The sequence below is a fragment of the Lynx canadensis genome, chromosome B1 (assembly GCF_007474595.2).
Source record: "Lynx canadensis isolate LIC74 chromosome B1, mLynCan4.pri.v2, whole genome shotgun sequence".
Lineage (NCBI taxonomy): Eukaryota > Metazoa > Chordata > Mammalia > Carnivora > Felidae > Lynx > Lynx canadensis.
In genome coordinates, this window is record NC_044306.2 from 13,246,178 (window position 1) to 13,318,266 (window position 72,089).

Below are 72,089 nucleotides of genomic sequence, written 5' to 3' on the forward strand. Positions count from 1 at the left end.
CCACTATGTGCCCGGCGCAGTAAGGTCCGTAGGGACAATAGAAGTCCAGGTTCTTGTTCTTAAGAGATTATCGGCTACATTTAAGGCAATGTCAGTACAATTTGTAGAATGCAGGTGCTCTGAAGTTAGGGAAGGAACTGATCATTTTGAGCCAAAGGAGTTGGGAAAGATTTCATGAAGGTGAACTGGTTTTGGAGGATGGGGAGATCTGGGTAGGTAAAGGCAAGTGATGCACGCAGCCTGGACACAAGCATGGGATTGTGAAGGGATGTGCCCTTGGAGCCACCAGAGAACTCTGCTCTCAGGGAAATTGATGTTTTCAGAGACGGACCAAAGCTGGACCAAAGCCACTAACCATTAAAAAAAAAAAAATCAACTTCAAATAGCAATTTCTTGTTATTACTATTTAGAAAATTCTGCTTTTCTCCTTTGACTTTTCCTGAAATGGGTGAAATTTCAATCTTCTTGGATGGCTTTTGATGTTTCTCTCGCTAACAGCAACTAGCAGTTGATAATCTTTCCGTAGCAGGTGTCTCTTTGGGAGATACCTCGTAGGCCTCCCCACGGCATGGTCTCCTGATAGGGGAGATACATTCTGCCCTGAACTGTTCACCCAGAACCTTATCTCTGCCCTTCTGACTGACAGTTGGACTCACACACTCTTGTTTCTGAGATTTCCTAAACTGGAGGGCAGCGTCTTTCCGCATGGTAGCTAATCACTAGATATTTTAAGTGGTTACCTGTTTATCTCCTTGAATTGACTATGAATTAAACCACAGAGACAATGTCGTGTATGTATCCCCAGATCCAAGCAAAGGACCTGGCACATGGTGAGTGTGCAGTAAGTGCTTGTTAACTAAAGGAAGGAAGGAAGGAAGAGGAAAGGGAGGGAGAGAGAGGAAGGGAGGAAGGAAGGAGGAAAGCAAGAAGAAGGAGAGAAGGAAGGAAGAGAGGGAGGGAGGGAGAGAGAGGAAGGGAGGAAGGAAGGGAGGGAGGGGCCAATGGATGATCAGGTAGCGTATTAACCCCTTCGTCCCCTACTGCTGCTCTCCAGGGCAGTTCCAGAAACCTGGATCTAGCCCCAGAACCTGGCCTCTGAACGCTGAAACGTTGGGCAATTGCTCCCATTTCCTTTGGACAAGTCTGCCACTCGCTTGTCTTTAGAATTCCCAGAATCACTACCAGAAGTTATATGGTTATTAAACCAAACTAAAACCAGAATTTTTTTTTTTCTGGTTTTGAGTCCAAAAAAGCCTTTTAACGAGCAGTTTTATTTCACAGAATCTTTGACCAGTAAGATAACTCACGTAAAGGCGACCACCTGGTCACGTTGACTATCTGAGGAATGTTCCCAAATGCTGGCTCACTCTCTGACGGGGTCCCCCCAGGTGAACATGAGCATGCATGTCCCTGAACACCATTTGGCTTTGACTCCGTGTTCTTTTACAGAGCCTCCTGAAAGAAGGTCTCCAATGGGAACTTGGAGGCCAGGAAAGAAAGCACGAGAGAACCTGGTCACATTGGGATATAGAGTCATTGTAAGGGAACAAAGAGAGACTAGCACAGAGATGAAATGCCAGGAGATCCTGGGAAACAGGACGCACGAATTGAAAGTAAACATGGGTTTGAGCTGTGAGAGTTGTCTGCTGGGTGCCAGACCCAGTGCTGGAGGCTTATGCCTTTTAATCACTTAATCATGGCAACCTAGGCTCGGTAATACCATCACCCCTATTTTATAGTTGAGGAAGCAGCCTCCGAGAGGTCATATAACTTGCCTTAGGTCACACAGCTAATTAATTGTCAGGACCATGGCTGAAAGCGAGACCGCCCTCTCAGAGGCAGCCAGAGAGGTCACGTTCACAGGAAATGTTCTTCCTGGGTGCTCTTTGCTCCCCAACTCAACCATGTATACAGAGCTCTAATTATAGTCCATGACTCAACATTTATATTATTCCTGCCTAGAATGATTTTCTTAGCGATCTTATTAAAACATGGACGTCTCCGATAAGGACTTACAAAAAACAAAACATTTTTCCCCAAAACATTTTTTTTCTGCTCATCTTCCTTTTTCAGCCTGTGAAAAAGCTGTTTTCACCATATGAGGACCTTCTGTTGTTTATGGGACAAAGTACAATGCTAAGAAGAACTGGCACTATTATATTTCTTCTAATGAAAGAAATATGAAGCTATAAGGATATTTTTTTAAGAATGTAAGGTATGTAGAAGGTGGGCATATTGATACCTGAAACTAAGCTTATAGAAAAACGAAAACATAGAGCCAATTCCAGGGGCACCATCGTTCAGTTGGCATCGCGGAGGCCTTCTGTCCATACTGTTCCACGCTTACGCACACTTGGAGGATATTTTCTATGTAAAATTCACCTTTAAAAAACGAGAAGTGCACATCTTGGTTAGAGAATGGCGTATTCCACAGAGTTGAGATTTCTGTCTGTTAGGATGCAGCCAAGTAGGGGAGATGCTTTCCTAAAATATTTTGCGTTAGATTTTTCTGGTGTTACAAAATGTTAAGATTCCGCGGCTATTATCTGTATTGTTCGAAAAGGATTTGTCTACATCAGCCACCGAATCAAACAGACGTGTTTTTGTCATAGTTTGAGATCACAGATCTGCTTGGTCCTCTGGGTAAATGCTTCGTGCTTTGCTCTTTTCTCTCTCTCTCTCCAAAAACAGTCACTGAGCGCTTGCCCTGTGCTAGAGGTGGGGGTGTGATGCACGCGTGATCGACTCCCAGCCCTTAAAGAACTTGCGGTGGACTTTGGCACCCAGATGCATAAACAGCCTGTGTGGCTCTAGTGTAACCCGTGCAGGGGGCACACGGGAGGTCAGGTGGGCCTGGGGGAGCGTTCCGAGGTACCCCACGGCACGGACATCGCAGCTCACGGCACAGGCGTGGAGAGGAGCAGCGCTCATTAAAACTTAAGGCATTTTCGGGGCGCGGGGGTGGCTCATTCGGTTGAGCGACCGACTTCAGCTCAGGTCATGATCTCACACTCCATGGGTTCGAGCCCCGCGTCGGGCTCTGTGCTGACAGCTCGGAGCCTGGAGCCTGCTTCGGATTCTGCGTCTCCCTCTCTCTCTGCCTCTCCCCTGCTCATGCTCTGTCTCTCTCTGTCTCAAAAATAAATAAAAACATTTAAAAAAAAATTTAAAAAAAAAAAAACGTAAGGCTTTTTCTTAGGCTCTCGGAGCAAGTAAACCCCATGGTCAGGATGTGAATGGGGTCTGCTGACCATCGTCACATGCTGCCCCATGGCTGGCTCGGGAGGGGATCCGTCCTCCGGGATTCGGCAGCAACCTCCCGCCAAATCAGATCTGGTCAATGGTGGCAGCAGAGGAGAGGAGCCTGTTTTGAGAGTACACGCAGCTAAAGATGCTGGTGGGTGGGCTCTCTTCCATCCAGGAATATCTGGACGCCCATCTAAGTGGGGGCGGGACCCACTTAGGGTGAGGACAGTGGAAGCATATGCCTCTCTTCCTCTTCCTCCTACACTTTCTTCCTTTCTTGACATGTGAAGGTTGGCCAGACCCAGGGAGTCCCAGCTGGGGAAAGATGACACTTGCAGCCTTCCAACGAATCCCGATGCCTTTGACCGAGGGGCGAGAGTGGCGGCCACAGGCAGTGTTTGGTGCCCTGAGACCCTGGACAGACGGAACAGCAGAGTTTGCCTTCGACAGCCGTGCACTTCCCTTTCTGGACCCAGACGCCCTGTAACCCACTATCCCCGCGCCACTCCCTAGTTCTTCAGAGGCCCCCACCCGAGTCCCTTCCAAATTTTTCCTCCCTTTGGCCCACCTCAATCAAAACTCTCTTTCCCTGAGCCCTCAATTAATTAGATCTGATTATCTAATTAAACTAATTCGCACTGAGGTATGAATGAGGCTTAACCCTCCCGGGGGCATTTGTATTTTAAAAGAGGAGCTTGTTAACCCAAATGCCTCGACAATTAGTGAAATGTGCGGGGAGACGTTTGGGGGGCCTGGAGTTTTCCTGTGGCCCCTGCTTCCCAGGCCATCATAGCCCCGGTTGAACCTAAGGGTTTCCCCCACCAAGGAGTTGAAAGTGTTGGAGTGAGCCTGGCAGATGCCCACCCTCTAGGTCCCACCCGCTCTGCCTTTGATGGTTGGCTGAGTTAAAAAAAAAAAAAAAAAAATGTCATCACTTAGGGTTTTCTGCTCCTGCTGCGAAACTTCCGTGGTGGCTGGGGAGAGCTTTCTTTTCTTAGAAATCAGCCTTCCAGTGCCGAGGTGGAGAGGGTCTGAGGACTCCTGGTAGCAAAATTAGAACATTTGTAGGCTTTCCCCCACAGCAGCCACGAACCCTCAACATTCACTCTCGGTGTCTTCACCCTGATTTCCGATCCCTAAACACAGTCTGTTTTTCAACCCGGAAAGACAGAAGCGCTCGTGTCCCAGCCCTGAACGGACATGAGGCAAATGGTGACCAACGTGACCGGGGTCAGCGTTAGAAGCAGCTTTGAAAGTCGGGCGGGGAGCGTCTTCTGTGGCCCTCTCTGGGAAAAGATAGAAAGGCCGTTTTGTTCCCCAGTGCCCGTGAACTAGAAGTGAGGTGCTACGTTCCAGCAAGATCCAATTAAGGAGATGCTCTGGGAATCCAGCCCCAGCACTGCTGTGTTACTGACCACTGCCTTGCATTTTCTAAGACTGCCAAACGCTGCTCTCCGGTCCCGCCAGACTTCGGATTCTCATGTATAGACACGACCCAAAAATGTATGGGCTGCTCTTTTTTAAAGATGTGACTCAGAATTCCTGAAAATAAGACTATGGGCCAGCACAATTTATACGCTCATTATTGATCGTTTTGTTCAAGGGCTTTCCAGACGCAACCCTTATTTTTGCTGTAATCTTCGATGCTTATTTGTGCTTTCTGCATCTTTTCTCGTTTTTTTTTTTTTTTTTTTCATGCATTTAAAGGTCCCCTGTTCTTAACATGTGGCAGAGTAAGACAGAGGCACGGGCTACAGTTTGATATAATTCACAGAGAATTGGCATTTTCCATTCTGTTTTGAGTGATGGATTAAGAGCATTATTTTATGTGAATGCGAACTGATTTTACATACATTCCTGTAATACTTAAATTAATCAACTTTCCTGGAATGAGAAGAAGTGGTGCATATTACCGATGATATAAGGCATGCTGTTGTGGTCACTCTGGAATACGTGTGGAAACAAGTGGGGTATGTGTTGTTGAGCGAGCCCTCGTATTTTAAGACTGGAGGTCGAATAGCAAAACCAGCGATATTAATATGGTAAGGCTTCAGAAAACAGAGCCTATGTGCAAAACAAATAATAACAACACGAAGCAGTAAAAATTGTGCTTAAACCTTTCATCCGGTAATTTTTCATTTCATATGCTGCTTGAGTTTTGATCTCTGTGTTTTGCTTCGTGTAAGAAATAAGTATGACATCTGGACAAGGCACTCACAAGGGAGGACATATCTGTGCACCATGGATATTTTAGCTGTCAGGGCCTGAAAATGGGACCAGGGGAGCTGACCAGCTGGGAACAGACAAAATAAGGTTCTCCCTCTCAAGTGCTTTGGGCGCATGCATACGGTACAGTAATTTTTAGTTGTTACGTAATTATCAGTATCCTGGTATATTTCATTTTACCCACAAATACTTGTTTTCACTGTTCAATATATGGACGCTCTTTTAGAGCGATCAAAGTTTTTTCTTGACGAAGATGTAAAATAACTCACTAAGGGATTTTTTTTTTCCCATTGTACTCGAAGCCTATGGGTTATTTTGGCTTTCTCTGCAAGCCATACATCACGCAAAGAATTTCTGAACCAGAGATGTTGATAATCAGATGTTTATAATCCTTGGTCTACCAAAAGATTTACCGTATGCTAATTGTGGAGTTTGTCAGAGAGGGGACGGTAGGGTTCCTAGATTAGATAGACTCATACAGTTCAAGTGCATACCTCCTATTTTAGATCAATCAATGCATTTGGCAGTGCTGTATGCCCAAGGAGTCAACTTATTTAAACTGCTGCCTTTGATTATGACATCTTACTTACTCTTTACCAAAAATACTTCTTTAAAAATATTATGGGATTAAAACAAAATATCTCATTTTTAGAAACAAAGCGCTTATGCTAATTTGCTCTTAATTTCCTGTGCTGTATTTTCTTTGTTTAGCCCAGATTTTGACAGAATAGCCTCCTGGGAAGTAAAAATTTCCATTTGTTTGGAAGGGAAAAGAGAGAAAGGAGGGGGAAGAAATCAGAGAAGGACATAAGTGAGGGAGGAATGGATCACATACTATTCTCATTTTATACAGTATTTTATAGTTATTCCCTTTGAATCCTAGCTGAAAAGTGCCAGTAATGTTGTTTGGCAATCATTGTGAGGCACGAATGGGATAGTTTACAGAGGGCACCTGAAACAATGTGTAGCCCATGGTGGCAGCCCATGCTTGCTGAATTCTATCTGTCCCCTCTCTCCTGGTGAAGAACTTAAATTCAGACAACCCGATTGGGGTCAGAAAACCAACTCCTGCATGTCAGAGAGTGGCTGTTAGACTGTTTGCATCACTATTTGCCAAACCATGTGGTGTCGCCATTTTCACAGATCGATATCAATACAATGTAGGTATTTCATAGGGTTTGACCCAATACTGAAATAGAAGATTGACACAGTTATTCAGGGAACAGAGATAAATAAATTCTTCCTCTGAGTTGTCTTGATCCTTGAAGTAAATGTACTGCTTGCAAATGGATGGATTATTTTATTTCTGTACTTCCTGTCCACCATACAAGGTGGAAATAGTGGTTCACATCCTCTCTTTTTCTGATCCCATCTTCATTACCTCTTAGAGAAAAAGACCAGAAGTATCCCTTGATCTTCAATGTCCCAGCCCCACCAAGCGGCTTTTTCAAATACATCCACTTGAATTCCCAAGACCGGATACTGACCATATACCAACAGTAGCTCCTCGTAGGGTTGAAGTCCCTACCTGTGTTGTTGAGACTCTTTGAGGTGGCAAATCTAGGTAGGATCAGATTGCCTCATTAATTGTGGTTTATTGTGTGATGCAGGGGAGTATAGATACGGGCCTCAGGGCAGCGAGGCCTCAGAGAAAACCGGAGGGCTGTTTGTGACCATTCAAGATTCTAGCACAGTGCTGCTTACTGCTGCTGGGACTCAAGAGGAGTTTGAGTGAGTCACGTCCTTCCTGTGTGTCTCCGGCCCCTTCCCACTCTCACTGAAAGACTCTCACCGGCCTCCTGTCTGCTCCCTGGCCCCTGCAGCTCCCACACTTGGCCTTGGACGTGGCCTCTCTCCAGGCCCTTTGATGGTTCAGCGCCCTACGTCTCAGCCTGTGAGCAGAGTGCCTTTCCTGTCTTTTCCTGCCTTTCCTGTCTCGGATTAAGTGTCACCATTTCAGTGAGAACCATCTTCTTGCCTCATGATTCTCCATTTCAGTAACCTGATGTGTTCATAGCACCCACCACAATTTGTAATCATTTCTTTGTCTATTTGTTTCCCCTTCTGGTCCCACTACCGAGCGCGGTGCCTGGCGTAGAATAAGTCCTGGAGAAAATAACTGTTGCATGAATGAAGTATGAACTAGCAAGAAACTCCTTAGAAGGGCCTCCGATGCTGTGTCAGGTCCTCCAAGATTTCTCAAGGAGAGAAACTGCCCGGGGGAGCCTCTTTGCAATTGCAAATAGGTGAACTGCTCTTTGTCGGGGACCTCACCTACAGTGGGGCACATTATGTCAAGGCATGTGTTTTTCTGTTGAGGCACCTCTTTCCATTAAGCTAGGATGTGTGTTTTTCACATGGTAGCTTGTACTTGTTGCTATAAGGAAACTGATAGTACACAGGAACCAAACGTTCAGTGAAACATTAAATAAATAAAAGTAGACCTTAGATCAGGAGAGTTAAAGATAGTTCGGGAAATTCGGCCTCGGAATTAAGTAGCGAGGTGGAAAGGCACGTGTGGGAACCAAGGAACTGAAAGAAGGAGTCCATACATTAAGGAGCAGGTGGGGGGAGCGCAGCTCTGGTGACCATGTAGCCCGCGGAGGGAAAAGATGGCGGATTGGCCAGCCACAGAATTGGCTTCTGGAAATTAAGAAGTGAAGCTGAGAGACACGAGTGGTTGGAAAACCATTGGCTGGGGCTTATTCTGGAGAGAAAGAATAATGAGACCTTAAAAACCCTGGATTATCTGATCATCTGTGGCAAATTTTCAACTGAACTAGTTTCTTTTAGTTATTAACATCCACTTTGTTGAAAAATGAATAAGATTCAGGCAAGGGCATTTGGACATCTCTTAGTAAAACTAGGTTTGAAATTGAGGCTTCTTTACTGACCCCTTTTTGAAATGCTAACGTAAAGCTTTAGCTCTTACAACTTCATTGATTCAATATGGAACAAGCAATAAAAAGGAATCAGAAGCCTGTGTTACTTTAAGTGAAGAACACTTGGGTTGGGGGGGCAGGGGGCAGTGCCTGAGTGGCTCAGTCGGCTAAGCTTCCGACATCGGCTCAGGTCATGATCTTGTGGGAGGTGGGTTCGAGCCCCGCGTCGGGCTCTGTGCTCATGGCCTGGAGCCTGCTTTGGATTCTGTGTCTCCCTCTCTCTCTGCCCCTCCCCCACTCACATTCTGTCTGTCTGTCTCTCTCTGTCAAAAATAAACATTAAAAAAAAGAAGAAAAACTCAGGTTTGTAATTGATTTTAGAGTATGAAATGAGGAAACTATAAAAAAAAAAAAACTTGGAAAAAGGAGAAGAAATGATGACACATGAGGCTGCTTATCTTTGCTCCCGTTACACAGGGAGGTTGACATTTTCCTGTGTATCAAGGTCATAGAAATTAGGAATGAACAGTGTCTTTGAGAAATCTTTAAATTATAGATCTTAGAGTTTGCAGGAACCTCAGGATAATTCAGACCAACCCTTTACTTCCAGAAAGGCAAGATGTTATTATCCCCCATTTTAGAGAAGAGACAAGTAAATTAAGTTACCTGCTGTGGTCACATGACTGAAAAACCACTGATGGTTAAGGATGCAAGAGATAGTGGGGTGGCCAGGGAGGGTTGTAAGTGGCCGGGGAGGGTTGTAAAAACCCGGGCTCCAGGGTGTTATTAGGGTGTGCCTTCCATTACACTACAAGCAGGGTAATTCTTTCCCATATTGGTATGGACCCAGTAGAAGAGTTGCTGTGTTCAAGTAGGCCATTGTTTGCCAATATAGTGTCCTTTCTTTCAGAAAGGAAGAAAGGAAGGAGGAAGGGAGGGAGGAAAACTCTACTAAAAATGACAATTGACTTCTAGGTCCACATGTTGGAAAGGGGCAGTGAAATCACCTTGACTTGATCTTTTCTGTATTTTGAATTATGGAATCTGACATCTTCCTCCTGCCCCTTTCCCCCGCCCCCCATTTTAGCGCATAAAGACATTAAGATGTTGGGTATTTGTTATCAGGTCGCAGATCTGACAGTACAGTTACACACCTTGAGAATCTTAATATTGACAGTGAAGTGGACACGGTGATGCCTTGTGCCTGTTTTTTGGTCTTCGAAATAGGGGTTGAGGATCAGAGCTCCCGAACTTGAGGTCGATTTTCGGCCATCTTAGGTTGGCTACTGTGTGCACAGGCAAATAATATTATGAATTTTATAGTTTTTAATTGAGGTGCCATGGGTGTACTTTTACACTTTACATACAGAATTCTCTCACTGCTTTGGCACATTTGCCAGGCGTGATTTCTAGAGCTTCCGTTCTGCAGGCTTGACAGTCGGAAAGCCAAAGCTTCTCTACTGCCCACAAGCTCTTCTGAGGCTTGTACGCAACAGTGAACTCTTAGAAAAAGGATAGAAACACGATGACAGACTTTTCCATTTCATAAACAACTCAATGTAATCATAGATTACAAAATAATTGGCTTCGGTTTGTGCTGAAATGAACTTTGCTCTCTCTTAACCTGGTTTTGCCAGCCCCACTGTATTTTTTTTTTTAGAAAGAAATTAAGTATTCCTTTTATTGATTCGTTTTCTGTTGCTTTTGAGTCATCAAGCTATCCTTTATGGAGAAAAATGTGTATACATTTGAAAGACAAACGAAGAGGGCTGCATCTTGTACGTGTTCAATCTCGAGGATGATTGATATGCCGCATACATGTTTTCTTTCTCGGTCCTCTACATTTCCTTTGGCTTTCGTAAAAGTAGTTCACTTTCGCAGGGCCTTTTTGATCAGGGAGCGTCTACCCTGTGCAAAGAAGACCCACCGCCCTCCACCACCTCTTTGGATACTCCCCAAATTTCCTCCTTCCTTTACCTAAAATTGCAACCAAACTTTGAATTTGTCTGTACGAGACGGTGTGTACTTCTAAACTAGATCTGTGAAGATAATATATTTCTCCCTATATTACAAGCTTGGATTTCCTCCCATTCAGTGCCAGGTATGGTTTTGACAGGTAGCATGATGAGATTTAGAAGAGCGGCTGAAGTTAATTGAGGTTAGCAAGAAAACTATTACCGTCAATTTCAGGTTTTTTTTCTTTAATTATTTTTAACTCATGAATAATCAATTAAATGAAAAAAGAAATGTACATTGAAGAGCATCTTGAAAATTCCCACCCCAAGGAGCATCAGAGGACAAGAGCCCCTTGTGACACTATCTACAATAGAATACACCACTGGCTTTTTGCAGATGGCATAGCTTAAAAAAAAAGAAAAAGATGCTTCTTTTGAAGTGACAGAATGAACACACTAGCAAGAGGAAGTTGAGCATACACAGCCATAAAATGCAAATTTGCCTTTTCAGTGACAACCTGGCTGCACTACACCGGAAAGAAGTATAGCGTGCAACTCAAAGGACAGGGTGTTGGTGGGTCTATACTGACAAAGGCAGACGGCCGGTAGGTACAATTCTGCATTGCAGTAAGCTTCACATCACCGTGCTTCCTCAGGGCACGCTGATGTGCTTTTGGGCTTGACCATACAAAAGAGGCTCGCCTGAAAGAAGTCATGTGGATTTGGGGTGGCCAGGTGGCTCAGTCGGTTGAGCATCCGACTTCGGCTCAGGTCATGAACTAACGGTTCGTGGGTTCAAGCCCTGCATGGGGCTCGGTGCTGACAGCTCAGAGCCTGGTACCTGCTTCAGATTCTCCGTCTTCCTCTGTCTCCGCCCCTCCCCTGAGTACACTCTGTCTCTCTCTCTCTCTCTCAAAAATAAATAAATACTTAAAAAATTTTAAAGGTAAGAAAATTGTTTTATCAACCCTACCAGCCAAGTGTCTTAGACCCTGGATTATATAAAACTTTTTACTGGAAAAACTGATTCTTTTGCCAAAAATTTAGCAAAGAGAAAATCCATCTGGAAAAAAAAGAGAGAAAGAAAGAAAGAAAGAAATCTTCATTAGATTTCTTCCACAGACTGTTTCCCTTGGCCTTTTCCCATTTTAATGCCCCGCCCCCCAGGTTTTTTTCCGTGAGTGTGATTGGAATATTCTTTCCTTTGTGAAATGAGTTAGCATTTTTAGTTTTATGTTGATGTCTGTGGAAGGCGATGGTCAAGTTGAAGATGTTCCTGTGATCCGGATGTGAAAGCATCTGTTTCCTGTGGGTCATTCTTTGTTGGGTCATTCTCTCATTTTTATTTTTATTTTTGATTTTTATTTGTAATGTTTATTTATTTTAGAGATGGAGACAGAGCATGAGCAAGGGAGGGGCAGAGAGAGAGGGAGACACAGAATCCGAAGTAGGCTCCAGGCTCTGAGCTGACAGCTCAGATCCCGACACGGGGCGCGAACTCGTGAATCGGGAGACCATGCCCTGAGCCGACGTCAGACACTTAACCGACTGAGCCACCCAGGTGCCCCCATTTTCTCATTTTTATTCAGCCGACTTTCATGGAGGAGCTGCCACTCCCCGGGAGGCAGTGCTACGTTGCGGAGAATTCACGTTGTAACTGTTTGAAAAGTAAGGCATAGAGCATTGGATATTTGGGAATCTGTGACAACGACTTTTCTTTTTTATATCTGCAGTATTCTCCCTTTAACAAAACCGAATGTCTTTTCCTTAAAAAGTTAAGTAGAAACATCATTGATTATGGTTGGCCCAAAGCAACGGTAAAAGAGGATGTAAAACTTGAAGCCAAGAAACTGGTTCTGGAAACGGTATTTAAAGAGCGTGTGATAAATTTGTATTTTATCTAATTCTAACATGGAAGGATAGCCATGTCTTTCTGAAGGTTCGGATTGAGAGCTGTGCATCTGACAAATCATTTTTCCTGCAGAGTGCTGGCTTTGGAAGCATTCTTTCTAATTTCTGTGTGAAAAGACACACTTCTGTCATTAAGAATGGAACTTCCAGGTATGAGTACCTGAAATATCCATGTATTTTGAGTCATCTCTTTGACTAACGGAGGATCCTGACCACATATCATCCTAAGCACCTCTTCACAGTGTGTCATTTTTCCAGCTCAGTTGAGTTTTGATATGTCTCACTTTATCAGTCATTGAGGTGGAAATTTCATCACTCTTATATGCTTTTTGAGTTTTTCTTAGTGTTTGTTTGTAATAGGTTTTATGGGTGATTAGTTATGTGAATTGCGGCATTCTTGGTGATGGGAACCTATCTTAATTTCGCTCAGGAAACCCGCTTTTCTCATAAACTCTGCCATAAACCACGGGTAGAACTTGTTTTTCGTTCAAACATACCTTGTTGAAATTAGCGTATGTGCTTTTCGTCACTACTTAGTGTGAAAATTAATAGCTGCAATTATTTGCATTAGCTCTAATGTTGGAGCACTGGCCTTTTCGACCCTGTATTTTCACACATTGGTTACCATGCTGGGACACGCTACTGACTGACTGTTCCGCGGGGCACTATCAGGTGTCAGAATTTTACCAAAGGCCCCTGAACAACATGATGACATAAGAGTACTATTTCTGTTCCTTCTACAGATGATCATCTTTGCCTTAAAAGCTTCCACAGGGGCACCTGAGTGAGCTCAGTCGGTTGAGTGTCTGACTCTTGATTTTGGCTCGGGTCGTGATCCTGGGGTCATGGGATCAAGCCCAATGTTGAGCTCCATGCTGCGTGTGGAGCCTGCTTGAGATTCTCTCTCCCTCTCTCTCTCTCTTTCTCTGTCTCTCCCTCTCTCTCTAAAAATTAAAAAAATAAACAGCTTTCAAATAAAACATGAAAATTGATACTATTTTATTTTACCTAATGTGACCGCATGTACTTGTCCTAGGAGTCAACACAGTGTCACGGGCCAACGGATGGATTTTATGTCATGCAGATCTGGGTTTGAGCCCTAGCTGTGTTGCTTAACAGATGTGTGACTTTGAGTGAGTTTCTTAATTTCTCAGAGTCTAGGTTGCCTTCCTAAGAGGGTTAATAAAAGAATGTACTTCATAGGATTAGATATAGAAGTTAAATGAGAAAATGCATAAAAAAGGGACATTATTATTGAGTGTTCCATACATTTGAGCTATGTACAGTAAAATTCTCTTAGTCTCGACGTGGTGACTGTGGGCCCCTTAGAGCCGTAGAATCCTCAGGTTAACTGTATCTTGTCATTTTAATGGTTTAATTTTTATTTTGAAGCTTCCTACTTTTGTTTTTCTATTGCATGACCATAATGAGAGTATTCTGGGCAACCATTGCTTTTCCAGATATAAATTTGATCAAAAGAAGAGTCCTGGAGACATCGGAATGTTATAGCATGATTTTGTTATAGTAGCTTCCCTTCTGGATGATCACATTCCTATTATTCAAGAGGAAAATTTGAAATAGAGCATGAAGACCCTTTAGGGGATAGTGGGAAAAAAAGAAACGCAAAAGCAAATGAACTAAATCTAGTAGTGAGTGGCAAGTGAGACGTGCCCTGAAGACAATATTATGTGATCTTCTCTCTTTTAAGATAATTTATTTTTTCTACTAAAATTAGCTTTATTGTCTCATTTGGGGCATAAAAGTTCACGGAAGTCAGGAAACCTGATTGATGATTGAAGACCTACCGTGTGTAAGACACCAAGGTAGGTAACATCAAAGAGGGTTTTTGCAGATATGATTAGGAATTTTGGAGGAGAGAGGCGTGTGGAGTAGTCTCATAGAAAATGATGGCACCGTGAAACTTCTGTTACAATCGGTGCTCTTCCCCCTTCTCAAATCTTAGAACCAAAACAGTGTTCAGTCCGGAGGAGGAATGGCGTAGCATACAACCGCTTTGCACGGACACAGACAAGAGAAGTTGTGGGGGTGTAAAAATCGATTATTGTCCTGCCGTAGTTTTCAACCATGGTCTTGCTTATGTGCTGCACATGAATAAGTGGTACCACCACATTGAGATTGTTTTGTCAAGGTTTCTTGTGTTTGTGTTTGTGTTTGTGTTTGTTTTTTGTCTGCACCACCAAGACACGGGTTGATTGGTGGTGAACGTGGTACATGAGTATCACGTTGTAGGGCCAGTTCCAGCGCCAGGAATTAGGATATAGTTCCTGAAATCTGACCACATTTGACGCTGAAAGTAGAGAAGAGGCTACGGTCAGGGCCACCAACAGCTCTACTCAAAAAGCCACAGATTGTTAACAGATCCTAAGTCCTGAAAGGCCTGCGAGTGAAGAGCGTGATTAACAGAGACTACTTGTATTCCTTCATTGTATTCCCGGAAGGCGTTGATTTGCCGTAGAAATAATTGCATTGGAATTGGGAGTGGCTTTTCAATGTTGTTGTGGGTCTCTTACTCCTTTCAAGATGCTAGATGCTAGCAAAATGTTGAGTATTTCGCAGTATGCCAGGAAAGGGGTTGTGGAGAATTTGCTGAACTAGAAAATCAGGTGGATCCAGCCAATAAAATGTTCTCTCAATGAGTCATCCACAGGGATGTGCAAGGGTTTCATAATTCAGAAACTGCATTTTGATAGTACTCCATTTACTGACACGTTAGCCGTGGTGTATCCTCTCTTACTCCAATTTGTTAGCTTGGTGCTTCAGATTTGTGTCCCAGTTCTGTTTCTCTGTTACAGTCCTGTGCGTCTGCAACGCTGCCCTTTTCTGCCTTTCTGCTTTGGCCTGAGATGGAAGGGTGACTCCCGTCTGAGGATGAAATGTCCAAACCACGCACGTCCTCTGTGTGTGGCATGGCAGAAATACCCAATGCTAGTTTGAGGAGACGTGTGTACCTTCCAGGAGCCCTTCAGCATGCTTCTGTTGTAGGGCTTTGAAGGGAGTGATCGCTCTCCTACTTGTTCGCAGGCATATCAGTCACAGCGGGAGAGAAAGGGAGTCTTAGAACTTTGTTATTAGCCCCTCACATTCTGCAGATCTGACCGAAGGGGCTACGATCCACGCCATCTGGGGGCGAGTGACGGCAGAGCCAACAGTGGCGACTTTGCACCCGTCTCTTTCTCTGTCTGTGAAGGATGCTGGACTGCGGGTTCAGACAGATCACGAGAAGAGGCTCAGTCTAGCCAGGTAGTGAGGAATCTGGTTCATCTGATTCCTTTCGGCAGCAGGAAATTACATAGGCCTGTGTTTCACGTACCCAAGGAGAAGAAAGAGGGTCCCCTAGCCTGCCCCCTGGTATGACAGTAAGCCAGACTTGAATTTGAGCTACATCTTCTGGTCTTTGTGGCTCATACCTTAAGGAACCAGGGTTTCAGAGCCAACACACTCGCAGTGTATATGTAAATGCAATATGTTTTATAAGTATCTTATAATCATGAGTTTGTCTTCTAGCTCCTGACTGTTTGAATCCTTCTGGAATTATCTGGACATATTTTTCATGAACAATTAATGACTATTTCAGTGGGAAGTTAAAATTATAATAATTTGGACATTTTCTATGTATTTCTACTTACTATTACTGGACCAATATTTTGATACTCAGGCTAGTCTGAACCCCATCTGAGTGAAGTTCCGTGGAACCTGAGAACTCCTGCCAATAACATAATGGTAAATTGCCTCAATTATGTAGCTCTTCATCTGCCTAGTGTTTCATGGTTTTCAAGTTGTACCTATTAGAAAGGTTCTGTGGATAAAGTATGAGAGGAAAAAAGCATTATGTACATTAGTTGAAATTGGCATCATGTTGCCAAAGTGTAATAAGCCTTAGGGGACCTCAGTGTTGAAACTACTCAATTGAATGCTGCAATTTCCCATAACAATTTAAAAGGCCTGCAGGCATGCTAAAGTCATAGCTGGATCTTTCAGTTAACATGACCCCAAAGTCTCATTTACATCACGGCAATTAAAATATATTCCACATTCCATGTTTACTACTATATGCTGTAGAAATAATCCAATGAGATGTGGCGATTTTCCACAAATCATCGTGGAAATCTTTATGTCTGCCATTTCTTCTTTCCGAAGTGGTATTAACATTTGCACGCACGCACGCAGAGGATGATGGTGATTGGCAAGGCGGAAGAGGGCGGGGCAAGGGGGAAAAGATGTCTTCTAGTCTGATAACAACTAGCAGTCATTACTACGTGGTGACCCACATGAAATTAGGTTAGTAGTCTCAGTCCGGTTCCTAGGTGATAGGTGTCCATTCTGCAACATAACTGTTGTCATCAGTGATAATTGGCCCCCTACTGGCAGTTAGAAATAGAGGGACCAAAAATTAAATGAGTATTAAAATAATACTGCCTCCTAATTGCAGAAGTACAACCCCTCGTCTGGATCAGAAATGCCGATGCCCAGTTGGGGAGGTAACGGAAAAGGGATAGCAGAATTCACCTGAGGAAGATGTTCCCATAAACGAGTGTTCTTTCCTCAGTGTTCTATCCAAGTCCGTTTTAAAACCATCCTGGTGTTAGGGATTATAACCGTAATTATTAACTGATACCGTAACTACTTTGCAGTGACACAAATGGCAAGTTAAATTATTTTAAAGCAAAGCCACAGTAGCCAAAATTAGATCCTGTTTTTCTCAACGGTGACTGCCGCGTTTTAGTAATGCCTTTCTTTCAAGAAACGCAGACCAAATTGACTCACTCCCAAGCGTTGTTGCGGTTTAATGTTTATGGAGTAGCCACAATTTACTAGCTTACCTGCAAAGTGTGGTTTTTAACAATTGTCTAGAACACATCATCAAGGTATGAAATACAGTGGCAAAAGTCCAGCTTCTCTGCTTGGCAGGTAGTCAACGGGAAACCAAGGAAACTGAATTTCTCTCTGTGCCTGTTGGCATACTCTCGTAGGCAATGCCTTTTTGTGGTCAGGGGGAGCGTTGAAAGAATCCGACTTCAGCAGACATCTGAGAAGGCAACAATTTTATCTGCTGCCTAGGTCCGTTTTAATCTGTGCCTTGGCTTATAACTACCACTAGTAAGTAACAGCATGGAAAAAAAATGTTTTCGATTGAGCCACTTTCTCCAGAGCTGTCGTGCTAAGTAGCGCAAGGGGCCTCCTTTCAGCAGACAGAGCCACCCTCATTGTGGACAATGCCCACCTTTGGGTGGGGCGACAGCAGAGTGTGGTCGGATTGCAGACCCCCACTCACCCCTCAGCAGGTGTCCCTGACATGGGAGGCCGGGATCAGGCCCTATGTACCCGACTCATACGATTTTTTTATACACACTATAAATTATGCATGTATTTGTCTTTGTGACGTAGAACGTTCAGGAAATCAGAACAGCTGACTAATTGGATGCACTTCTTCTATTTTCCTTAGACTGTTTGGCAACATTTATACCAAGTCAAAATATTTTGAGTGTATTATACATATGCACTTTAAGGTGTTTAAGTAAACTTGAGATGTCAAAACATTACATTTCTGTGTGAGCCTATATACCAAGTCAAGCATATTTATGCACCCTGGTAGTGTTGCATTAAAAATTATTTAGAAAGAGACAATAGACACCGAAGAAGAAAAATATTAAAGAATTGAATCTTCTAGCGTGGGTGCACGGCCTACCCGCCAGACAGGCTATAAAAATGTTGTGTTTTTTTTTTCCCCCCACACACATAGAGGCTGAGGCCAGACCTGACCCCGCCTCTGCAGTATCCATAGCAAGCTAAGAGGGTTGACCTGGTTCTCTGGGCACTCTGGACCCTAAGACGGAACCCAAAGGTGCTTTGAAACCCTGGAGCAACTCTGGAATCTCCGTCCATGTCTCCCTCCTCCCTCCACAGGGAAAAGGCAAGTTGAGTGAGCCCCTCACCTCCAGCACTGAACCAGAATTTCCTGCTCCCCAGGGGTCTGTGAAGAAGGTGCCATTTGGCTGGTTTGGTGCTTTTCAGATTGAGATGAAAGCTATCTGCTGGGCAGGAGACAGAGGATATGTTTATTACAGTAATTTTGCCTGTGGGTTACAGAGGCATGAATAACTGTAGTTATCCTTTATTCTCCGAGTACTTGTGGGTACTTATCAGGTCTCCACCTAGTTGTTACTAAAATAAACCTCACATAGTTCTTTCAATCTGGAGACTCTTAATCAGTTTCATTGCCCCTCTTGAAAGTTTTTCCAGTGTTGGCCCCCTGCTTCCTGCTACCGAGACGTAAATATTTGGATAATGTTATAGATGAAGTCATTTGAAAATTATCAGTGTGGGAACTATTTTTTTTTTCTCATTTGATGGCCTAGTGTTTTTGAAGAAGCTCACAAAAATTCAAAACCTAAATCCCATTCAAACATTTGGCAAAATACCATTTTCACCCCAGCTACAGTATCACCCCTTGCTCTCAACTTTATAGAACTGGGCTTTTATGCATTTTCTCCACCCCAGCTTCCTCAGAAAAGCCTAATGATCCTGGACGCTGTTCTTGGACACTGGATTTGTTTTTGAATTTAATTATGATAACTGGCCCTTATCAAGCAGACATTATATTATATGCCAATCACGGTGCTAAATGCTTTTAAGACTTTATCTCATGTAATCCTCATAATACTTCTGTAAGAAAGACAGTGTCATATGCATTGTAGAGAATAAAATACAGGAAACCGAATCTCAGCGACGTTGAGTAACCTGTCCAAGGTCATAGGACACATACACTGTGAATTGTGGAGCTAGACTGTAACATAGATCTGTCAGATCCAAAACCTGTCCTGTATTTCCGCCTAGTTGTGGCTGTATAGATTTCTTCTTAGTTGGAACACCCAGTGTGAGAATTTGTTGGTCCAGAATCATATTCCTTTCTCTCTCTGAGGTCCGTTGTCTTCTGTGCAGACTTATGTTGGCAAGCGGGCTTTCTCCCATGGTGACAGAAATGTAGACAGCCACGTACACATCCCCACAGAAGTAACTCCACATTTGCCGGTCTCAGTAGGTGCATTCCGGAGAGTTTTATTACATGTCCTGGAGCTAACCTTATTGGCCTGCGTCAGGCCACATGTTCATTCCTGAGCCAGTCACTGAGATGCCTGGAAGGCAGTTCCCCTAACCCCAGGACTGGGGTCTGCTCCATCTCAACCTCTGGAAACCATCACCGGAGGCAAGCGCTTATTCCGAGAAATACGAGGCATACAAAAAAATTCATGTGACCACACTGGCTGTAATTTAGGAGAGCCTCGTCCTCTGGTAACTAAACCACATGGGCTGGGAGACCAGCCAAGGTGACTGTGTCCTCCTATGAAAACATAGCCTCACAGTAAGGTATCATCTGTTTCTTCCTTAACCGTCTTTCCTTGAACACAAGCTAGAAAATGTTTCCAGTGTATTTTATCCTTTTAAGTTGGTCTTGAATGTTTCACCTCTCTCTGCTCAGGTGAATTTCACGTGGCTTTTCCTTTTGCTGCCCCAGTCCTGTGATCTCTGCAAATTTAATTATCATGGTCTTTTCAACATGGCAGCCTTCATTGACTTTCTTAATCCCGGATCTGTTGACATCCTGACATCGGTTGTCAAACTCTTTGCTATCATTTCTCTCTCTCTCTCTCTCCCTCCCTCCCTCCCTCCCTCCCCCTCTTTTGTTTTCAACCTGTTGAAAAATTTGTTTTTGTGATAGCTTAAAGCCTCTTTTTGTTCTAAGGTTTGGAAGTATAGTCTAGTGCTTAAGAGTCTGGATTTGGAATTACACCGAAAGATGTTCACTTCCAGACTCTGTGACCTTGGACAAGTCTGTTAACCTCTCTGGGCCTTAGTTCTCTCATGTGAAAATGGGGTTTATAATTCTTACCTAGCAGGGTTGCTGTGAAGATTGAGTGAGGTCATATATGTAAAGCACCTGGCATATTTTAAGCACTCAATAACTAATCAAGATTGAAATTAATAATTAATCGAGGAGCTTTTATGTCCACTCTTCAAGAGAAGAAAATGCTCTGCACTTAGGGAAATCGTATTAGCTCTTCAGTTAAGAAGCTTGTCCAGTTTTACATGGCAGTCCCAACTGTCACCCAGTCAGTAACCCCCATTTTTGAGTCCCGCTGATGATACAGCAAACGTATCGTTGTTTTGAAGCCATCTAAAGTCTTGGTTATGTTTTTCTCAGTATGACGAAGAGCTTGGATTTGGAGTTGATGTTGCACAGGTCTTACAGTCTGGCATCCTTTCAAAGAAGTAAATGGAAGAGCCGGCTATGAAAATCTGAGTCCCACCCTCACCACTCACTGGTTGTCTGACGTGGAATTTTTTATTAATTTCTCATATTCCCTCATCAGTAAAACTGGTAAATCACACACCCTTGACAGGCTGTGATTAGAAGCAGAAATACAGTGCGTAAAATACCCAGCCTAGAAAAGTGTTCAGTAAATGGAGGTTGTTGCTGTCATTGTGTATTTGGCCGTGACCGGCATGTCCGCCGAGGTGAGCGTGTTCATTTGAAGATGGAACGACAGTCTAGTCTGTGACCCGGTTCAATCAGAACAATACATGGGGTGATAGCAAAGTTACCTCTTTTTTTTTTAACCTAGTGTATATTTGAGGCCATGTGGATAACACAGTATCGTCTACATGACACCTAACTGTTTCCTTGATTTTTCCTTTGAACAAGATAAGATCGCTGGCAAAGTTTCAAAGGCCTGGCTCATGCAGAAGCACAGAGGAATACAGTGGTGGCCTCTCTATTCAGGGTTCTGGTTAAAACATCGTAAAAATACTTAAATAGACATGATGGCTATCCAGGCAGACAGGCAAATTGAGAGATGTTATTTACACTTCACCCTAAAAGGCTGCGAGGTGAGAAAGCTGCATTCGGCGCAGCCGTATTTGGACCCCAGTGCCTTTTCCCATCTGTTCAAAATATGGAGATTAGGGCCTTTTCGCCGCCATTACTGGTGCAGGTGTTATCATAAACTACGTGACTGTATTAATACATATTACTGGTATATTACAATTGTCCATAATTGTTCTCAGGAAAAACAGAATCAATTTTAATGTCAAACCGTACAAGTGAATTGCTTTAGTTGTTTTTAAATCATAGAATAATATTCTTACTTTACCTTATGGGGTAGATTAGCCCTCATTATCCATATTTTTTTCCTTTTTTGATCATTTCCAGTTTCTGTTTCCTTCTCTATATAAATAATTTTAAAAGAATTTTTAATGATTTGATGAAGTTTAAGCCACTTTTCTTATAGCCTAAGGCAGTGTTCTATATATTTTCCAATTAGAAATTTCCCAGTATTCACACTTATTCAGTAGCTATTTTAGTATATTACTCCTATTTGCTTCATTATCTAAGTTCGCATATTTGCTATCTATGATAAAGCATGGAGAATAATTTTGACTTTTAAAACAGCAGCCTTCCAGGACACGTGGGTGACTCAGTTGGTTAAGCATCCAACTTTGGCTCAGGTCATGATATCACGGTAGGTGAGTTTGAGTCCCACATCGGGCTCTGTGATGACAGTTCAGAGCCTGGAGCCTGCTTCAGATTCTGTGTCTCCCTCTCTCTCTCTCTCTGCCTCTCCTCCTCTCTCTCTCTCTCTCTCTCTCTCTCTCTCTCTCTGTCAAAAATAAAATACACATTAAAAGAAAAGATTTAAGGGCATCTGGGTGGCTCAGTTGGTTAAGCATCCAACTTCAACTCAGGTCATGATCTCACGGTTTGTGAGTTCGAGCCCTCCATCTGGCTCTGTGCTGACAGCTCAGAGGCTTGAGCCTACTTCAGATTCTATGTTTCCCTCTCTCTCTTCCCTTCCCCTGCTCGTGCTCTCTTTCTCTCTCTCTAAAATGAAGAAAAATTTTTTAAAAATTTTAAAAAATTTAAAACAACCTTCCTATTTATTATTGTTAAAATAGACATAACTGTATCTTCAGTCAAATGAAAATGTTCACAACGTTAAGTAGAAATGGGTTGTGAGATCATCTATATTAAAATACATGTGATACATACGTATATTCATACACGTACATGTACACACACACATGGAAAAAAAATCCAAAAATGTGAACTCACAAAAGATCAAGAGAGTAGTCATTTTAATGTTTTCCTTCTGGAGGGGGGCGGGCACTCCTCTGTACTTTCTAGTTTCCACAAAGAGCAAATATTACTGCTTCCCACATGGTTTAAACTAAAGAAAAGCATGAATTGGTATTGCTCATTAATTAGTGTTTAGGGATGGCCCTCCCCATGTGTCTCAGAGGTGTCCCTCTCCACCATCTGCTCAAGCCAGCAACCTGCCAGTCATTCTCAGCTCCGCCCTTTTCCTCACTCTTGTTTCAGCCCATCCCAAGTCTTGCTGATGCCACGTCGATCTCTCATATCCATCCACCTCTCTAAATCTTCACTGCCTCTTCAGTTTCCATAGTCCACACTAGCATTCTCTGGTCACATCAGTGCCCCATTTCACTCTCCAGTGGTCACCATGTTGGCGCACTCTGGGTGAGACCCATTAGCTTATGTAATGAAGCTCCGCACCTGGCCAGCAAGTTTCCTCTGGACTCATGTCTCCTTACTCACTTTGCCCCAACCCATGGACACTTGTCCATCCAGGTGTTCTCTGCCTGCAGGCATTTGTTTGAGCAGGTTGTTCTATCAGCCCACCTGGTATGTCCTCAAGTCCTTTCCTGTGACACACATGCTTGTGGCCAGGCTAAACCCTATTCATCCTGTGGATCTCAACCTAAATGTCATTTAAGAGAGCTCTTCTTTGGGCTCTCCATTTCCATTAGACCCCATTTTCTATTCTCTGTCTTTACAACTTGTAATTTTTTGCAGTTTTTGTTACACTTTTAATCGTATATTTATTTTTGTGATTATTTAACCATCCTCTCCCTTTTCAGATTGAAAGAGGGTAAAGACTGTGTCTTGTTCATCTCTACGTTTTCGGTGCCTCTCACCATGCCTAACATGTATGATGAGTGAATCAAAAAATTACAAAACACTATTCCTTGTGCACCTTTTTATGCTAATGCATGAAAATCACCCCATTCTTTTGAATTGCTGGTGAATGTTCCTCCAACTGATCTTGCCTTGCTTTTTCATACAAGCTGACAATCTTTGTCTTTTAACTGGTGTGTGTAGATCATTTATTTTTATATTTAATGTGATTGCTGATATGCTTAGGTTTCTCTTTTTCCACTTACTGTTAACCTATTTGTGTCTTTATGTTTAAGTGTGTTACTTGGTAGCAGCATATACTTTTTTTTTTAAACCAATCTGAAAATCTCTGCCTTGTGTGGGATATCTAGACCATTTACATTTAATGTGATTATTGGCCTAATTAGACTTAAGTCTACCAACTTGCTGTTTGTATTTGTTCTGCCCCATATAATCTTTGATCCTCTTCTCCTACTTTCATCGGACTAGTCAAATAGTTTTGATGCTTCCAGTTTTTACGATTCTGTTATTTCTTTTATTGGGATACTCTGGTTTCTCTTCAGATCATATAAATCTTTCGCCTTTTACTATTATTTCTTTTGTTGGACTATTAGATACAATTCTCAGTTTTGTTATTATAGTGGTTGCTTTATGGTTGAAAGTGTACATCTTACACTGTGTCTCCTGAGGTGATGCCGCTTCACATATAGTATGAAAACCTTACAATAGTATACTATCTCCTCTCTGTTCCTTTATGCTGCTGTTGCAATATACTTTATTTACACATGTTATAAAATTCACAATATACTGTTACGGTTTTTATGCAACCAGCCATCTTTTAAAGAGATTTAAATAATAAGAAAGCTATCATACATTTATCCATATAGCTGCCACTTCCAAGTGCTAGTGATTCCTTTGTGGAGATCCATATTTCTATTTGATGTTCTTTTCCTTCCACTTAGGTTCCTTTGCATTTCCTATAATGAGAGCCTCTAGGTGGTCAACTTTTACACATCAGAAGATGTAGTTATTTTGCCTTAATTTGTGAGAGATATTTTCATTGGTTATGGAATTCTAGAATGACAGTTTTTTTTTTTCCTCTCGTCGTTTTAAAGATCTTACTCTACTGTCTTCTTGCTTACATTACTTCCAACATGGAACTCTATATGGAATGTGCCTTTTTCCTGGATCTGCTTTTAAGACTTGCTCTTAAGTTAATTTTTTTTTTAAGCTTATGTATTTATTCTGAGAGTGAGAAAGAGATCACTAGCAGGAGAAGGGCAGAGACAGAATCCCAAACAGGCTCCACACTGGCAGTGCAGAGCCCAAAGCAGGATGTGAACCCATGAACCATGAGATCATAACCTGAGCTGAACCAAGAGTCAGACGCTTCCCAAACCGAGCCACTCAGGCACCCCAGGACTTTCTCTTATCACTGTTTTCTTTTTAAAAATAATTTAAATTACAACCAAATGCCTGGGCATAATTTATTTATATTTCTTGTGCTTGGTGTTTGCTGAGCTTCTGGGAATCTGTGGATTTATAGCGTTTATCAAATTTGAGGATTTTCCAGTTATTATTTCTTCAAACTTTTTTTTCTGTTGACTTCTCCCTGTCTTCCCCTTTAGGGACTCCAATCAAATCTATATTGGCCACTTGAAGTAATCCTACATCTCACTAATGACATATTTATGTATTTATTCTCTTTCTCTGTGCTTCATTTTGTATATCTTCTATTACTATATCTTTAAGTCTTTTTACCTTCTCTTTGGCAGTGTCGAAAAACTGCCTATCCGGTGTATTTTCCATCTCAGACATGGTGGTTTCCTCTCTATAAGTTTGATTTGGGTCTCCTTTTTATATCTTCCCTGTCTCCTTTTAATATTTTGAACATGTTTAACTCAGTTATAATAGCTGTTTTCGTGTCCTTTTCTATTAGTTCCAACACCTGTGTCAGCTCTGAGTCAGTTCCAATTGATCGATTTTTTCCCCCTCATTATTTTCCTGCTTCTTGGCATGCCAGAGATCTTTGATCGTAGGCCAGACGTTGTGAATTTCACCTTGTTGAGTGTTAGACATTTTTGCACTCCTGTAACGTTCTTCAGCTTTGTTGTGGAATAGTTAAGCGACTTGAAAACAGTTTGATCTCCCTGGTCTTGCTTTGAAGACTTTTCAGAGGAGACCAGTACCATGTCTAGTTTAGTGCTAAATTATTCCCCACAACTGAGGTGAGACCTTCCTAAGTAAATTGCCTAGTAAATTACGAGATTTTTCCCATCTGACTAGCGGGAATATACGCTACTCTTGTCCTTGTGTGAGCTCTGGGTACCGTTTCCTGTAATTTGGTGATCCTTTAGAAGGGCAGTTTTGCACCCACAAGACATTTGGTAACGTCTGAAGATATCTTTTATTGTCACGAATGTGAATGCGACTGGTATCTAGTGGATAGAGGCTGAGTGCGGCTAAATATCCTACTGTCGGATTTTCTCCACAAGAAGGAGCTTTTCCACGTAAAATGTTAATAATGTTGAGGTTGAGAAGCTCTGTTACAGTCCTTCCAAACTGCTCTTTCTCTGGCCTGCAGTAGTCTCATCTACACCTGCTGACCAGCACTCTGCTGAACTCTCAAGAAGCACCCTTTGCCATCCTCCAGAGTTCTTTCTCCATGCAGCTCTCTCATTTACCGGATTCTCAGCTCTGCCTGTTCAGGTTAGGAAGTCTGCGGTGCTCTTCCTGGGTTCTTCCTCCTGTCCTGTAGCCTAGAAACTCTTGAGGTAGTGAGCAAGGGTCATCAAGGACTCAGCGTGTTTGTTTCCCGTTTCTCAAGGTTCTCTCTGTGTCAGTGTCTTGAAAACTCTGTTTCATGTATTTTGTCAGTTTTACTGTTGTTGTTATTTTAGGCAAGAGGGTAAATCCAGGTCCTGTTCCTCTGTCTTGGCCAGAAGCGGAAGCTGACTTCTTATTTATTATCGTTATCAAATGTCATGTTTAAAGAAAGAAACTTGCCTTGGCTTAACCTGCTCAGCCACTCATTATTCACTATACTTTTTCTGTATCTGTATCTTCTCAACAAGCATTACTGTTGTCTTTCCCCGTATTTCTTCCCACAGCTTTGTTTGTGTTTTAACTTCGCGCCTCAGACATGACATCTATAGTCACTTACATTCTTCTGTTTAAAACTGCAAGCTCAAATTTTAGTTATGCTTGAATTTAGCATCACAAAAAAAATCATTTCATATGATTTTATTTTTGCACTTAATTATTTTAATTCTTTGACTTGTAAATTTGCCTCCAGAAACAAGATTTCCTCTAAAATGAACAATAGCGACTGATTTCCTCTTGTGTTCAATTGGCATTAATCTAGCTCTTCAATAAAGGAAACACTTAGAAATTCTTACAGCGTGCAAAGTTGTATTTACTGTTTAATTATCATAATTGGTAATAAATCATAAATTCTACCTTATTAGGGAAAACGTGAATTGTGAATAATAAAAGGTAAAATTTTCCTAGTGTTATGTACAAATAGCTTAATTTAGATCTTTAATCAAAAATATGTTTGCGTAAATTAGTGTTTTTCTGAAGTCTGCTTATTCTTGTGGGTGAGCTTTTTCAAACTATTATAAAGACAGTTTGAGGAAGACATTCTGTGCAGAAGATACTCAAAGCGATGTTCAGGAATTTGTAATTCTTACAGAAAATAAGGAACAGTGGGAGCATGGGTGGAGTTTGACCAACAGGCTACCTAATCCTTTGTGTTTGAGTATCTGTTTTTATTACAATTGCTGGATAGACACATAAGCTCCTAGAATTTTAGAAGTACAGATGATTTTAGGGATGTTTGTTACAAGCCTGATAAATTGTAATCGTTGACTGAAAGGTTTTAAAGATATACTGAGACCAATTAAAATCAGATTGCTTCCTAAAGGTACAATTAAAAAAATGTTTCTTTGGAATTAGGAACATGTTATGAAACAATGTAAGAATGTTGTTAAGTTCTCTGGCCAAGTTTCAAGCAGGTTTGACTACTATCCGAAATAGACAATATGATCACCCCAGATCTGGTGTCCTGCCCGTTCATTTAGTCGATCAAATATTTGCAGGAAAAAATTGAGAAAACAATTAATTGAGAAAAATTAATAACCAAATAATAGAAATTTCTTTAAGACCAGCTGTGTTTTCCAGAGAGGTGCTATGGTTAGTAACGGAGTTGTTTTTCAAGGAAATGAACCCAATCAATTTGATGATGTTGTATACTTGCTGTAGCAAATTCAGTCAGAACTTTTTGGACGACTTTATTTCTAATCGTTTTCCTTATTGTTCAAAGGCCTTGCCCACTGTTACAGCCATGATCCTGTTCATCAAATGCTTTATGCTGAATATGCACATAGTGACCCTCTTTCTGTGTAGGACTATGCAATCACCATCAAAGTGCTTCAACAATTTAGCACTGCCTAAACAGCTGCATTTTTTAACCTTCAAATCTGGAGCTGAGTGCAGAAGATAATGCACAACACTGCCTTTTGAAGTCATATTGAACTCATTGACTTCCATCAGAAGCGTATCAGTGGTTGCAAACATTACAGTGTAGATTGCATCCTTGAAGAGTTTGAACTATGCACAAAAATGGAAAGACAAATGCAGAAGCCTTTTTATTGTTTGGAATCTCTAGGATCAAACGTCTTTGTCTTTGATAGTATATTTGAATACGGTATCTTCATTTATCATGGCACTTCAGAATTGCTTCACAAATAAAGAAAAGTCAGATATTTGGTGCTAGAGATGTTCTATAAAGCTCAAGAATACCTAAAATTATCTTTTTATTAGGCGTCTATTAACATGTAATTGATTTATAAATATTGGTAACCTTACCATGTGGACGCATCTTTACTATTGATGGTATATGTTTGTATTACAACGTTAAAGAACTTATTGATCATCTTATTTGCAAGATTGCAAACTTGTATCATGGGCTATATAATAAAGAGAAGACATTTCACATTCAAAGCTCCAAAGGGACAGTGAAGGACAGGATGGAAATATGAATGATGTAAGTCAGACCTTGATCATTTTGCATATAAAGGGCCGGAGAGTAAATACTTTAAACTTTGCAGGCCATCAGGTCTCTGCATTAGTAACAAACTACACACACTCAGTGGCTTAGAACAAGAAGTTCTGGAGGCAACAAGTCTGAAAACTAAGGTACTGGCTGTGCCATGCTTTCTCTGAAGTTCTCGGGAAGAATCTGTTCCATGTGTCTCCCCCAGCTTCTGCCATTTGCTGGCAACCCTTAGCTTGTAGCTACGTCACTCAGCCTCTGCCTTTGTCCTCACGTGGCCCTCTCTCCTGTGTGTCTCCATATCTCTGGATCCAAATCTCCCTGTCCCATCTCTTATGAAGTCACCAATCACTAGATTTAGGACCCATCCTAATCCAACATAACCTCATCTTAACTTGATTGCAACTCCAGAGACCATACTTCCAGATAAGGTCACAGTCCCAGGTACTAGGTGTTAAGACCTCAATATATCTTTTTGAGAGACACAATTCACTTCACTAAAGTCTCTGTTGCAACCATTCAACTCTGTCTTTGCAGCAAGAACGCAGCCAAGGACAAGACATAAACAAATACATGTGCTGCGTTCCCATAAAATTTTATTTACAAAAACGGATGATAGGTCAGATTTGGCTGGTGTACTAGAGTTTACCAATGCCTGGTCTAACTAACTGAGGCAAAATTGCAGCGGGGGGGGGGGGGGCGGGAATTTCCCCTTGCTTTAGTCAGTTCATTTTTAAAGTGTAGAAATGCAAACATATGTGTGTATATGGCAACACTTATTTCAATTAATTTATTTTTATTTTTTAGTTTGGAGAGAGAGTGTGAGTGGGGGAGGGGAGCAGAGGGAGACAGAGAGAATCTTAAGCAGGCTTCACGCTCAGTATGGAGCCCAACACAGGGCTCGATCCCATGACCCTGGGATCATGATCTGAGCATAAATCAAGAGTCGGACACTCAACTGACTGAGCCATCCAGGCTCAGTGCCTTAGCAGCACTTATCTTAAAATCGATGTCAACTCACGGCAAGAACTGAAACTTTCATAATAATTTCAAATCCCAAAGTTCTGTTGCTAAAAATGCTTGAATTATGATATTTATTTGGTCAATTAGAAGTTTTTTGGTGGTCATTTAGTTATGAGAGTTGATATGGCTTTTCCTCCAAAGAGATCTAGACCACTTTAGAAACAAGATTTTCCTCGAAATCAGACTTATATATTTGTTCTATTGGAAAGAATGTACCTGCTTCCCCTCAGTAGAAGTATGTTCCATGAGGGCAATGACTTCATTTTATTTAATGGCATGTCCTCAGCACATAAAAGAGAGCCTAAATACATAATAATAATTCAATAAATATTTACCTAAAGTAAATATTTGTTTTCCCTGGACTAAAGAGAGTGAATTGGTATGTTGTTTTAACCATGTTATACAAAAATATGCCCTGTTATCACATCTTGAAATTATTTATTGTCTTAAACTCATAGAAGAGCTACAATAAGAGAAATCCAATTTCTATTAAGAGCTATTGGAAGAATTTGTGAAGAGAATAATGGGGTAATGAATCAGAAGGGATCAGTGAAAAACATTAGTTTTCTTTATTTAATCAGATATATGGAAAATCAGAAAAAAGGTAGAGAAGTCAAGATATATTTCAACAGCTGAGGGAAATATTAGCGACTTCTTTTAACAGCCCCACTTGATTCAATAGCAGGGAAATGTGGAAACCCATGTGAAGTAACACTTCACAGGCAGTGTAGACGGGAAAAGATACAGTTTGGTCAAAGAGGTAGCAGGGGGGGGCACCTGGGTGGCTCAGTCGGTTAAGTATCTGGCCGTTGATCTCTGTTCAGGTCGTGATCTCAGGGTTTGAGCACGCATCAGGCTCTGAGCTGAGAGCGCAGAACCTGCTTGGGATTCTGTCTCACTCCCTTTCTCTCTGCCCCTCCCCTGCTCTCTCTCTGTCTCTCTTGCTCTCTCCCAAAATAAAAAAAACGTTAAAAAAGAAAACAGGGCGCCTGGGTGGCTCAGTCGGTTAAGTGTCCAACTTTGGCTCGGGTCATGATCTCGCGGTTTGTGAGTTCGAGCCCCGCGTCGGGCTCTGTGCTGACAGCTCAGAGCCTGGAGCCTGCTATGGATTCTGTGTCTCCCTCTCTCTCTGCCCCTCCCCCACTTGTGCTCTGTCTCTCTCTGTTTCTTAAAAATAAATAAATGTAAAAAAACTTTTTTTAATAAAATAAACAAACAAACAAACAAACAAAAAAGAGGTAGCAGGAGGAACCCCCCAGAGTTTCCAAGCGTAGGTTCTGGAACTCTGTGACCAGGCCAGCTCAGAATTTCACCACTATTCTTACCGCTGGATGGAAGGCAGAAATCAGAAAATGAAAGGCAGAGGAGTCCTAATGTTGCTCAGACAGAAGAGACTTGTTGATAGCCTAGAGGTAAGCGGAGCCAACGTGGGAGAATCGGGAGTCAGCCCCAAGACACCATGTTGAAAGCACATTAAAGAGAGATGTGATGCGGATAACGATAGCCAAGGATCAAGAGAGAGGGAAGGATTCCTTGGGAGAGGGATTCTCCATGGGAAAAAAAAAATCTAAGTAGAAATCACGGTCCTAGGGATGTGGTACCGAAGAGAAGATCTGGGGCCACCAGAAATCATTTGTTTCAAGCTGATTCTGGAATCACTCCAATAAAAAGTGAGTTGAGGAAAGTTGGAGGGGAGTGGGAGCCACCACTGGAGGCCTTTGGGGACCTTCAGATGTAAGACAAAGACCAAGTGAGAAAGAGTAAAGACAAGGGAGGACCCCTTAAAATGCAGATTAGGGGCACCTGGCTGTCTCAGTCTATGGAGGATGCCACTCCTGATCTTGGGGTCGTGAGTTTGAGCCCCACGTTGGGTGTAGAGAGCGCTTACATAAGAAAGTACACTTTAAAATAAGTAAAAAAAATAAAATGCACATTAGACCTGGGAAGCCATCCCTCCTCAGGCCCAGTCACTTTTACCCCTGTCAGTTCAGCCAAATCAGGAAAGAGACAGCAGCTCAGCAAAGAAACACAAATGCCCTTGTTCCTTCTGATTTAACTCTTGCTACTGGCCCTTGCAAAAACCTACCACCTCAAGTTAGCCACTTGAATTGCCTTTAAATCAGGATAGCATGGATTCAACCCACGTTCTAGAGAGGAAAATACATTTTTAGGAGAAGAGTAAGGGACAAGGATCAGTTTTTTCCATAGTTGAAGCCGTTTAGGTCCTCGAAACATGAAAATTGTGTCGCCGAAGAAAACGTCTTTGCAGAAATTTAAAAAATGCTCAATGTATTTGACAAAATTTCACGTCCAAAAAGCTCCCAATTTGCTTCTGCTCTTAAAAAAAATCAAAGAAGTAAAAATAGTATACATTTTTGTTAAAAGAAGAAAGAGAATTTATTTGTGAATGGCAAAAATGCTGTGAGAGAAAATTGTCCCATTGTGGAAAATTTAACAGGCATATTGGGGCCAACCTTTAGCTCGCTTCTGTAGTGAAATTTGATCTTGAGCTTAATTTTTTTTTATTATTAAAGTGAAAAATCAGTTATAGTAGCTTGAACAAGCCTCCATAACACTCAGTAATAGAAAGTATGCCTCACTTCCTGGTACTACGGGACATTTTACAGTGATTTCACAAATTTTCATCGTTGTTGTTGAAAGCAAGTTTTCTAGATAGGCAATAGTATTTCTTTCCACCATTCTCCACATTGAGAAGGATATAGGGTGGTCAGATTTTAATAGCTTTTTTTAATGTTTATTAATTTTTGAGAGAGAGAGAGACAGAGTGCAGAGTGCGAGCGGGGGAGGGGCAGAGAGAGAGGGAGAAACAGAATCCAAAGCAGGCTCCAGGCTCTGAGCTGTCAGCACGGAGCCCGATGCAGGTCTCGAACCTATGAACCATGAGATCCTGACCCGAACCTCAGTTGGACGCTTGATGGACTGAGCCACCCAGGTGCCCCATAGGGTGGTCAGTTTTTAGACGAATGTTACGCTGACGTTATGCAAACCTTTTATCTTTGCAGAGAGGCCAATGCAAGTTGACCCGTGAGTGTAATCTGTGCCGACCAGGACTGATGTGCACCCAGAAGGAATGAAGTATGGATGTGAAAGAACGTAGGCCTTACTGCTCGCTGACCAAGAGCAGACGAGAAAAAGAACGGCGTTATACAAATTCCTCAGCAGACAATGAGGAGTGTAGGGTCCCCACGCAGAAGTCGTACAGTTCCAGTGAAACCTTGAAAGCTTTTGATCATGATTCTTCACGGCTGCTTTACGGAAACAGAGTAAAGGATTTGGTTCACAGGGAAGCAGACGAATACAGCAGACAAGGTAGGTCACTGGTCTCACAAAACAAGGCACACTCAGAAGGCGCCCCCTTGGAGGTGCCATGTTTTTCTCCTCTATAGATGACATGATTATTTTCCAACTTGGATGTCTAGCCTCTGATTCAGATTTTTGAGAAACTAGATGGTCACGTAGCATTCCAGTTTAAAGGTAGAAAGCCACCTACAGACACATTGACCGCAGATAAGGGTACCGATTCATGTAGAGAATCACTGTGCACATATAAAAATTCTTTTAATGTTTATTTATTTATTTATTTATTTATTGAAAGACAGACAGAGCGTAGGTGAGGGAGGGGCAGAGAGGGAATCCGAAGCAGGCTCCAGGCTCTGAAATGCCATGTCAGCACAGAGCCCGACACGGGGCTCGAACTCACGCACTGTGAGCTCATGACCTGAGCTGAAGTCGGACGCTGAACCGACTGAGCCCCCCAGGCGAGAATCACTGTGCACATTTTATATGTGAGGGGTGTGATTCTGCACACAGCCAGCGTTTGTGCATAAACTTGAGATCCAGGTCTCGTGGGCTCCCTCGCCCGTTCAGGAAGGTGCTCATGGACGTTTCTGCCGTTAGAACTGACGTAAGGGAACGGGAAAGGTTGACAAGCAAAGGCCTTTCACTCATTGAAAAGTGACAGTCCTAATTCTGAATTATCTCATGAGCCATGTAGCCCATGTGCTGATGTCTATCTGTTCATACAACAGCCTGCTACTGAAGGGTTCAGGTTTCTCTCCGCCAGGCGATCTAGAACATTAAGGTTCTACCTTAAAACATCCCAGTTTCACATAATATAACCCGTTATGGTTTGGCCATTCACATGTATTTGTTGAACATTTTTACGCTCTGTTTTCTGCCTGTATACTCTACCAGTGGAGTAATGACTTCTGTAACTTGCCTTCCCAGTCTGAAACCTACCAATCTCCATGCTTTCAGACAATAGCTTATTTTAAATTGGGCATACCTAGGTTTTTGTTTTCTAATACATTTTTTTGGAGATGCAGGCACGATTACTACTAATAAAAATAAAATCCTCTCCCATTTGTATTGCATAGTTTACACAGAACTTAGCATCCCTCAGCTATTTTAATCTGGAAATGAGGAAAAATAAATTAAACCGCAAATGTAAAGAATATATTCCTTCTTTCCCAGTCACCTTACAAACAGTGTGACCAACAGTATGATATTGAGCAAGCAACAAATTTCAGAAAAATAATGCGATAAATCATGCAGAAGTTTGGAAATTTTCCATGGTTCTCTTCTTCTCTCTATTGTGGAAAGAACCATCCTAACTAGATTGAAAGAACATTCACTCACCTAAACCAGTTTGCCTCAAAGAAGACTCATTTGATTTGCTAAAGAGAGATTTTTTTTACCCCTGAAGGATATCTTACTAAAATTACAGGTACCATCATTTATGAAATGGGATATGGTAGCTTGACATAGTAGTTTTGTTTTTTTTTTTTTTTGAGATTCAGTTTTTTTAATGTTTATTTATTTATTTTTGAGAGAGAGAGTGTGAGCAGGAGAGGGGCAGAGAGAGAGAGAGGGAGACAGAGACTCCAAAGCAGGCTTTGCACTGTCAGCGGAGAGCCTGATGCAGGGCTCGAACTCACAACTGTGAGATGACTGTGACCTGAGCCAAAGTCAGACACTTAACCGACTGAGCCAGTTTTTAAGGGAAGATATAAGACATAATATTTGAGATACATACCCTCGGTAAGCCAAGGGACTTCTAAGTCCATTGCACGATGTCTTATAATTCCAAACCCAAGTGGTTCTTTTTTTCTTTCGTATTGTCTACACAGCTGACATAGATTATCAGGGTACAGGTTCCACCAGTTTAAAAAGTAGTAGGTACTAGGAAATGCATGCAGTCTGAACCCGGTGTGAAGCCTTGCCTTTTGTAACAAAAACAACTAGTTTAGTGCCCTATCGGAAAAAAAAAAAAAAAAAAAAACCCACAAAACAAAACAAAACATTGTGGAATACCATTAAAAGAAAAAAAAAACCTCAGCACATGTGGCGTGATGCGTGGGGGAGGCTCATCTCCACCCCAAGCAAGCATTTCGTTTAGGCAGCACGAAGGACGCTCAAACGGGTTAAAAATAGCGAGCTGAAATTTTCACCTCCTAGGCAGCGCTAATCCAATGCAGACTGTTGTCGATGACATGGCCATACCATCTGGGGAAACCCTGGAACCACAGTTCTTAGGGGACCCAACAGTACTATTACTCAGCTTGTCGCCAGCCAGGCTGGGGGCGGGGGGGAGAAGAAGAGGGGCAGAGGGAAGAGAGAGTGCGCGAGGCAGCACGTGGAGGCGGCTTGTTGGGAGCAGTGGAATGAAGCGGGGAGCAGAGGTTTAAGGGTCGGAGAGAAAGGAAAAGCAGGAGTGCGGTGTGTGCTCGGGCCCGCTTTCCACCTGACGTGTTCATCAGTCAGGCCATATTGGAAACACGAATGGAATATACTGCTACGTATTGCTCATGTGCACTGATCCCTTGGTATGCTCCAGTCATGGCACTAGCCAGGTTTTACGTGCACCCTCCCAGTCCTTGGGTGAGATGGGTCCCAGTAGTGCCCTCCTTTGCCAAGTGGAGAGGCCTGACACCCCAGGGCTAGCGACAGCCGAGCTGGGGGCTTGAACCCGGGGCCGGTCTGCCCCTAGCGCTTGGCTTCCAACCTCTGTGCCGTGGCCAAAGCCGGAGAACAGGCAGTTCCGGGTCAGAATTCCCCTTTGCTTTATTGGTGCCAGTTGTGGCCCCTTTTGATGGTGTGGCTAGAGAGCAAGGAGGAGACTGGAGACGTCTTTAGGAGATACAGCGATATGATTACTTGGGACCAGGTGGGATGAGCTTGAGGGAGAGGGAGCTATTGCAAATACTTTCTCTCTCCTGTGGTTGGATACAGGGAATGTGTGTAGCCGGAGCAGTAAATGTAGGAGAGAAGTGACGAAGGAAAGTTTGCTGTCGGATTCTGTTTTTCTCAAGCAAGCCTAATGAAAAATCCTCCTAGGCTTTCCTTTCCTTTGAGCCTGACAAATGTCAGTTTTTCCTCCCTGACTATTATGCTGTGGGATTAATTATTTAATTGACAAAATGTGCTTCCTGCCACAACTCCTGACATCATACACATAATAAAAATGAAAGATGAAAAAACGTTACTAGTAGCCAAAGATCTTTGAACCGATTCCAAAGAATCATGCTAATGTAGCTTGTCTGTGGGGTCCTAAAACAACTTGTCAATCCTCATTCTACTTTAAATGACACAGGCAAGGGCCCCTTCAGCCCAAGGAAGGGATACGTAGAGACCCCTGTGAATGCACTTACGTGGAGCCTTCAAACGTAGAGATATGATGCTTTTATGTCTCTTGACCGATTTGGTGGCCTACTGTCCAACTTGATTTTTGTGGCTCTAGTGACTGCCAAGTGACTTTCATTAATTATGTATTCTGTTTAGAGACTGCAAAGCCGGGGATGGTTGTGTTTTTACAATAATGTGTCATGTGACCAGATCCCATATAGATCTCTTTCTCTGTCTCTTTTCAAATCTCTTCCTATGGTTTATTAGGTGATGGGAATAGTTGTTGTTTCAGCAGCTGTGGAACCCTCCGTAGGTGTGATGGGGTTAGGGTGACAATGACCTGTTTTGCATTCTTGGATACCATTTTCTGTGATTCAACTTTGAAGAGAATTTATCCTGTCAGGTCTGAGGCACATTTCTCATGAAACAGCTGCATAAGATCATCCCACAGTTTTAGAGAAGTGATAAAGTAAGAGATCTTTTTCTTTTTTTCCTCTGCACTATGTGCATTCCTTGTAGCGTCCTCGACCGAATGAAAATATTTATCAACTCCAACAAGAAGTGTTGGCCATGAGGGTGAATTTTGAAACAAGGCGACGTCTGGAAATAGGAACGCTTTTGTTCCGCAGAACCATATGTCTGCAAAGCACCTCTGAGACAGTCTTAACCCAAAATGTTTACCAGTCAGTCAGTTATTGGTGTTGGGTGGTGAATTGCAGAATTTTAAAATGAAAAGATCACCATTCACTCCTCATTCATAGAATGGCGGTGGGGAGGGGAGTTATCTGTTTTTAAATTTGAACAACAGAGAGCATCATGTCTGTGTTTATACATTCCTGGAATCAAAATGGACATACATCTGTAAAGTAGGAAAGGGAAGGAGGAAGGCAGGTTGACAAAGACAGGCGCTCATTGAACAGCTTGCTTCCGGTCCCCGAAACTCTCCTCTTTCCTTACTGCTGCTCCGGGGTTTGCCTTCTCTTCCTGCTTATCGCTGTCAGCAGTGCCCAGACGTCCCCAGTTCCCCCAAATATGGCTTCTGCTTCTCCCCTCATGACATTGCTCATCTAAGGCTAGTTCAAGGGTAGCAGACCCCACAGGCCCTGATTTTTGACGGCTGCACCTCCTTAGTGGGCTGCATCCTGAGTTTATCTTCTGTACAAATATTCCAGATGCTCGGCCTCTCCCTTACCAAGGATAACTCTGTTTTGTGAAACAAAAGAACATTAGAGGAGCAGTCCAGGTTTTCCTGTGACCACGTGTCCAGGATTCCAGCGTTACGGTGGCTTGAATGAAGCCTCATCGACCCATCCCCCAGACAACTCCTTACTTGCTCTGAGCTGAACAGTGATCCAGGGTGCAAAGGAGATCTAAGATTCTACAGAGTCCCCGAAGGACAAAGCTGATGCAGGTAGTTTTTCCCTTTCGGTCGGATGAGCGCTCAGAATGGGGTGCAGCCCTGGGGTGAAGATCAGGAAGAAGGCTGTGACTTTGTGGCAGACAGAGACTGACCTGCCTCTCCATGGTCCTTCTGGGACTGAAAGTTGCCTTGCAAGAGCAGCTGGTTTCCTTGGCCCCTCAGGAGCTGAGGGAACCAACCAGATGGGTTTTCTCTGCTCTGATATTGCGGGAGTGCCAGCCAAGGAAAACGGAGGGGAGAGATTTGTCTCTAGAGTCTAGCAGGACTTACCACTAAAGCACCCCCGGAAAGCCACAAGGTGCTTAGCGGCACCCAAATTGCAGGAAGTGGGATAGGCTGCAAGACAAACCAGTCAGGAGGCTGCTGACGAACATGAGCAATGAAGATAGAGGAGGAAAACTTGAACCTAAATTAAAAAGCGTATGAGTGCTTATAGAAATCCAAGTACCAAAAAAGGCGGCAACAAGAAAACCGACGGTAACCAGCAAATGCTAGGCTGGGAAGGCTGCCATTTGCATACGAAAAAATATAATAGATTAGTTGAAGAAAAGAGGGTGTTCACTGATCAAATCCGGATTCTTAGTTTTGAAGACCAAGGAGAAGAAACAACTCAAAACAAGAAACCAAGTTCCAGGTAAAATTAAAAAGAAAACACATGTGTATATGCACCCCGCCCCTCACACACACACTCACCCCAACACACACCCCTAAGCTCATCCTAGAGAATTTTTTTCACCTTAGAGAAAGAAGATATTTTGTAAGCTTCTACAGAGAAAAAAAAAAAAAAAGTTACTTTTCTTCTTGCTTACAAAAGAAGCAAAATGAATGTCTCACCTGCGACAATGAAAGGAGAAGACAGTACAATACCATCTACTGGGAGAGAAGAACTACAGCCCAGGGATCCTCTGTGCAAGGAAGACATCCTTCGTCTCTCAGAGTAAATTCAAGATAGTTGGGGACATGGAAAGATTGTACGCGTGTCGTCTAAGAAAGCGTTCAAAAAACAATACCGATGAAATCAACTCGGCAGTATGTATGTGGACAATTCCCAAATGACGATAACAGAACAACTGGAAATGTCTAGGAAACGCTACGTGGGAGACCTTGAAAAAAGGCTAGACTAAAAAGTGATCACTTGTCTCAGCAATACCCAGGAGTTGGAGGAAAGTGGTAAGGAAAGTAAGAGTTCTGGAATCTCAGTCGAAAAGGGAGAGGGCGAAACAGGGGATAGGAGTTTTAGCAGAGAGAAATCATTGCTACTTTGCATTCAAATAATAATGAAAAACATGTTTTTGACTATGAATGTCAGGAAAGGGAGGTGATCATTAGAGGAAGGGAAAAACACAGTAGACCTACCTAATTAGCAGGAGGGAAAGGGAATGAATAGCAATCTGATCAATGTAGCAGAAACTGCTCCAAGGAAAAAGGGGAAACAAGTAAAATCATGAATAACCATAAAACAAGATGAAAGAAGGCAAATCTACTATACTACATATTACATGAAATGTAAATGCGCTGAGTTTGACATAAACAGAACTATCCCATTGGTTTCTAAAAATTATGGGTATTTATAATAAACGAACTTAAAATGGCAAAAGGATGGTTGAGAATAAAGAGATCGATAAAGAAGTATCAGGTAAATACCCACCAAAGCAAAAAGAAAGAAGGAATGGCAGTATTAATAGTAGGCACAGCAGAATTTGCTATTAAAAACACTAAACAAAGAGGACGATAAAAGACAGAAGGATGAATTGCATACATTAAGCAATACAATAGCTAATAGGAAAAAAATGGTTGTTAAAATACATTTATTTGGGGATATTTTTGGTTTACCTCCTTTGGAATCAGATCTAGAAGACAAAAATAAGGAAGCAATTATATAATATTAATATAAATTTTCAGTTAAACATATATATATATATATATATATACAGACATTTATAACCATCAGATAGAAGGGATACAATTTTTCATAATTCTACATAATAGTTACAGAAACCAATTGTGCGTTTAGCCCCAAAAATCAGAAAAGTAGAGACTTTAGAGATCAAAACATTTGATCATACAGCTCAGTAAAATTTGAGATAAATAACAAAAAGATAAACAAAGGAAACCTTTTTTCTCTCATGGATTATGATAACCCTAGATTATGATAGGAAGCAATAGAAAGCAATGAAAAGAAAGTTCTGCTTTAAAAATGTGTGGGAGACAGAGAAAGCCATAATCATAGGAAAAATATATTGTTAATGAGGAGATTTAAAGAATAAAGACCAACAAAGAGGAATTTGCTATAGATCCTACGAGACGAGTGAAAAAATAAACAGAAGGAAAATAAAGCAAAGGAAATGGAAGGGAGAGATAATCAAGATAAAACTGAAATTAAAAACAAACGAAAAAGCTGATTCTTTAAAATGGCCAAGGAAATAGAAAGCCCCTGATGATCCCAATTAAAAAATAATGAGAACAAAAGGAGAGACACTAAACACCGTGTAACAACTAAAAGGCACTGCTCCACGCAATTCAAATCTAGGGGAATTTATTTTTTCTTAGCAAAATATGATTGACCCCAAATTATGTCACAACATGAAGAAAACTTTCCAAAACCAATTATCTCAGAAGAGAGTAGGGAAGTGGCTAAAAGGTTACCATTATAAAGGAAATAGTTCCTTTTGGTGAATTTTAGGATCCGAGGTGAATTGTACATAACCTTTAAAGTGGAGCTCAATCCAAGGTTCAAAAAGCCATTTAACACCACACACACACACACACACACACACACACACACACACACGATGGAAAGTACTAAAATTCATATTACAAAGCTGGCATAACCTTAATAGTAACCAAAAATCTTGATTAAAGTAGAACATAAAAGGGGCTATCTAGACCCAAATTACTTCTTGATATATGTGTGAAAAGTAGTCTAAATAACTGTTTGCATGGAAGAATCTAGCAATGTATAAAACGGATGATAGTCTAGGCCAAATTAATAACCAAGAAGTTACTAATCCTTGGTATAATGTGAGGATTTTTCAATGTTAGGAAGTCTATTAACATAATTAGATTAATAAATCAAAGTAGAAAAACATGATCTTATCAATAAATGATGAAAAGGTTTGGGATAAAATTTAGAAACCATTCCTTATTAAAGTAAAACTCACTAAGTAAAACAAGAATAAAAAACACAAGCATCTGAGTCATATATAAGATGACCGCTGAAAAAATTTGAGCAGTATTCTAATTGAGGAGATCCTAGGACCATTTCAGTTAAAATGAGGAACATGAGAGAGGCTCACCTCCTCTCTCACAATTCCTATTCAGAATTGTTTTTGATGTTTTAGCGACCGAACTAAGAGAAGAAAATTGAATCATTGATTTATATTTTGCAAAACGTTAAAGTTGGCACTTTTGTGAACCGTATGTCAGTTGTATACATACAGAAACCACATGTCTCTAGAAGTTAAACGAAATAGTTGGAAGCAAATTGGTGCTTGGATGAATACAAGATAAACATACAGGCATCACAGGTCACGGAGCATAGTGGTTAAGAGCATAGATTCTGGATCAGGTGATCTGTGTTTGAGTCCTAGGTCTGCCATTCATTAGCTGACTGGCGAGTGACGTAACCTTGGCCAAGTAACTTGCTTGGACACATGACTTAGTTTCTCTCTGCTTCAGTTTTCTTCCACGTAGATTGCGCCTTAGTTTTCAATCTGTAGTTGTTGAGAATGAAATGAGTTAGAATACTGCCTGATACACGTTAAATACTATTTTTGAGTAATTATTAAACAATAATTGGCTAGCTTTGGAAGTCAGAATAAAACATCCTATCCAAACAGCAACAAACACTATAAAATTCTGTGGAATACATTTTCTAAAAGTGGTATGAGACCTTTTATGAAGAGATCTCTAAAATGTTATTGGAAAACATAAAACAAGATCTGAGTAGATAGGAAGACAGTCAGTGTTTTTACATGGGAAGACTGATACCCTAAGAATACCAATTCTCCCCAGAATGTGTGGAAGTCAAGGTTTATTTTAGAGAAAGGGGTCTTAAAGTTCACATGGGGGAATAAATCTGAAAATAGTGAAAAACATATTTAAAAGGCTAATAGTGATGATAAAATGGCAATTAGATAATATATATAATATATATAATATATTAATATATATAATATATTAATATGTATTATGTATAGAAAGATATTAATAAGATATATAAATTAGAATAGAGATTAAGGTAGAGAATATAATATAAATGTATTATGTATATTAATATATTATATAATATATATATAAATATGTATTATATATTAAGGTATTATATAATATATATAAATATGTATTATATATTAATATGTAATATATATAATACGTATTAATAATTAAATATAAAATCCCTCCGTCTTCTATATTCCTCTCTCTTCTTCTCTCTTCTTCCTTCTCCTTCTTCCTCTCTCCTCTCTCCTCCGTCTTCTCTCTTCTCTCTCCTCTCTTCTCTCTTCATACTTCTACTTCTTCCTCTCTCCTCCCTCTTCTCTATTCCTCTCTCCTCTCTCTCACATCCCTATACTCATATATATATTAAGTCCTATGAATCCACTGCAATCACATCTATATGATATTGGCATAAATAAGGTAAGTCAATCAGTGGAATAGACTAAAATTTCAGAAATAGATCCTAGTATATAGGGAAATTCAGCATGAAACAGAAAATGGTTTTTCTATTCAGTGGGATTTGATAAATGGTGCTGGCACAACTGGTTATCCATCTGGAAGAATATAAAATTGGACCCATATCTCTCAGCATATTCAAAAATAAGCTAAGATGGATTAAAGACAAATGTAAAAAATAAAGCAGGAAGAGTTCTAGCAGTTCATTTAAAAGACTGGATAAAGTAGGATCGACTTGATCCAGAAATAGCAGCAAGCTCCCCAAACGACGACTTCAACATCTAACAGTTATAAACCAGAAAACAAGAAGTCTAGAGGTGGACTGTGCAGTGTTCAAAGATGCCATCAAGGACCCAGGTTCCTTCTGTCTTTGCTCTGCAATCCTTAGCATGTGGCCTTTGTCCTGTGGATCCCCAGATGTTCGCTGCATTTTCATATTCCCGGCTGAAACGGAATAAAAGCAAAGGTGAGAAGTCCTTCTCCCCTTTGGACTGTTTCTTTTTACTCCCCAGAGATGTCTTTCTACGTCTCTTTTTTCAGCAACTGTTATACTTGGCTACGCTTAGCTGCATGAGAAGAGGGAACATTTACTATTTTTGCTTTCCAGCTTTTATAACAGAGGAAGGCAAGGAAAAAGTGGCTGTGAATCCACACCGCCTGACCGGGAGACTACCCGTACACCTCGAGAGTAGGGGAGACCCTTCTCATAGAAACAGAAAACTCAGAAGAAAAAGCTTAAATGATTAATTTTGTATTTAAAACCTTAGGTATGTAGATTAAAATACCATAAACAAAATTATTACTTTGGGAATTATGTTTACGACCCACGTGACAGATATAAGGTCTAAGATATAACATATGAAGAGATAACTTTCACAAATTGAAAACAGAAAGACAAACAGTCCGATGGGAGAAACGTCAGGGATAAACCATTCATAAAAGAGCAAATTTAAGTAGTCGGTAAACATGTGGAAAGGTGATCGGTTTTCCTGTTAGTCTGAGAAAGGCAGTAGCTAACCCCAGCTCCTATCCCCCCACTGCAAAGCTCCCAACCTGGCTTCCCTCACTGAGCATTTGTGTACCGTGTGACTACCGGTGCTCTGCTTGGGGAATACTCCTCCCACCTTGGAAAGCGGAAAATTAATGGAAGAGGCTATGGTGGTGAGAGGTTTTCCCGGTTGGAATTCTGAACACATTTTTTCAGGGAGACAGCCTCCGTACCTGGATGTCATGCTTTACTGTGCTTTTCATCCAGTTCCTCAGACACAGAGAACTTCATTACTTACATGTTCCATCATGGCCCCCTACATGTTGTTTTCATAGGAAAATATATCCAGTTGACCCTTGAACAGCTTGGGGGTTGGGGCCCTGACACCCCACACAGTCAAGAATCCACGTATAACTTTTGACGTCCCCCACACTTAACTACTAATAGCCCACTGTTACTGGAAGCCTTACCAATAACATAAGCAGTCAATTCTCATACGCTCTGTATGCTGTATGTGTTATATTCTGGATTCTGACAATAAAGTAAGCTAGAGAAAAGAAAATGTTATTAAGGAAATCATAAAGAAGAGAAAATACATTTATAGCACTGTACTATATCAAAAAATACCCACATGTAAGTGGGCCCACGCAAGTCAGACCCATGCTGTTCAAGGGTCACCCTGTCGACTTCTCAACACAAGATACTCCTAAAGTGAGGACTTTCTATGCAATTGTGAAGTTTTGGCTTAGTAAGAAACCAAAAAATAAGTAAATAAATAAAATAAAATAAATAAAGCAGTGTATGAATCGCTTTACTCAAAAACTTTTATATAAGAATATGAAGAAAACAGAACAAAAATCCATTCGTAGTACTAGAGAGGGTGGGGGAGAGAGAGAAAGAAAGGAAAAAAGGAAAGAAAAGAAAAAAAAGAAAACAAAGAGCAGTCTGCACGTGTAGCTGAATATGGAAAATTTTGGGTTTACCTTCTTCCTTTCATCCAGCTTCAGCCAGGGTGAGATTTCATTTGGTGCTGGGCAGAGGCACATTGTCTCTACTGAACCACAACCACGATCCTCTTAAAAACAACTTCCGCTGGCATTGCGCTATAATGTTTTGCTGGATAAAGACCTTTTGCCTGTTAGAATGATAGCATCCGTGACCTATCAGGATTGTGCCGAGGGAGAGAATGAAGAGAGTTAGTGACATATAGGTGGGACCGTGCCTTTCAGATATTTTCATCAATTTCCAAATAGAAAAAGGCCCATTTTTAGCTTTTAGATATAGATTGCTTGGGCGGGGGGGTGGGGGAGGGAAGTTTTATTGCTAGAATATTACTAAAATGATGAATAATTTAAAAATCTTTCTCTATGCTGTATGTTCCAGAGAGGTCTAAAGAATTAGATTCATATTTCTTAGATGTAGAACATGAAGGTTATACATATCATTTTAGAATGTCACTAACAGCACTGGGCTGATGTAAAAATAGTATTAACACCGCCTTTAAGATAACAATTATGTGTCTGTCTGTTACCATTTTATCCTGCTTCGGAAGCGAAATGGGACGCATTCGTTTTTTTTTCCTCACTCCCCTTATTTTTATTTTATTTATTTGTGTTTTTTTGCATTATGAAAATATATTAAACATTCCAGCATGTTGAAAATTGTGAAAGAGGAAGATTTGGGAGCCAAGAGCAAAATGCTTTTAATTTTAAAGACTGAGATTTAGTTTAGTCTTGGATGCCATTAGAGTGAATAATGGGAACGGATCCTAGACTTCAAAAGAAATATGACCATATGGTCTTACCATTCAGCACTTAATGCTGCTATGAATTTCCAGTTATACCCCAAACTTTTCATTTCCCCAGTGTTCCCCCTCACCTCTGTCATCATACAAAAATGAAAGGAATCTGAAACCCTTTTTTTTTTTTTTCTGAAATACTAACTGATGCAGAGAAAGCTTTTTCTTTGTGAGCCTAGGGTTTTATAAAGAAAGACAAAAACCTGAAACATTAATCAGATACACCAGGCTAATTACCGCAACTCCAAAGTTTATTACTTTTAAATATTAACTACTTAAAATGATTCATTTAGAGATCAAAATGATTAATCCTTCTCAGTCACTATAAATGTCAGCGGCGGGATTAAAGGATTTAGATGGTCATGTTTACTCAACCTTACGTTTCTGTACTTAAAGACACAAGTTAAAGAGTTCCAGTTTATCATTGTTGCCCGTTAATGTTTTCCTCTCAGATGCCTCTTTTAGCTCCCCTGCCTAACTGATTGTTAACTAATTTTGGCTGTTAAAGAGGCAAGTGTTTCTCTCGGGCTTGGTGGCCAACCTGCTTTGTAGATTACCTACCAGAAGGTGTGAGTAGATAGATGTAGCTTATAGCCCTCCTCCGGACGCAGTGGGGGTAATCCTTTCCCCCTGCTTCGGCCTTTATTGGTCTGATGTCTTGAGCCCCCAGCTTCCTGCTACATTTTGTATCCGGTCCTCCCCACGTTGCCGGTTTCGGATCCACATCGTGAATCACTGTGGTGCCGCTTCAGTCGCAATTATTAGACACCTGCTGCTTCATGCCCAACCATATGCATATTTACACCAATACCTACTGCAGCTTGACTCAGATACCGCCAGACAGGCTGTAGGCACGTTATGATCACTCGGGTCTTAGATTGTTCTGAAAAAAAAAAAAAAATTACTAAGTGACAATAAGAAGCAAGTTCATTTCGGAATGCTTTTTGATAAAAACCAAGCGCGAAGTTATTTCTCTAGGTACAAATAGTTGCCAATGTCAAGGTGACACCGTTTTGGGGGTTGGGTGTATAAATCCTTGGCGATTCATGCCTACAGAGATGCTCTTTCGTTACAAGTCAGCAGACTCACAACCGAATGTTTGTGATTTGAGTCACCAGACTCAAACCCATTATCTGGGTTTGCTGCCCACGCCCCCCGCCCGGAACTCCACAAATCTCCTGAAGAAAATGTCCGTTCTCCCGGCCATTCATTTTTAAATGTTTCTTATTTATTTATTTATTTATTTATTTATTTATTTATGAGAGAGAGAGACAGAGAGCGCATGAGCGGGGAAGGGGCAGAGAGCGAGGAAGAGAGAGAGAGAATCCCAAGCAGGCCCTGCTCAGCACAGAGCCAGAAGCCAGACCCAAAACTCTGTGAGATCATGATCTGAGCCAAAACCAAGGGTCAGATGCGTAACTGACTGAGCCACCCAGGCGCCCTGGGTCATTCATGTTAACTCTGCTTTCTTTGCTCGCAAAATACACTTGGGGTTTCCCCTTCTCACCCTCCTCACCAAGTTCGCCATGGCGCCTCTGTCTCCTGTCCTCATTGGCAGAGGTGCCCTGCACAGCTGAGGTCAGGATGAATGCCCTCGGGCCAACCTGCAGTGGCTTCCATTAGACTCGTGTTTTGAATAACAAACCGGATTCTAATTTTGACATACAGATCATGTTCTCCGTCTTCTAAGAACTTGAGATAATCAGTATGTGGTTATGGGTGTTACTATCACATGACCAGGTAAATTGAACAAGCCGCTGAAGATGCTTGCATTTTACATACAGTGTAAAATGGGGTGGGGCAGTTAAGGTATTTACCGGGATTTAAAGTTGAATTTTGAAATGTTGTTTTGTGTAGGGCCTTACAAGTAACGATTTATACCATCATTGCAATTTCTGTTGCATGTTCAAGGGTGGGTATTCTGTTCAAACAGTGACAAATATAGCTTAAGAAGGTTAAAGCATTTGGATTGTCCCATAAAATATGCATTAGGTCTCAAAGGGGAAAAAGTTACATACATTTCTAGATTGTGTGATCTTCTTATCATTTTGCAAACGCAGCAAAAACAGGGAGCTCTAGATAAGATGGTGGTGACATTAATTCCACAAGCATCAAATAAGAAATATTTGCCCAGGGGCGCCTGGGTGGCGCAGTCGGTTAAGCGTCCGACTTCAGCCAGGTCACCATCTCGCGGTCCGGGAGTTCGAGCCCCGCGTCGGGCTCTGGGCTGATGGCTCGGAGCCTGGAGCCTGTTTCTGATTCTGTGTCTCCCTCTCTCTCTCTGCCCCTCCCCCGTTCATGATCTGTCTCTCTCTGTCCCAAAAATAAATAAACGTTGAAAAAAAAAATTAAAAAAAAAAAAAAGATTTGCCCAATTTGTAGTTTTGTGTTATCCTCCACTGTTGGGGGAATGTCAGTGCCTAAGGAGAGAGACTCCATCCAAACTCACAGCAACCAAGGAAAATATTTAAAGACAATTATAGATTATTTTATTTCCACGTATTAAGTGTATATGGAATCTTCTCTCCGTTTCCCAAACTCCATTTGGAGGGTTGTGACTATAGAAGAAATGAATGAATAGCCACCATTTTCCAAAGCCATGTGTGATGAAAGGAAGGGCAGAAATGAAATGAGAGACAAATATTGCTGTTCCAACATTTCTTACATAACTTGACTTCTTCACAACCAATAAGGAAGGATTTTTAAAATCCAGCTTCTCCAGGAGAAGGTAATAAATTAAAATTCTAATTATGGAAGAGGAGCTAAAAATTAGCAAATCAAAAAATATATATATTTGGGTTTTTTAAAGGATATAGACTTCAATTTTTTTCTTTAGTATGTTTTTTTAAATTTTTTTTTAACGTTTATTTATTTTTTAGACAGTGAGAGACCGAGCATGAGCAGGGGAGGGGCAGAGAGAGAGGGAGACACAGGATCTGAAGCAGGCTCCAGGCTCTGAGCTGTCAGAGCTCAGGGGCTCGAACTCACGGACCGTGAGATCATGACCTGAGCTGAAGTCGGACGCTTAACCGACTGAGCCACCCAGGCGCCCCATAGTATGTTTTTTTTAGATTAAGGGAAGTAACATGCAAAGTAAAACTTCACAACTATAAAATAGAGCATCACTAATTTCCTTCACTCACAGTCCCCTCTGAATGATCATCACAAGAGTTTTCTAGCCTTCCTCACCTTTATTCATGCTCAAAACCATAAGCACTCACATAATCTGTTGGTTCTCTTTCTTAGTTTCCAAAAATGGGACCAGACTATACACACCATTCTGCAACTTGTATTTTTTTTTTTTTTTTTACTTAAAATATATACCATGGGCTTCCCTCCAGATTCAAAGATATAGGTCCAAACTCACTGTTTATGCTAGCCACATAGTGTTCCATTGAACAGGATACATAAAGTATTCAGCCATTCCCTTTCTGGTAAGCATTCCGGTTATCTTAACTTTTGCAGCCATGACATAGTAATCATTATTTGTACATGCACATTTAAGATCAGGTGATTTTAGCCTCGGAAGTAGATTTCTGTGCTGAGTATTTTTAATTTTAATGGAAAAACATTTTCAAAGAATAAACCAGCATGATAGAAAGCAGAGAAAAAATAATAGGATAAAATTATAATGAATTCACCTAGCGGGCCCACAGAATCAACTGTTTTTGAAAATCACAGCAATTCTTGGTTTGTACCCCAAATTTCAATACCGCTGACCTCCATTCCAATTCCCCATTGCACACTTGCGGTACGATATACTCTCTCACAATGCGGAATAAGAGAGAATCTACACATGATAACAAGTGTGGTATATACACAAGAGAAATGAAGATATACATTGACAAAAACTTGTACATGAATGTTCATGGCAGCATTCATAATAACCAAAAAGTGGAAACAACTCCAATGTCCATTAACTGGTGCATGGATTCTGTAACTGAACCCAAGTGCATCGGCCCGAAGCACAGCAAAGCCAATCACTGAGACATCAGGTATGCAGTAAGGGAACAATCTATTCAAGAGGCAGCCAGAGGAGGAAATGGGGGGGGGGGGCAAGGCCAAATCCACTTCCCCAAAGGGGAACAGAACAAGCTTTTTATAATCATAGGGATGAGGCTACATTTATACTGATGAAAAGGGGCAGAGGGAAGGTAAGATTATCCGTAAAGAAAGATGGAGAATGTGCATTGAGCGAACATATCTGTAACACACATCCCAAGTTTATTTTGGAATGGAGACTTCACATCAGAGTGAGGCAGAACTCAGCCCTTGACATGTTGGGAAGTTACCTTGGGACAAGGAGGAGGGGTTGTGGGCATGCTCTGAGAGCCGGCATAGAGTTATCCCTGGATAAGGAAAGTAGGGCCTTGCTTGTTCCTAGGCTGGGGCCGTATCCCTTGACTTTGAGTCCAGGCTCCTGCAGAGACAGCTGGTGAGTTTGTTAGTGGGGTCTGAAAGACTCAATAACAGATTAGGGGAAGCAATTCTCTGAAAAACAAGTTTTAAACTCTCTGCTAATTTAACCTCATTCACTGTATGGGGCACGGATTCAATTCCCGTCCCCCCTTCCCCCCGAGTTATGATCATTTCTCAATCTTGATGACTTGGGACAATGACCACTGCAGCCACTTCTTTATCTCCTCATTTGAGGTTGGTTTGGGGTAAAGAGCAATTTTTGCAGATCTTATCTGTAGCATGCCTATGTGAGGGGCTACCGGAAGTGTTTAACCCATAGGTCACAGCAGCGAGGGAAGTCGAAACCATACGGAGTCAGACATACCAAGTTTTTCCCTGTTACAGATATCCCATACAACGGAACACTATTTGACCCTAAAACTGAAGTATGGATATATACTACAATGTGGGTGAACCTTCAAAACGTTATGCTGAGGGAAAGAAGCCAGTCGCAAAAGTCCACATACCGTAGGGTCTGTAGGGTCTGTTTTATTTGAAATGCCCTGAATAGGCAAATCTGTAGTGACAGAGAGTGAATTGGCGTTTGCCTAGGGCTAGGGTGAGGAGAGGAGGGGTTGGGGGGGGAGGGTGACAAGAGGAGGTGACTGATCATTGGTACAAAGTTTCTTGGGGGAGTTGATAAAAATGTTCTGAAGTTGATTGTGGTGATAGTTGCGCACCACAAGGCGTGTACCGAAAACAGAAAAAAGAAAAAACAAGGCAGAGAGAAGAGAGAGAAAGCAAAATCTAGACTGTAGAGAGATCTAGACTCGAGGGAAGAAAATAACCGTGGGTTGGGAACTGGACCACCCAATAGTACAATCTGTTTCTTCTCAACGCACCCAGAGATAGTAGATGTCTTGCTTACTGGTGAACGTACTTGGCATTGCAGCTTTGAAAAATCCCTCCCTGCTCTGACAAGGTTATAGATGCTTTGTGAGAAAAAGTCCAAGAAGCTAAGCCATTGCCCAAGCCCCTTCCTTTATGGGAGGAGTAGCTTTGCTACGTGCCGACCTCACTTGAAGCATTTGTTCTTAGCTGGTCCTGTCCACTTTGTTACAGACCTTTACTCATTTCTTTCAAAATGGGAACTTTTTTTTTTTTAACGATCCAGCCTGCCCACGTTGTTGTTTTTTCAGTTTTTAAAAAACAGATTCTCAAATTTATAAGCATAGTAAAACAAAAACGCCTAATCTGATCCAAGCTATCGTTGCCTTTTAATCACAGTGAATTTCACCCTCAGGTATACTTTATTCTCACTGCAATGTATGGTTTTGGTACTGTTTTGAATTATAGTAGGAAGTTCTGGGTTGGCCCCGCTAATCAAGGTGACCAAAATGCAATGTGCAGGAGATAAATACTTATTTCACCAGTTCTAGCCAAACGGAATTAGTGCAAAGACTCTAAAAGACAAAGAAGGAAATTAGGGTCATGTTGTTAGAACCATCGCAAAGAATACAATCTGAAGAAAACATGGAAAATAAGAATAAATGTGTCCTTATCTCTTTCATGTTTCTTGAAGCCAAAGCAAGATGGCCAAGTTTTTAGCTGGTTCCAGAAGCATTTTTTCTACCTTTGTCTTTCCACTTTTTTTTTTTTTTTTCAACGTTTATTTATTTTTGGGACAGAGAGAGACAGAGCATGAACGGGGGAGGGGCAGAGAGAGAGGGAGACACAGAATCGGAAACAGGCTCCAGGCTCCGAGCCATCAGCCCAGAGCCCGACGCGGGGCTCGAACTCCCGGACCGCGAGATCGTGACCTGGCTGAAGTCGGACGCTTAACCGACTGCGCCACCCAGGCGCCCCAAGTCTTTCCACTTTTGTACATTGCCCTAAAGCCTGCCCTACCAACCTCACTCAGCCCAACCCTCCCACCTCTGTGATAACCTTCTGCCAGCTGTGTCTCTTCCCCGAGTCAGAAACCTTTCTTCTTTCCATCATCTGTTTTTGATAAGTATAGCCCATCTTGCTAACACTGCTGCTAGATTGTGGAAAATAACCTGCTAGAACTAATTTATTCTGGTTTGATCCCTAGGTCTCCCCGGTGGCGTTTGCATTAAAACAGGGGATCCCACAAACAAGAATCCTTAACCAAAGAGGGGAATTGACATGAATAGCAGATCTGGGCTAGAGATACTTTTGAATGAAGGAAAAGTGAAAGTCAACGGCTGTTCTAAAATTATTTGGAAATGATCCTCTCCTCACCATCAAATGCTACATTTCTTTATGCTTGTCAATTACATTTGTCCAGGGGTTTATATTTTAAGCCATTCTCGTTTAGCCTTTCTTCATACTAGTCACAATTGACATAAAGTATCTCTTAAACCAAGTCGTGAGAACCCTGAAAGATGAAAAAATAGAGGAGTAAAGGGATTTGAACAGAGCTAGTGAGTGGCTTTAACTTAGATCTGCTGGAGGTCAGGTTTAGTGTTCTCTTCTAGAGGAAACGACAGCAGACTTTTTAATTGAGGAAGCCAACCTAACAGGGTTTCCTCCACGTGTGCTTGCTTTCCAGCTTGTATTTCAGAAAGAGCCCGTAAGAGTTTTGAGTTATTGTGAGACGTTGATTTCCGGGGGTCAGATGTTGAAGGAGTTTGGACTCTACGTATTGGCTCATAGGGATGGTGCTTTGGGTATTTATTTGCAAAGTGAACTGTGTTCGCATACCTGAGCAACAAATAATTGAAGACAGTTTTCTGTTTTCCTTCACCTCATAGATTTTTGCATCAAGATGTTACCATTGTAAAAAGCCAATAACGTGGAAAATGTTTTAAGTTGCGTTTCAAAGATTAGAAAGAAGTTTTACTGCTTTTAACCTCTCTCTTATTTTTATTTTCCAATATGAGCACCTCCCCAAATAGAGGAAAGATGCAGAGGATTTTATCATTCATTTTTGCCCTTTAAAAATTATTATGTATTCTTATTTTGAACAATCAACATGTATAATGGTAATATTTAACTGTTTTTGACCCCTTTCTTCCCTCTTCCCATTTAAAATGTGATGTATAAATAACAGTGGAGAAATTCTCCCACCACTATTCCATTAACTGTCCATGACATTGACCTTTTTTGGATTTACTTTCATAATACGAGCTACACTAATTCTTTAAAAAAAGATTCTGACAATACTGTGCCTTAAGTCGTCAGGCTTGCCCACTTTTTCCACTGTCCAATGGGCTCTTTTTCCCTTTTCTTCTTCTCTTTTTTATTTTCCGACATATTTTTTGGTTCAGGTACTTATTCAAATCTCTCTGGTAAGCAGTTTGATTTGCAGCTAATTGTAGCAACAGATTTTCATTATTTATGAGTGTCATTGTCAGAACCCATTTCGAAGTCTGACCATGATAAAGCTGATTCCGACTTCTGATATGACCACAGCAATAAAGCAATTAACCACACTAGTTAAAACGTGCTGAGGCCTGGAGGCTACTGATACCTTTATAACCAAATATGTACTGTATTGTGCATTATGTTTGACTCACTTCCTAGAAGATTCAACATGTTGTTATTTTATCACAAATCACCTATGACATCCGCTTTTAAAACATACAGGGTTGTGTTAGCTCTCACACCAGCCAATTGACTTTAAGATGTTCGTAGATTGAAGAGATAGAAGTAGGAAAATGAAAACTATGAGTGATCTAAATGCTTCACATTCTTGAAAGCTTGGTTTTATGTAGTGGCATTTAAATCAGTCGTTGTGTGCTGTTATTCTTTACATGGATTTTGATTCTGGTCGGTACCTAAATCTAAATCTCAGACTCCATCACACCAGCAGGAGACAAGAAATGGAAGAGTCATATACCTGCATCCTACAAGCAAACATATTTCTCCCTCTACTCATCCAGAGGCCCATAAAACATACGTGAAAGTTCAAGAATACATACACGATTGGCAAAGTCATTAATAAGAGTAGTCATTTTAAAGTGTCACCTAATTTAAACACTTTTACTTTAAGTTATTGCCGTGTCGTGGGTTTTATTATGCTCAATTTATTAGTAAAGGCCCGCAGGGTTCACAGCCGTTTATTTTTCAGGGAACTTGATTTTATCATTAATTTTTAAATACATTTTTCTCCCACTTTATTTTTAGAGTGCACTTTATTTGCAAAAATTGGTTTACTCTGATCAATACCGATGTTTCCAGGTGATTACTAAAGCACAATGTCTAGAAAGTCATATGTCTGCAAATTTTCAAGGCATGACACTCCAAAATATAGTATATGTACACACACACACACACGCACACACACACAGGATTTGTGTTTACATCGGTTGCTAACTTAAGGTGGGAATATGTAATAAAGATTGACCAAGCTCCTATTTCTACTTAACAAGTAACTTAGTCTCTTTTCTCTTGCAAAGGAGTGACATCTGGGTGGGCAAAATCCCATCATTTAGGACTAGAGCCAAGACACCAGAGATAACTCTGACAGTTTCTCTTGCTTCCCAAGTTGCGAAACAAACTTCGATCACTGATAACCAGTCCTTTCTCTGGGCTGAGTTGGCATGGCGTGTTCTCCTTGGCTTACCCCACCCCCCTCTCTGGAGGTGCTTACGGGCTTAAGTGGTTGACAAAGGAGCTCTAAGTGGGGGTGTGTGGGAAGTCAGGGGAGGAACCCCACCCGCCCGCCATAATTGCACCCACTTGACCATATGCCATGCTTTGCTAATGTAAACACCTGGTGCTGATAACTGAAAAACCTGAATGCTTGAGTGTTTATTTTAGGGAGATTTCTTTAAAAAAAAAAAAAAGAAGAAGAAGAAGAAGAAAATGAAACATGTACTCACTAGTTGTTATCTTTTTTTCCCCCTAATTAGGACAGAATTTTACCCTAAGGCAGTTAGGAGTTTGTGAACCAGCAACTCGAAGAGGACTTGTGTTTTGTGCGGAAATGGGGCTCCCCCACAGAGGTTACTCTATCAGTGCAGGGTCAGATGCTGATACTGAAAATGAAGCAGTGATGTCCCCAGAGCATGCCATGAGACTTTGGGGCAGGGGGGTCAAATCAGGCCGCAGCTCCTGCCTGTCAAGCCGGTCCAACTCAGCCCTCACCCTGACAGATACGGAGCACGAAAACAAGTCAGACAGTGAGAATGGTAAGTACCACTTTTTGCTCTATAATGTTGGCCTTCAGAGCTGCTGTCTGTTGTAGTCAAATGTGGGGGCATGCTTCTCTTCCTTTCTTCTCTCCTCACATTTCTTCCTTCTCTTTCTTCCTTCTTCCTTTCTTTTGGTTCTAACGCAGTAGAACTCAAGAAGTGTCCTTGAATAATGCATTTTTTTTTTCCTGGGAAAAAATCAATATTCGACATCAGATGGTTAAATTATGCAAGCAGTCGATGATGTGTTAGCTATAGTTTTGAAAAACATTTTAATTATGTACAGAAAAAAAAAAAAAGATTAGCTTTGACTTATCTTGGACCATGTCACCTGTTATTCTCTGTGGGGTAGCAAAGAAGGGGTGATAAAGTTTACCCCAGAGCCAGCTTGTAATCAAAGATGTCTTTGTAGATTCCTCTTGAAGATATCTCAAAGTTGCAGAATCTTAGAATGGATGAGTGAGCACACAGAATAGTTTATTAACAGGGCTCAAGTGATTGAAGAACAAATTTGATCATGCTTTAAACTTACTAGTTGATGAGAGCCATTGAAATTTTGGTAAAGAGGGAGAGTGTGGTTTTTGATGTGCTTTGCGGACTGGATTATTATGCAGTTAAGTCCACACACAGAAACTGCATTGTAGGATAGCCAAATAGCAGTGTTGCATACTGTAAGAAAGGTGTCTTTAGAAATTATTGGGATTTTTTTCCTAGTGCCAATGCGGGATAATAACAACAGTTCATTTATATACAATGATAGCTTTAAAAGGAAACTTAATTTTTCGTCAGTGTTGCTTTTAAGAAGAATTGGGGCGTCAGTGCCAACGTCCCAGACAACAAAAGGACATTTCTCTGTTGGCATTTAGTATTAACGGTGCCCTTGCTACTTTAATATAGTTATTGACGCTATGTGTGTATGATGCACCAGGAAGCAAGGAGAAAATTAAAATGGAGGAATTGCATGACATTTGAAAAGAAAGATGGTTGTTTCACCAACGGCGTTTCATTTGTATTATTTATTGACCAACTTTGTCAGCTTCGCTTTGCCATAGGAAAGCAGGTCTGTTCAGCCTTCCGTTTTAGCTGCCACAGGACGGAGTGGTGCCTAATGCTTTCACTCTTACCGGCTTCCCTTCGAGTCACAAAAAAAAGTCTCACTTAAACCGACTAACACAGTATCTTATGTAGAATACTTCAGCGCGTCAAACCAAAGTCAAGATCGATTAATGATTCGCACTCACTGTATTCATTTTGGAAGTGTCAGTTCTTGATGGTGGCTGGCTTTATTCCAGCCCCAAACAGGAAACAAGGACGGTTCTTTCTGACAAAATGAGTCTTCGAATCAGGCTGCCAGCGTTTCTCTGAGCTAATCCTCTCACCTCCGTAAAACCTGTATTTGTATCTGCTTTCACTGGGGATTCAGAAGTTCCTGACCTTAAATGCGTAAGCGTTGGTACCAACTTTGTTTCCTGTCTATCCGAATCTTCAGGTACGATGGTTATATTCCAACGTAGCACTCGGCATTTGATTTCCCTAAACTACATGATTAAAATTTATGGTAGTTATAGAAAAGAGTAGAACGCAGCAAGATAATGCATTCGTTTCTGATTATCTGCATTATATCCATACCCGTATCCATTAAATATTGTCTCGTATCGGGTCAGGTTGTTCTTTCCACCCACAATCTTTGCGGCATCTTTATCCTTCCTAATGACAAATGTATCCTGTTAGAGCATCTGTATTCGTAAAACAGAAATGAAGTGTACGATTTTTAAAATTCTACACCTGCTGAAGCGATTTCACGGTGAATGCCCCAACACATGCCGTCTTTTGTTTTTTGTTTTTTGTTTTCTTTTTGGAAAATCTAAAACTTACCAAATTTTCAACTTTTAGTTAAGAGTATGAAATATCCAAATGGCAGGGAGGAGAGAAGGAAGACTGAGTTTCTCCCTACCATGGACCCTCACCATCTGCATGGACTGTCATTACCTAGAGGAGGTCCTCGCCTCCTCTGCTCCCTGGTAGACCTTGTTCATGGAGTTACGTCAAGGTGAGAGAAGGTGTGCTCTTTCCTGCCTCCAGGTGCTTGTTATGAAACAGAATGAAGAGAGACAGGAAGAGGGTGTCAAGGGCCCTGCATCGAAATTCAGAACATTTGGTAGCATTTGTTGAGAGTAAACAACAGGTCAGCCACGTTAAGAGTATAGAGGGTCAAAAACAATGTTTGTTGAGCTGGGCAAGGGATGACTTAAACTCGTGTTTACTCTTTTCCCCAAGGTTTGGCTGTGGTTGTTTAAAAAAAAAAAACACACAACAACAACAAAAAACATCTTGATGGTCCAAGAAGTCCCAATGAGGTCAGCCTAGGAAAGAAAACAAAAGAGCAAATAAAATAGATATGGCCTCTGAAGGAACACTGGTTGTCGCGTAGATTTAATATGTACGGCCATAGGAGCATTTCAGATTAATGTATTTGTTCTGAATTGTCACTGATCAGTCCGAAGGAGCAAGATTCCACTAAAAGGAATTAATTGCATTAAGAGGTGGGAAAGCATACTTTTCTGGGATATGTGGCAGATCTTTTGAATTGTGGAATGAAACAAGAGTATTGAGGAATTTTTTTTTTCTGATATAAAAACTATGGATATCTTTCTTAAGCCGAGTTGTGGGGAAAACTAGAATCCCTAATCCTACACACGGCCTTCTAACATCCTTCTAAGCCGTATCCTCAAAACTGTTACGTAGTTTGCTGTTACTATTTCTGGTCAAATATTTCTAATATAAAATAAACATAATTGAATTCTGTCCTCGGTTATTCTTCACAGCTCTAAGTTTGAGAGGCTATTGATTTTTCCAGTGATATCTTTCTTTGCTTTTCATTATTTTAAGTGTCTAATATCATTCACTGTACTAGCTTCAGATGCATCATTGGAAGTTCTATTATATCACTATAGGTCGAAACAAGAGGGACATGTGAGAAATAACTCACCAAAATGAAACGAATTCAGGAACCAGACACTGCCTTGTTTTCATCCGGTTTAGCACTGGAGTTTTCGTTGACTGTTTTCATCATTTGAAATAACTGTGAATAGGCTGTTTTCCCCAGAAAACTGTTATTCAACATTTGTAAAATTATGCAAGCCAAGTGCCCGATGTTCTAGTTGAAACTTCAAAGAAGAGTGTAGTCACTAAAAGGGATTAGGTTTCATTTATTTATTGATAAAGAGGCCAACAGTTCAAGTTAAGAAGGCGCTAGAACGGCTGTGAGGCTAATGAAATTTTGATGGTCTGAGCATCCCACAAGAGGAAAGGAACATTCGGACCATGTCACACGTCTCCATGTTAGCAGAGATTCAAAACAAGTGATAAAATTTATTCTTTTGCAAAACTAACTCTTCACCAACCACGGGGATTTGAAGTTAAAAAAGCATTTTGGGGAAAGAATTTTTTTTTTTCCGGTATGTTGAGTTACATATGCAATTCCAAATGTTGATCTTGTTCTGAGTTAAGGATATGGGAGAAGACTGTTCTAGACACATAGTGCTTGCTGTGGTCGTTCTCCTCATTCTCCAGCCAGATACTGGTGGGGCAGTGGTTTGTGGTCACCTACTAAGCCGCCGTTCTGGTAAGCTGTTGAGAGGTGACAAAATAAACGTGATGAGTCACCCTCATCAAAGGTAGAATTACCAGTATGCTCTGGGTTGTTTTAAGCATCTCTCCTGTCTCTGATGTATTGTTAAAAGACCCCCGGCTGAATTTCCGCTCTCCAGCTTTGCAGGTAATCTGATCTCAGTTCCAACTGTCTATTTAAATGTCAGGAACAAAGGACTTTTTTTTTTTCCCCCAAGACATCAACCTTTAAGCTTGAAAAATGTTTGTTTGTGCATCTTTTCCCAGAAGAAGCCAAAACATAGAACATCCTTTGTCGTCCGGCGGTGCGGCATCATGAAAGGTGCCTGGGTTTAGAATCACACTGGTCAAGGTTTCAGTCTCTTCATTCAGCAGCCGCGACTCTTGGCTCCTGAATCACCCGGAGCTGGAGTTCCCAACTTTCCCCTCTCTGCCTGCTCGTCTTCGGGGGTACTGCAGTCCCAGAGGTGCGGTGCTGTCCTGCTGAGGTCCTCGTCTTGGTTCATCTCCCTCTCTCCGTAGTCTCTTATGCCCCTTGGAAAGCCATGACCTTTGAAGTTTGACCAGGAGGAGCTGGCACTCCTCTTCCGCCTCATTGTCATTCTGGACCTCGAGGGCCTCCACTGAGGGATGGTTGAGGACATGTCGTCAGGGGGCAGATCACCTGGGTTTGCATGGGTCCCACCACCTCTGCGCTGTGTGACCTTGAACAAGGTAGTTGACCTTCCTGTGCTGCAGTTTCCACAGGGGTAAAATAGAGAAAATGGCACATAGCATATAGTCCGTCCGTATAGGGCTGTCGTAAGGATTAAACGAGTTCAGATCTACAGAGCTCATCGTGTGCCTAGAACACTGGCGTCGAGTGAGTGCCCAAAAGCGAGCGTTCTTATCATCTGTAAAAAGTGGACGATTATGTCTCCTTCCTAAGAGGTGATGGGGATTGAGTTAGATAAGCATCATCAAGTCACCTCCACCGTTTTGGCCCACAGCGAATCCCCCCTCCTACCCACCCCCGCCTCTTTTTACTCTCTCTCTGTCTGCATTAGTTTTGTACATGTGTCGAGAGGAGGGAGAGCTAGTGGTCTCCAGAAAAGGCACTGATAATTTGCATAGTCTGGTGTTTCTGTCGCCATTTATTGACTCTTTTAGTTTCCTCCCAAACCCCACATCCTTTTTAATTTACTGTAATTAAATGAATGTACATTGAATGGTGCCGATAATTAGTCTGATGGCTGTAGACTTCAAAGACTTAGCCTGCTCCTTCCCCTCCTGGCCAAAGGAAATTTCAAAAGTAGTGTTTCCCTCAAAGGCGTGTTACTTAGACAGCCAGTCAATTAAAAGGCAATTACCTGATGCTCATCAGTTCACACGATAAAATAAATCATTCCTGAAAGACTTTATTTCTCACCTGGGGTCTTAGCAATATACCTGTTGTAGGACCTCACTGATGCCACACTAATTGTGCATGATCCTGAAGTTTTAAGGGCTAATTTGGCTGACAAAGAGGGTAGGGCAGTAAAGTGCAATATTTTTAGGTGAAATAGATACTTTGTGCAGCTAAAATACTTCAAGGAACCAGTTGTCCTTTGGAATACTGTTTTCATTTTTTAAACATTTATTTATCTTTGAGAGAGAGAGCGAGAGCACGAGCAGGGGAGGGGCAGAGAGAGGGACAGAGGATCCGAAGCAGGCTCCCTGCCGTCAGTGCAGGGCCCAACACAGGACTTGAACTCACACACCATGAGATCATGACCTGAGCCACCCAGGCGCCCCAGAATTCCATTGCCTCAACTTTACCCACGAACCTTTCAGCGTACTTTGGAAATTGATTTTACGAATTAGGATGGCGTTCTGTTGCCACAGGAAATAAATACTTCAGCGTTATTCTAATTTTATGAGATTTTACTACACATACTAAACTATAATTTGCATATGAATTCCATTGCGGACTCTCTTCTGGCATGTAATGGTCACTTTTGGCGTGTTCTACCGTTGTCAATTATATTTTATGTTTTAGGTGCCCTGGGATGTCAGAAACAGCAAAAGTAAGATGCTGTATACTTGCTAAATCAAGCTCAGAATTAGAGTGCTGCGTTGCAGAGTCCAGTCAAATAGTTTCCAATATATAAAAGTAACTATATGGCCTTGATATGTATACATTTATGGTTTAATAGCGACTTGCCATTCTCTTCGCAAAAGCTTCCCTATTTCACTTTGAAGAATGAGATACGTTTATTTCGTGGATGTGTTACAGGTCACCCGAGCACATAAAGCTATGATGTAAATTTTTTTTTTTTTTAATTTAGCGTTCTGACACTCTAATTAAGGAGGCTCTAAAGTATACCATTTTTGTTGTTGTGACCTAAGTATTTATATATTTATGTGTATTTTCCATTCTAAGAGGATTTTCAGAACCTCTTGGCTGTTTGCTACTTTTCACACGACTATTGCCGTATCTGCAGACTTCAATTTGTGCTTTAAGTATTGTTCAGAGTATGCGGACTAGATGCTCTCTCTATTTATATTCTAAATGTTCTTTTCATTATAGAGTTGAAATCAAAGTAAAGCGTACTAGGCACATATCAAAACTGATGATGTGTGCTATTTTGATTTTTGAATGTGTTTTTGATATCCTTGAAAAATCACAGGGGTAGCAGGAAGATTGTTTTAATTAATGAATTGAACGGCAGCAAATGCTGAATCAGGTTTATTGATGTAATTATCACTGAAATAGAAAAATTGAGTGTTAGAGCCATAGAACCTTAGTGGGTTTGCCATTCTGTGGGTATTCAAGTGTTTGAAGAACAACTAACTGGGGGTTTTCTTGGTGCTACTTAAAGAATATTCTTCCCAAGTCATAATAATTCTGTTTATCAACATTATACACACATGCAAGTATAAACGTGAAGACCTTATACATTATTTACTGAGTAGTGTGAACAATGGTTTTACTACATTGAAGTTTTTTTATATTTATCAGTGGATTTGAGATAATTTTCCATAATGAATAGACTATACAGAAACTAAAGGCAGAATCTTTTTTTTTAAAGTTTATTTATTTATTTTGAGAGAGAGACATGAGAGGGGCAGAGAGAGAGGGAGAGAGAGAGAATCCCAAGCAGGCTTCCCACTGTCAGCACAGAGCCTGCCCCAGGGCCTGAACCCATGAACTGTGAGATCATGACCTGAGCCAAAACCAAGAGTCAGGCATTTAACCCACCGAGCCACCCAGGGGCTCCTAAATGCAAAATCACTTTAAAATGCATATTGAAATTCCTACAAATGCATATAAATTTGAGAAAAGGGCAATTAAAAATGTCTTATGAGTAGTACCTTGACTTTACGTATCATTTCACAGACAGTGCACTTGGGTGGCTCAGTCGGTTTTGGCTCAGGTCCTGAGTCTGATCTCATGGTTCGTGGGTTTGAGCCCCACATCAGGCTCTGTGTTGATGGCACGGAGCCTGCTTTGGATTCTGTCTCCCTCTCTGTCTCTCTCTGCCCCTTCCCTGCTCTCTCTCTCTCTCTCTCTCTCTTAAATAAATAAACATTAAATATTGTCACACAGAAACTGAAAAGTGAACACAGTTTAGATGTGACTTTTTGAACTGATTTCTTACTTACTATATCAACTACATCTTCCCTCAATGAACAGTAAATGCTGGGTACTGTACCAGGTGCTGGAAAAACAAAAAGGAGTAAGAAGTCATCCCCAGCTTCTAGAGACTCATAGGCTGAGTGGGCCCACGGGCTTGGATTTTAATGTGGTAAATGGTATTAGCACACGATATGCAAAGTCAGTGTCAGCACAGAGAAGATTGTTGCCAACAGAGATTGAGGGTGGGAGAGAAGAGGGAGGAAGAAGGAGGTGGCTTTGGAATCAGGCTCGAAGATGTATAGAAATTCAAGATGTAGGTAGAGCAGCAAAGGAGAAGGGATAAAATCTGTGGGGACTCTTCTGAGAGCCATGGGCTGTTTGGTACCTGGAACACAGGATGTGGGGAGGCGAGTGATGATTTGCGGCGGTACAAGCTGCCCCAAACCCTATTTGCAAACGGCCACACGGCCATGTTAAGACATCTGTCCTTTTTCCTGAAGGTGATGGAGAGGCTCTGAAGGATTTTCGTGCAGAGTAATATTACAGTCCTATTTACAGTCTACAGAGCACTCTGAAAGCAGTCCCAAAAGTCGACTGTCTTCCCCACAGGGAGTAAGATCTGTAGGGGCTCGGCTCTGTTCACCATCCCATCTCTGTACTCACCTTGCCCAGTGCCTGAGCCTGGAGGTACAGTGTTTGCTGAGCAAAGACGCAGTGGGTTTGTAGGTCGAACTTGAAAGCAAATGGGCCAGTCAGGTAGTATTATAATTATCAGAGTGAGAAGATACACAAGTTTAAACCAAGAACTAGGCAGGAGAGGAAGACTGATTGAAATAGCATCAAGAGTTGAAGATTTATTCATCGTGCTGGGATTAGGGACGTTTAAAAAGACCCTGTAATGTGGAAGAACAGTACGATCCCAGCAATGGTATAATTCAGGTTGGAGGTTAAAGTATATTGTTTGTGGTAGAGTTAGTAAGTCAGACATGAACGGGTTGTATTTAAGGTGTCTGGGGACACCAAAGTTCAATAATCTATTAAGCAGTTATACATAGAGTAAGAAAATTCAAGTAGATTTTGTTTAAAAACATTTACCTTCTAATCTATATCATTGCAGTGAAAGCCATGTGGCAGAATTAAAAGTGTCCCCAAAAGCAAACCTTGAGTCAAGAGGAGAACGGAAGGTTAAGTCCTGAGTTCACCAATATGTAACATAAAGGCTTAAAGGGAGTACCCATGAAAGAAACAAAGGAGGACCCTCCACAGAGATAAAGAGAAAATCAACAATCTGTTCACAGGAGACAAGAGAGAGCGGGGATGGGAAGCGAGAGAGAGAGGGTCTAAACTTCCAAAAGTCTAGTGAGTCAAGTGCAGAGACTGCACTTTGGACTGCACACGAGGTTATTCATTTCTGTGTAGGGGGCATGGTGGTCAAATTGCAGTGGGAGGGCATAAGAACAGAAACCTAAAAATATGGCACCAGCAAGTGTTGATCATTCTTTCCAAAGACAGAAGGGAGGTAGGCTGGCAACCCCTGAGATACACAGAGGCAGAGGTATTTTTATGTCGGAGGACATTTCAGCCTCTTTATAAGGAAAAGGAAGGAGCCATCCAGTAACGAGAAGGGGAACAGAGAGATTAGGGAACATTGATAATTTGGCCTCTGAGGGATGTAGAGTAAAGGGATCTTGGAAATACAAATTTATGTCACTGCGAATCTCTCAAAGCGTTTTATCGTTTAAGGTACTCTTCATCTTAAAACTGTGTGTGCATGATAAGTTTTGGGTTTGTTATAGAAAAGTACACTTAAAAAAGGTAAACTTCGATCTGTATTGATTAGAATCATGCAAATGGCAAGTTGGTGTAGTATAAGTTGATGATAGTTGACGGAATTGAGACTCTGTGTCATCAGAAGGTTTGGGGGAAAGTACATGCTTATTCAAAATTGATGCTTTATTTCAGGTAGTTCTATAAAACCGTAAGTACAGACACACACACACACACACACACACACACACACACACACCCAGAATCCAGTGGAAAACAGGTAGTTTTTGACTTTGGAGCCTGACCTAACAGGACTGTTCTCCATACTCCTCCAGACACATAGGTAACTTCTTTCTTTTCCTTATCCTTTCCTTTGCTTAAGAAACGTGCGTGTTTATAAACTTAAAATTGTATAACGAGATTTGATCATCAATTAATACTCTCAAGGCATTAGCAAGCATTATTTTAAAAAATCACATCCAAAAGGGGGCCAGAAAGCCATATCACAAGAGATATGTCCAAGAAAAAAAAAGAAAAAAAGAGAAATACGCTATAAAACGCCAGAGTGGAAATTATTACCTGTATATTGCAGTTTGGAAGATGGTGACCCTGTGAGATGATTATTCAGACTAAACTGAATAATTGATTTGTCTTAATTAGTTAATATCAAAGTAATCCGTAGGAAGTAGGCTTGATCTTCCAACTGGTTTTTATAGGGGTGTTAAAGTTCACAAAGAGAGATCTTAAAATTTTGACATACAGCAGCTGGAGATTCCTGGGGGATTTGAAAGTGCTTGAATGAAATGTCAGTTGCTGCAGAACACAAGTATAAACATTCCCTTATAACGGACTGTGTCTCATTTACTGTGACTGGTGCACCATTGTATAGATTGTAGGGTACAAAATACTCTCATAGGTGCTTATTCGTTGTTCAAATGAACCTCTTTAAAAAGTTTAAGACTTCAGATGATCATTAGAATTTTTTAAACATTCAGTCATTGTTTGCATTGTACTATCTCAATAACCAAGTAAAATGATAGGTCATGACAGACATGATAAAAATGAAACTTTAGATCAAACAAATTTAAGTATAAAATATCATGAGTGTTTAAATCCATGCCCTTAATGGATCTATTTTAGTTACTTTGCATCACGTGTTCATTGGACAGTGCAGAGAAGCAAATGGGTAGTATTAACAAGTTTTTATTTTGGGATTTACACTTTTATTCTTTTCTGTGTATATACTTTTCAAAAATTAAAACTACAATTTCTGTTTTTACTGAAGTCACTCCATGTTATCAGACATTCTTCTACAACATATTATTTTTCCATGCTATGCTTTACTGTAATTTGTTTAACAGACCCACTACTTTTGGACATGTAGGTTGTTTGAAATTTCCCTGTTATAAATTGTGTTGTAGTAACTATCCTAGTGGCTAAATCCTTGCCCCGAATTCTGTTACTACCTTAGGATAAATTCTTGGAAGTGGGATCTCAGAGCCGAAGAGTACATACGATTTAAAGCTTTTGATAGACCCTGTCAAAGTGCCCTGCAAAAAAACTTGTATCAATTTACACTCCCACCAGCGGTACAAAAAAAGTGTCTTTTTCCACAAGCCATTGACAACAGATGTTGCCATGCTTTAAAATGATGGCAACTTGATAAAATATAGCATCTTACTGTTGTTGGAGTTTATATTCATTTGATGGATAGGTTGAATATATTCTCATGTGTCTGTATACTGGTTTAGTTCTGCTTGTATTTCTTCTTTTGTGAATTGCCAGTTCGTGCCCTCTGTCCATTGTTCTATCGGGGTATATGAAGAAACGGATATTCTAGGACGTAAGGAAAATGAAAGGAGAGTGGAATTCAAGGACACCAGGTCACTGACACTTCCCCCCCAACCCCACCCCGCCCCGCCCCGGGTGTACATGCAGCCTTGATGAGAGGGTTTGGTTGTAGGAAGACCTGATATGTATAAACGTCTCCTTAAATGGGGGCCTTCTGCTCGGAGAGATAGGTGTAGGCTTCATAAGCGTAATGAGTAGAGATGCCAACTCTATGGATCAAGTGTAAGGTCTTCCGGTCTAGCAGGACCCTGCCTTGCTTAAATAGCTGCACACTCTTTGTTAGAGATTCTAAGTGCCAAGAAAATCTGCATCTTCTCCAGCTCGGCAAAGCAGATTCATTTCTACCAAGTTTCTGCCTCCTTGTCAAATAAATTTTAAAAGGCAATGGTAGCAATAAGAGGTAAATCTTTTTTCATCAATCCTTAGCCTGATGGGAAAGATGCAGTAGAGAGAGGTAGATACAATATATATATATTTTTTTTACTTAGAGAATTTCAAGTGCTTTCTTATAGTAAGAATGTTAATAATTCTTTGTCTCTTTTGAGATATTTAGATCCTAATCTTTTGCAAGTGTTTTGTTTAGTTTGAATTTAAGATATTGTTTCTATAAAGATTTTTTAAAGAAAGCTCTTAAAATATAGTCAAGTCAGTTCCATTATTTACTTGTGTGTGTGTGTGTGTGTGTGCGCGCGCGCGCGCGTGCGCGCGTGTGCTTAGATATGTTGGCTTTACCCCTAGAGCAAATTACCATTTCTGGTTTCTTCCTTTTTAAAATATTTCTTTTCATTTATATTCAGTCAATCTAAATGTTGTTCAGTATAGTCTATGGCGTAGGGATTTCAACTGATTGTCTTCACACGATTCATTTTTGTAAATGTCATTTAATTTAATTAGGGGATGCTTCATGATGTCTAATAAGTATATACTAATATACTTAAATTTTGGCAATGAGACATCCGTGAAAAATTGTACTGTTAAGCCTTTGCAATGAAATAGGAAAAGATTTATGAAATTCCTTATATAAAGAGTAGTTTTTGGATACTAAATACAGGTTTGGTCATTTTTTGAGACATCTAGAATGCTAACTAAAAAGCAACATTTTTGGGAATACACAATTAGCCCAGGTAACAGTGCAATATGTAACCTATAGGTATTGCAAAAATGTAGTAATAGAAAAACAGAATGAAATAGGCTTATGGAAGTCATATATAATGTCACAAGCAGTTACTGAGATCTATTTTTCAGTAAAAAATAAAGCATTCATCCTGTGAAAAGTGAGGATTTATTGTATTCTGTGAACATCCTTATATCCAATATTTTGAGAGATATTTTGGGGGAATAAATTATATCTTTTGCTTTCAAGCTAATAGACTTGGAGATCCAGGGCTTTACAACGAAGAAACAATTAGAAGGCAAAGCGGCAAGATGAAATACATTATTGCTGAACTGCACATTGAGAAGAGAGAAGCAAACAAGATTCAGAAAAGGATTTTGCAGAAATTTTAGGATTTAAGCAGGACTTGGAAGGTGGTAAAATACGTTTAAGTGTATCAGAAGGGTGGGCCACGCTTACTTACAGTTGGGACAGCTTGAGGAAATGCTTGGAATCAATAAGGGGAATCATGGGGAGGCCACCCCATCTAGAAGAATCCTCCTGGGAAGCAATGGAGAGTAAAGTTGACAGTGAAATGGAATTGACTTATGAAGAACTGTAAATGTCAGGCTGAAGGTCTAAGCTTGTCGCTGTGGATAGTGTCTGTCCTGCCCATATCCTAAAGCGGAGTTGAGACATGATGGACAGATGATTTCAAGGCAAACTCGGAACTGATGAGCCAGGGTCCCATATGAACCAACAATGGGCTATTGTGAACAGGGAGGAAGGAACAAGTCGTAGTGCTGTTGATGGGGTTTGCAAGGTGAGAGAGGAAGATAACGAGCCAAACAGGACTCCCAGCTTGTGAGTTCAGAACCTGGGAGAACGTTGCCATCATAGAAAAGGGGGAAGGGCCAGAGAAAGATCAATAAAATAGACTTTCACCTGCAGGATTACGTAAAATCATAGTGCGAAAGAGTTCACGTTGCGGTTTGGGAGACAGTAAACGGTATGTAAAAGATGTTCTTGAAGACTAAAAATAAATGTGGATTTAAGGGAATATGCAGTGGTTTTATTAGAAAATTAGGTGGACAGTGGATAATAGTAGATCGAGTTGAGACTTAAAGAGAAAGTGATTTCTCCATATTTCCTGAGCCATGCATCAGCCAGGACATTCAGTGATCGTTCGGTATCCCACAAGAACACGGCTGCTAACGTGCACTGATTTGCTTCCAGAGGAGGGGCTCAGCACCTCAAGAGCAAAGTCTGAGAATACTCTATCCCCGTATGTTTTAGTCGCTTCTTGCAAATCTCAAAGCAATCACCACGTGAAACAGATTGCCTGTACCCTCGATTTGGTGTTTATCTTCACCTCAGCCATCATGAAGGTTTTGCAACTGATACATTTTCCATGGGAACCACGGGAGAACACCAGGACCTGTGTCGGGGTGATGCAGAGAAGGAGGCTGCAAGGTTATTCGCAATAAACCATATTCCGCTTCCACCTGTGGGTCTCAGTTCTGATAAAGATTTTAAATCAGGATGGTTGAGTTCTGGAGATAGCTTGGCGAAGTCACAGCAGTTGCCCTGACCCTTGGCCAGTGGGCCCCTCCATGACATAAAGGCAAAGGATTTATATTCCATTAGTTGTCACTGTTCACATGTGCATCTTTTAAGGGTCTGGATGTTAGCTTCCCGGTTTCACCATTCGCACACTGAGTGTACTTACTGGTTTTTTTTTTTTTTTTCTCAAAATATTAAGAGATTGATGCAGATGGTCCAAAGGGGAACTTGGGCTACAGCATTTCTTTAAAGTGTCGTCATACTTTTTACCTATCTTTTGTGAGATTGATTGCTAGAAGGATAAAAACTACTGAAAAGAAATCTACATGGAGGTGAACGTTTGAACTTTAAGGGATAAGAATATTGATGATATATACCCATGAGTTTGGGTTGCTTTTCCCGTATTTCAGGTAGTTTGTACTGAATGTATCACTCATGGATAGTTGATAGCTGTCAGGTAAGACTCCTTTTCCTGAAGAAACAATCGAAAGAGTGAGAGTTTGGCTTGATCCTCTCCTTGAAATACAATTCTTATTCTATTTGAATTAGAAATTTTCAGCCACAACAATCCTCTTACCCCAACCAATTCTGGTCCCACTATTAAGATGTCATTCGTTTCTGGAACAGTTTGTATTCTCTACCAAATCCTTTGACTTCCCATAGAAAGTGTCATTACTGCACAGCAACGAAGTGACACTTCCAATGAAAATTGCTAAGGATTTTGTCTATGAGTATTATTGTTATTGGTCTTTGGAAAAACCATTATATGAGAATCTAATGGCAGAGTAGGAGTTTGATAGAGTTATAGGCAGAGGCAGGGATAGATATTTGATTTTTATTGAGTACCTATTCAATCTACTACCCTCTTAGTTTAGCATTATTATCCCTATTTTACCAATGGAAAGAAACTTAAGGCTTAGAGAATCCAAATATCATGCTAAGGTTTCACAGATACTAAACGACAACGCCAAGATTCAAGCTGCTGTTTGATTCCCAAACCCACGGTAGCACACTGCCTACTCTTGAGTGGAATCTATTGGTACCAGACAATAATAGAGTGTAGGTCCCTCAGATCACGTACTTTTCAAAGAGAAGGACAAATCCTTGCCAATGTAAATGTCGTCCTTGTCACCATAAGCTTCTGTGTAGTTAGATTTATTTCACACTTCTTAGTTTAAGATGTAATTCTACTATATTTAGAAGAGAGTTTCATAGGCGCAGTGATAATGACACTTGATTAGAAGTACAGAGATCTGATTTCTTATTCTGGCTCTATAATTAAGCCATTGCTTGACCTTGGACCATTCACCCAATGTCTTTGGGTCTGAGTTTCTGCAAACGGTGTCTTCTTATTAAACAGTTTTTAAAATATGCATTATTTTATCTTTGGTTAACACGACAAAGCTAATATTGCTAAGTTTTCTCTTGAGGATTTCCCACAAGGGACAGAAGTCATCATGTTGGGTTAGGATAGGTCTAGCAAAGTGATGATACGAAGCATAAAAGTGTAATAAACCACCTAAAGTAGCAGGAAAAATTAGATTTATTATTTGCATCAATCAAACATAATCCAAGCTTCCTTTTTTTGTTTGAATGTCTCTTAGAAGTATTCTGTCTCCAAAGAATGAAACTATGGCCCTTGAACTAATACAATACGCATTATTGCCTACGAACTTCTGTTATCTTTTGTTTTGTTTTGACTAACATTCCATCTATATTACTCGTGTCATCTCAGATTCCTAAAATAAATTTGATTCAGTGCTGAGTCTTTTCTAAATAAACATTAAGAATTCTGTGGTATTTTATAAGTGTAGAAAATATGCTTAGTAGCGATATTCAAGGAAAAAATCTTTTTAAATATCTTGCCATACCTAGCAAGTAGGTACTTAATGTTTATCGGTGAATACAAAAATAACTGAGATGACCTAAATATTTCAATATATCTTTCCTACAATGATAATTGGTCTGTTTTAACCAACAAAAAACAGGCACCATTTCTCTTTCTCTGTCATGTACTTTTTAAAGGGGGAAGATTTGGTTTGTTTTGACTATGGTCATACTCGGTTTCCATATATGATCATTCCTACCCCCAAATTTCCCCATGTATCTGTGTCTTTCTTGAGATACTACAGACTCTCAAAACACAATGTGGCTCAGGGTATTATTTCACTGGACTAATGTTCCTGTGATTACCTGCCTGTTTCTAGAGGAAATGATCTGTGCAAATCACTTCTGCTTTGTGTTGCAAAAGGACCTGCCGGATAATTGAATTTCATAATCATAAGTCTGACAGAGGCCTTAGGAGACATTAGTTGTGTTCTCTGTCGGGCAGCTTAGAGAGAGACGTGCCTGAAGTAGGTATCACAGTTTTCCTGACTTTACCCCCTTTTCCGTGTTCACCTGGAAATTTTGTTTCCTGATTTTTACCCTAAGTTCTTGGGTGGATATAGAAAAATGTTGGTGCTCAGTTTCGTGTCATAATCTTTCTCATACCACAGAAACAAGGCTGTTGTCTTTCTTTTCTCAAAACTAATAAGGCCCAAGATTCATTTTTTGACAAACTGATCCTACCACCTAGCCCTAATCATTTTCATTATTCACTGAATATTCCTGATTCATCATGTCCCCTTAGTTTCTGAGGACCACACATGTGCACACACACACGCTTTCTCTTGCTTGTTGAAGGCAGAGACATCCATCGTGTTTCTGGCTCGAAGTTATTCTTAATGCCTCTGCTATGTACCGACAGAGTGCGAAAAAGCATGGTATCTGTCCTCAAAATGTGTTTTCAGTGGTTAAATCCCCTTTGAGGGCACTTTTATTCAACTCTGACCTAAGTGTCACCAGGATGTTCCCGTCCTCATTGAGAAGATCCATTCTTTCCCCTTCCATATAAATATCTTCGTAATCCCTCCACCAATTTGTCTGTAATTTCAATGTTGGATCTCTTTAGAACTATGCATAAAATGCTTATTTCCTAGAACTAACTTCCTACTATGGATTACTGGATCAGAACTTCCTTATAACTTTCTCCTCACATTGGCTAATTCTTACTAATCTAGTGACATTGTATTGTAATGTACCACTTAGCCTCCCTGCTCTTAATTATCAATAAGACCCTCTCCTGCTTTTTCCTCTCTTGTGTCATCTCTAAATGTCTTGGTAACTGGGATTTCAAATACATGTTTCTTTCAACCCGCAGTTCCTAATAAGCCAGGATGAGCAGTAAGTATCTGTTTGAAGGGCTGACGTCGTACCTTTTCAAATCTTCTTTCCCACACTCAAAAAGTCAATGCAGCTTTCAAGAGATCTAGGTTGAAAAGCGCATAGAGTATGTGCATTGATGAAAGCTGGCTCCACAAACATGATATTGTGGTTATATGTGTTTCAAAGAGCAAACCTGAGAATGCCTTATTTTGGTTTGTAGTTTAAGGTGTTATCTAGGTAAATTATGCAAACGCTCATTAACAGAAATAACTTGTTATGTTTTCGAAAACTGCTACTGGGGAATAGAATGTTAGCTGTCTTTTAGTAGCCTACATGTTTTTTCCTAATGGGTATAAATCATTAGGAATAAATTGTGTTCTGTCATTGTAGCCAGTAATTGGTGACATTTTCTTGTCAGCACGGGATTATAAATAACAGCAATATACATACTGTCAACAGATTCATTATGTTATGAAAAACATAAACCGGGAGTCTTTTAACTGTACTTTGCATATTTTCTATATTAAGTGCGACACTGACATCTTTACAAAGTTTTGGGGAATACTCGACAGAGCAGTTTTCATCGTTAATAACTTCAAATTGTTTTATTATGCTTTAAGTGTATTTTAATTACTTCTGTTTCTTCCCTAGTTCCTGCAAAATATGTTCTTCCAAGAGTATTTTGCTTGCAAACAGATATTTGATCAATAAAACAGATAGGGTATTTTTTTTTAGTAGTAAAACACGCAAGAGACATGCAAAAGACTGTAAGCATTTGTGATGCATTTTAACGTAGCTCATATTGTTAGAGTAACTAAAAATACGAGGCCTTCAAATTGTACATAACAATAGTGATGCTCCGTTCCAAGCTGAAGGGAACAATAAGGCATTTGAAAGTAGCACTAAGGTGGACCAAATCGCATCATTACTTGCCTCATTGATTATTAAATCAGCCCGTCACTTTCCACGTTGAGGGTGCTGGCAATGTTCGAGACCCATCCCC

General features: G+C 40.9%; 1 protein-coding gene across 1 annotated transcript; it reads left to right on the plus strand.

Annotated features, from left to right (window-relative positions):
• The first annotated feature begins 32,320 nt into the window (after nucleotides 1-32,320).
• Nucleotides 32,321-58,291, plus strand: LOC116738045 (teneurin-3-like). The gene is made up of 3 exons (XM_032593053.1): nucleotides 32,321-32,622; nucleotides 54,096-54,374; nucleotides 58,275-58,291. The coding sequence occupies exons 1-3, from the start codon at nucleotides 32,391-32,393 to the stop codon at nucleotides 58,289-58,291; spliced, it is 528 nt and encodes a 175-aa protein (XP_032448944.1). The 5' UTR covers nucleotides 32,321-32,390.
• Nucleotides 58,292-72,089: the final 13,798 nt, after the last annotated feature.

Excerpts from the sequence above, each read along its gene's own strand:
- LOC116738045 (XM_032593053.1), top strand. The coding sequence starts at position 32,391 with ATGGATGTGAAAGAACGTAGGCCTTACTGCTCGCTGACCAAGAGCAGA. Across the intron at positions 32,623-54,095 it reads AGACGAATACAGCAGACAAG|GACAGAATTTTACCCTAAGG; the intron begins GTAGGTCACTGG and ends CCCCCTAATTAG.